Source organism: Denticeps clupeoides, unplaced genomic scaffold, assembly GCF_900700375.1.
Source record: "Denticeps clupeoides unplaced genomic scaffold, fDenClu1.1, whole genome shotgun sequence".
In the NCBI taxonomy this organism is placed as follows: domain Eukaryota; kingdom Metazoa; phylum Chordata; class Actinopteri; order Clupeiformes; family Denticipitidae; genus Denticeps; species Denticeps clupeoides.
In genome coordinates this window covers 28,360-100,218 of record NW_021629782.1, presented here as the reverse complement: position 1 = coordinate 100,218, position 71,859 = coordinate 28,360, and the positions used below count along the sequence as shown (strand labels likewise).

Sequence of the window (71,859 nt, the reverse complement as noted above, 5' to 3'; positions counted from 1 at the left end):
TGGAAATGGACATGGGTGTCTACATGTCATGAAAAATTGTCTGAGGTTGGCTACCACATGGGAGGGACCAAATTTGAGGTACGTGCATTTGCAGGTTTCTCAGTGGTGGTAGAACTTCTAACTACACTGACCAGGAAGGAGCAGCCAGAGATGTTCTCTGACCTTTGTTCTGGAGCCTGGTTTCTCACGCAGTTGATCCTGTGTTTTTATTGAGCATAAAAGTACATCCCATGCTCTACACCAAATGGACGCTGGTCTTGGACAAATGCAGACTTTCGGCGCTAGGCTGATGTTAGACTGGTGATGGAATCCTCAGAAAACAGTTACAGAATGCAGGGTGTTCATTTTTTTCAAAATAGAATGAATTCATTTTAAATCTAAATGAACAACCAGACTACTAATCGAATGACCTCCAGGACCTTTTATTCACCCAAGCATTCGGTATAGCTAATGAATTTCAGTTTGGTTTAATTTTGCTCTGTTATTATACGAGATAAGAAATAACATATTACACAATTACATACTTGTGGACCACCTTCATATTGTTTTTTTTTAAGGAATGACAATGTGCCCAAAGTGTTTAGGCAATATTTACTTACTTAAGAGCATTGTATCTAGAGAGGGGTATAAATCATGGATGCAGTTGGTGTTAGTAAATGTTTTTTTCAGCTGTATAAGTATTTATGTTGTATGCTACTTACGAAGGACAATAGACTTGTTTCCCTTTCTTCTTCCCCTTCTTTGTTCCTTTTTCTTTGGTAAAGCCACCCTCCATCAACAGGCAGAGCAGTAACAGCAGCAGAGCAAACTTGGGGTGCTTAAGCCACCGAGCCTGAGAAGACGTGACAGACAGACAGACAGACAGATAGTTAGGCTGATCGGCAGATAGCTCAGATTCAAGAAATCTAAAACTAAAAAGCCAGACTGTTTTGGAGGGTCATCGGACCCACAGTCTGGCATGAGGAAGCTGATCAGATTTGCCGGCCCCTTCCCGATTCCTTACACCTGTTTTCCCTCCCTTAAAGGAGCACCTGCACCGGGATGAGAGTGGAATGAGAGTGAGTGGTGTGAGTGTGTAATGTGTAACGGGGCAGTAGTGGACTAGCGGGTAAAGAAACCGAAGGTTGCCGATTCGAGTCCCGGTTTTTTGTGCACGTGCTCAAAAATGAACGAAACATCTACAAATACGGATGCAATGCCTGCGTCATTTTATAGGGGCAGTGTTGTAAGATCTGCACTCAACAAATGACGGTTTTAGGAGACAGGCATTCATTCATTTATTTGGCCTCGACACTGGCCCCTGGTGGTAAGGAGTGCACACTGCAGATTTCAACGCACAGTACCGACGCAAGTATATCAGCACAAATGTATATCAGCACTACAACACAGATACATACGGATATGCATACGTAGCTCACCGTGAGTATTTTTCTGGTTTAGTGTGATGGGTTAAATGCAGAGGACACCGTGTTACTGTGCTGTGCTGCAATGTTGCTCAATCACTTCAGCTCCCTGTGATGTGTACGGTCAGTGGGTTCGTTCTAAGGTGTTATGGTCAGAGTCGGTGGGACTCTGGGGTCTGGTGTATGTGTTTGGTCATGTATTAATGATGTTGAAATGATGTTTTTCATGTGTGGTGAGTGAGTGAGCCTCTCCTTTCCACTTCCCCTTGCCCTAAGTAGGTTCCTGTATGTGTTTGTCCTGTAATTCAATAAACTATTTTGCTCCTGGATCCTTCCCCTCCTTGGTGTAGTGACATGGTTGATGAAATATCACTGATGCCTCGTGAAAGTAGCCTCGTACCTGGGGTCGACCAGGCACCTCACACCGATCTTCAATATACCACGAGTTCTACATCGTACGTGTTTCCAATTCACCATCATCTCCTGATGTCTGCGACGTTGGAAGAAGACCCTCTTCGAGCACATGCCGGATGAATCAAGATTTATGACCCTGTCCAAGCCATCCTGTCATCTGATGCCTTACCGAGCCCCGAGGCTGCATTTATTATATCAAAAAGAACGGACAAAAGACACAGAGAGCTAAAAGATTTCCTCAGATGACGACCTTGAACATAATTCCTGGTCAGCATCGGTGTCTCCGTAGGTGTTTCTGATACAAAGGGCACAGTTTTCCCTCGCAGAAATCCCCTGCTCGGCATCGTGCCAGTGCCGTGTCTAGACAGCCCTAAACTCTGCCTGGGTAATTCTCCTTGGCCGCCGCCAGCTCATTGATCATTGTCTTTAGCAGAAATGGGCCGCGCTCCACGCTCACGAGTCGCTTCCCCATTCCTGTCCTGCCGCGCTGCACTTCGCCGACGGGGAAGACGGCTCTTTCTGCCACGATCTGGGCAAATGTCCTGATTCAGCAGATTGTTTCATTTAATGTCTGATGGCCACATGGCTACTGCACAGTGAGGAGAAGAAGGCATGAGAAGAAGGGGGGAGGGGAAACCAGACAAAGGTCATCTATGCTTCTCTCTTTTTGATTTTGATGTTCTCATTTATGCTTTACTTCAGCCAAGTCTAGGGCAATTTGATGCAAATACTGACGGTGAACATAAAATGATATTTTATACATATATGTTCAACATGTATGGATTTGTTGCAGGAAGTTTGCAGCAAGAAGACACCTGGATTTCAGTGAACTGAAAAATATTCCCACTCATAATAATAAATGCGTTCAAGAAGGGATCTAACATATAAACTAGATTTAAAAAATGTAAATTAGCCAGTATAAGAAAATGTATGCATTATATTGCGTTATTATAGTACAGCATCATTTTTAATGCAATAAAAGCGAGGAATTCATCACTTTAATGCTCACGCCACCAGGGAATCCCCCCCCCCCACGCGAGTGGACTGGACGCAGCGCCTTGTCAACACTGGACGGTGACGTGAGTCGTTTTTTACTGTCACACGATCCGAAAAAACGCACGCACGCACGCACGCACGCACGCACTCCTTCGCTACCTGTGGATGCACCAAGTGCCTCAAGCAAGTTTTTTTTTTTTTTGGCCAAAGAACAAGCGAGAACGACGCGGCAGACGGAGGGCTCAGCAGCGGCAGCGACGACCACCATGATGAGAGGGGGGTTGGGGGGAAAATATCCGCCCGCGTCATGCTCCCGTCACGCCTAGCACACGCGTCGTGCATTATCATCTTCACGGCTACTATTATCTTTATTGTCCACCATTGTTGTTGACACTCACCATTTGTTGGCTGTAAAGCGACGACTTGAGAGAGCTGGCCGTGCGGATGGTCGTTCAGAGCGCCTTCATGACCGTTCCCACGGTCCGCATCGCATCCTCTTCCTCCTCTCGCGCGTCTCATTCATCCGCGCGCGCGACGTAAAAGCGTGACGTAAAAAAAAAAAAAAACTAAAAAAAAGGTGACTTCGAAATCTAACCTGGAACGGTTATGTTTTTTTGGTTTGTTTTTTTTTATGCAATTCCGCTGCCCTACTGCCTTGGACGGGGATGCTCAAGATGGAGTCTTGCGTGTGCACCTGTCACGCAACATGCGCAGTAGCGGGACTCGCCTCAGCATCAGCACCACTGGGCCACGGGCGCCCACGCTGATGACCTGTGGCTTATGACTCCAACGTTAAAATAACACGATTTTGCGTTTCATCAGAGCACTTTGTGAAGAAATGTTTCTTTTAGACTTTGAAAGTATCATATAGTGTATAGATCAAGCATGTGGGGCCATAGTGGGTTGTGCATTTAAAAGCTCAGTCTGTGGCTCCATGTTCAAACAGAATGCACAGTGGAACCCTACAGCTACAGTTTGGAAGGCTTAACAAATATCCCATTTTTTGATAGAAAACAATGTATTTGTCTCTTTACTATGTACCCAAGCAGTTTGATAGGAATAATTTCAGCCATTTTCATATCAAACTTATTTTGATGTTAATATCACAGCAGTAATTATGTCACCTTCATACATATATACAAGAACACACCTGTCATGATCCGGACCGGCAGGGGTTGACTCCGGATCCGGAGTCCGGACCGGAGTTTCATGTTCGTCCTGTGTAATGTTCCCAGATCGTGTTCACCTGATGTCTATTTATATAATTGTATAAAACTATCTGTTCGTGTCTGTTCGCGCCGTCGGGTCATTGTGCGTGTTCATGTTCCCTTGTCTCGTGTAGTTTGTATTAAACCCCTGTCCTGATCGTGCGAATGCGTCCTCCTTCATGCCATGTCCAGCCCACCCGTGACAGAATGACCCGACCATGTGGACGCAGCCGATCTATGCCCCGCTGAGATCCAGGGAGCAGTGGCTGGTTGGGAGGACGTCTGCCCCACAGATCCATGTTCAAAGTTCCATGTATGGACGTCCCTCGACGCCGCCGTCTCATCCGGATTCCAGCGACGCAGCTCCGGTATCGCCAGTGCCCTGCCCAAGATCCAGTCCATGTTTTTTAAAGTTTCCCCCAAGCGTGATAGACTCTCGGCGGCCCTAGTGAAAGCTACCGTGGGTCGAGAGGATCTGTCACGTGGTCCATGTTCCCCCTGGCGATTCTGGAGGCGGGGGAGTACCGACGAATCCGTGCGACCGAACCTCGATGGCCTACGAAAGCTACCGTGGGGTTGAGGAGACCGGTCGCGCAGTTTCAGGTGCTCCCGGCATTACCGAGACGAGGGAGGCGGCGAACTTTCCAGCGGGGCGTGCCGGAGACTGACCGGAGTGACGGTGCCTGCGGACGGTGGACAGGACGCCGGTCCCCCACGGACGAGCCGTGCTTTGGGCCCGGGCCTGACGCCGCCGGTGCAGGACTGACGCCACTCGTCCTTATGGACTTCTCCCCCCTTTCATGGACCGTTTTTGTGGGCACTCTCAGGTGGTAGTGCCTTTGAGGGGGGGAGTACTGTCATGATCCGGACCGCAGGGGTTGACTCCGGACCGGAGTTTCATGTTCGTCCTGTGTAATGTTCCCTGATCGTGTTCACCTGCTGTACATTTATATAATTGTATAAAGCTATCCTGTTCGTGTCTGTTTGCCGTTGGGTCATTGTGCGTGTTCATGTTCCCTTGTCTCGTGTAGTTTGTATTAAACCCCTGTCCTGTGATCGTGTGAATGTGTCCTCCTTCATGCCATGTCCAGCCCACCCGTGACAACACCTTTAGAGTCATTTACACATCGCATTGCATCTCAGGATTATTCAGATCAGATATTGACAAAGATTTTGACGTTTTAGTGGAGGCTACACAGATGCTATCAGGGTGAGAGTGTGACCTAAATTACTTTCTTTTCAGGAGAATTTTTTGCATTTACTTTTTATACCCTCATTACATTTTCTTCATTGCAATATATTATTCATTAATAGAAAATTGGCTGCATTTTTACTTGTATTAGAATATCACATTAACATGTATTTCAGATAAAAGAAAAAAAACATATTCCACTATAATATATGAAGTATGAAATGTAGGAGCCAGTGACACCAGAATGTGGTGAGCCTACTGTGACACAAAAGGTGTCTTTTGTGTAGAGTGGACACTAGAGTAAAGCCAGTAAAAAGTAGAACTAGGCCGGGGTGTTCGAGATGAGACAGCAAAGGCAGTGAAGCAGCTCAGGAGAGGGAAGGCAACTTGAGATGATGATATCCCTGCAGAACTAGTGAAGGAACTGGGGCAGTTAAACACAGATGTCACAGAAGATATCTGATCCTGGACAGTGGACTGGAGAATCCACTTTGAGGGATGTGGGTGCAAGAGTTGCAAGAAGAGCCTTGAGGGTGCTAGCCTGCTTTGTTTACTATGAAAAGGCTGCTTGTTAGATGATTGCCCATTCTATAGGATAAGTAGGGCTGGACTTGAAGAGAGGTGAACAGTGGAGAGAGCAGCCAGGGACACAGAGACATTGGGAAAGATTTCATACTCTTTCACCAATCATCACTCTGGACAAAGAGCTGTTCATAAGAGAGGAACCTGTGGTGAAAATGGAGTCTGCTTCAGTACATGATGGATCGAGTAGAAAGGCATTCAGAAGTGCCACAACACGATTGTGTAGACATTAAGGGTTTCTACTACAGCTGCAGATCTTCAGGATTAACCCCTAGGATTGGCAGTGCCAGAGCAGTATATACATCTTTTTAGAAAGATGTATAAGTAGGAAGATACTGGAAATAAAAGACAAGATCATAAAAACAATTCACAATATAATCGGTCATGTCACAGAAATCTGATGCAATGATATTAGATGCTGAAAAATATGATCAGCGAAGTTTTTTTCAATGTTTTTATGGTTCTCATGTCCTTTTTATCATCATCCTATCATCCTTCATGGCCTCATATACAGTCCAGGCAAAAGTTTGGGACACACCAAATTCAAATTTTATTTGTCACATACATAGCATACACGGTATGACATGCCGTGAAATGCTTTTTGCGACTACTACAGACCACAGTATTGCAAATGATGCAAGTGTACAATGAACCAATATGCAAATATTGCAACATAACCAAATATTACACTTTTACGTCTTTAACATAAAATATGTGTAACTGGTAGGTGTGCAAATGAGTTGAAAGACAAGGTTTAAAGAAAAGAACCGTAAAAAAAAAGAGCAGTAAAGTAAAAGCGCAAAGATTTTGTGCAAAGTGATTTTGTGCAAAGTGATTTTGTGCAAAGTGATTTGTGCAAAGAGTCCAGAGTGATTGAAGGTGAAAGTGCTGGAGTTCTATGTACTGTTGTTGTTGAGAGCTCGGACAGCCTGCGGGAAGAAGCTCCTCCTCATTCTCTCTGTGTTGGACTTCAGGGAGCGAAAGCGCTTCCCTGATCGCAGCAGAGAGAAGAGTCCATTGTTGGGGTGGCTGAGGTCCTTCACTACCTTCCTGGCCCTGGTACAGCATCATTTGCTGTAGATAGATTGAAGGTCAGGGAGCTTGGTACAGATGATTCGTAGGGTTCGCCTGTCCTGCATGGTGCTGTTCCCGAACCAGGTTGAGATATTTCCCGTCAGGATGCTCTCGCTGGTGCAGGAGTAGAAGTTCCTGAGCACCTTGGAGGGCAGTCTGATGTCTCTCAGGCGTCTGAGGTGGTAGAGACAAGAAGTCCATCCCTGGGTGGACACCTTCTCATTCAATGTGTTTTCTTTATTTTCATGACTATTTACATTGGTAGCTTCTCACTGAAGGCATCAAAACTATGAATGAACACATGTGGAGTTATGTACTTAACAAAAAGGTGAAATAACTGAAACATGTTTTTATTCTAGTTTCTTTGCTCTGATTACTGCTTTACACACTCTTGTCATTCTCTCGATGAGCTTCAAGAGGTCGTCACCTGAAATGGTTTTCCAACAGTCAAGTAGGAGTTCCCAGAGGTACTGTATACTCCAATGTTATTCTAGTTTCTGTCCAAATTGCAGTTTGGTGGGGCCTTATATCATATCAACAGTTGTCCAGAGGCTGTAGAATATCCTGTAAGGTTTGTGGTTTCATTTAAAGGCCTGCATTTAATATTTTTAAATTTCTTTTTGCTCTGTGCTCAGTTTTTCAGGTTATTAAATGTTGTCATATGAGAAAATGAACCCTCTACCTGCATTAATATTTTGTCAGGGCACATTAATCTAAATTAATAATCTCAGAGCAATGATACTGACCTTCACACAGAAATCAATTAACTTACATGCAATTAGTTGTTATTCATTGCTGAAATATTTAAGATATTTAAAATAAAGTATTTAATATTTAAAATAATATTTATATTCCAAATAATTTTGTTACAGACTGTATATGATGAATAAATTGACATGGAGTAAAGTCATATGTTACATGACAATGTATGGTTCAACAGATGAATGCTGTGGTTTGTCAGTGAGTTCTTTACTACATTTACATTTACATTTACAGCATTTATCAGACGCCCTTTTTCCAGAGCGACTTACAATCAGTAGTTACAGGGACAGTCTCCCTGGAGCAACTTAGGGTTAAGTGTCTTGCTCAGGGACACAATGGTAGTAAGCGGGATTCGAACCCAGGTCTTCTGGTTCATAGGCGAGTGTGTTACCCACTAGGCTACTACCACCCTGGCCAATGTTATATTTGAAATCCTGTTTATGGAACATTTTAGCAAAAAATGCTGTCTGTTCTTGAAAATAAAAACGTTACCCCATCATTATGAACAGTTGTGGTGCCCCGGGGCCATTGGGCTGTCACTGCCGGGCAATGACTTCGCCAGGATTCAGGGTACAGCACAGGACATTAAAACACATGAAGCCCAATTGCCTCAGAGCAGCTCAATCAGAGCTGACAAATTAGTTCACTGCCTTGCAATCTTTTACTCAACCTGTGAACCCTCAGAACAAAGGAGCCTTATGCAGTGAAGAACGTGTTCAGTGTCTGGAGACCAGCCACAAGGCTGATGGACAACTGAGAGAGCGAATCCAAAAACATGTCAGTGGGCATCAGTAGGTCTTGTGCTTCTTTTGCATTTGGCATGAAACATCTCGACGTCTGTCGTCCAAGTAAACTGTGCAAACACAAAGAAAGAGGTCCCACTTTGTTCTTGTTAAACCTGCCCTAAAGACGTGCGGGTGGCAGCTTTTCACCTGTAGACATCCAGATTCAGTCACACAATAGAACAAGTCATTTCATGATGATGTTAACTCCAAACGGGCAACTCTTGTCTTTGCACGTCCCTGTATAATAAGATCATTGCAATGGACGTGGTTTTTGTCGTTTCCGTGTCCACTCAGCATTCTCTACCATAGACACGTGCCATTTATCTACAGATTGTCTCGCCGCGTTTCATCTGAATTGTTCATAAGTTCAAGCATTTTCATGCATAATGTTTTGCTAATGTGACACGTGCACTTTTTTTAATATCCTGTTTGCTTTTACCTTTATGGCATTTAGCAGACACTCTTATCTAGAGTGACTTACAATCAGTAGTTACAGTTACAGTCTTGCTCAGTGTCTTTGCTCAGACACAATGGTAGTAAATGGGGCTTGAACCTGTGACTTTGTGGACCTCTGGTTCCTAGGCGAGTGCGTTAGCCACTAGGGTAAAACATGAACGTTTTGAGTCTCAGAGAATTAAGTGATTAAAAGCCAGTTAGTTCTTGAAGGCTGGATTCTACTGCAGCTCCAGATCCATCCTCAGCACCCATATGGTTTTCACATCAGCCAATTAAATGAAAAGCAGGGAAAAACAGTGACTGACGGCTGTAGCTTCAAGGGGTACCACCAGGTGTCTCTAGTCTCAAAGTAGAATGACAGCCTATAGCAACCGCCCATGAATGCAGAGAACGCCCTGAAACGCTGCCACTGATTCTGAGATCTTTTGAAAATGAGCCATATCTTCATCTCCTCTCCGGTTCTGTGAGGTGCATTGTACTCAACAGGCCGTTGTGCATTAAAATCAATCGCGCTGTGTTCTTGAGTCCTTTTCTTGGAGGTGAATTTGAGAATTTTGTGAATATGTTGAGTGCTCTCAGAAACAACTTTCATGAGGATGTTGCTTGTAGAGTGTTGGGTTCTTCGTTGCAAATTCTCCAGTCCGGCGTGAACATGGGAAAAGGCCTCCGGTTTTAACTTCTGGAAAACGCTGTTCGTTTCACGTGGATAACGTTTCCACAAAGAATTAATTGCCGGACCCTCAGAGGTCCACCTTGTTCTCCACTTCCTCTGTTTATTGTGCCTTTCCCTCAAATCAAAGTCCCGGCGATTCACAATGCCGTGATGGAAGTGAGAGGGCCAGGGACAGATTCCGCTGGGCTGAGGTGTTGACATCTGCTGCAACCTTTTGGGGGTCGGAACGTGATACTCCCTCTTGCACAAAGGAGCTGGACCTCGCAGTCTGCACAAGAGGACCCCTTCATGGACCGTTGCTGGGGTCTTCAGGAGCCCCTGTGCATTTGCGGGACGTATTAAAGACTCTCGTCGAACTGAACATGGTAATTGGTTGCTGATGTGGACCGAAGGCACAGGCTGTAGCATTTAATTCCTCTGGACACGTTGCATTCTTCACTGCATGATGGGTCTGACTTAAACCATGGGGTTATATATGTGCATGTGTGTGTGGTGTGTCCTGCTCTGGCTGTTTTGGCTGGGAAGCACCAACCTTCGGAATTTGCTGACAATGAAGGGGATGCGAGTGACCACATGAAAGCCATTTTGGAGATGGTGTGCTGATCCGGGGAGAGGAAATTGGTTACAGGAGGCAAGACTGTGACTACAACGTCTACGCCTTTGATATGACAAATTGAGAAGCTCTTAAACATTTCCCCCCAGATGCATTAGGCATTGTTCTGATTTCAGGATGATGAACTGGCCAGCATGATGAAAAAAGTTTAAAATACTTACATCAAGGACTCAGTCTTCAAAAATAATAATTGCACATTAAATCTGTAGATTAAATAAAATGTACACATTTTTGTGGTGAATGTATGGGAATGTATGTAGAGTTGAAACCCTTTAATAAGATGTAAAGGTCGTTTTTGCTCAGGACATTTATATTAGCACCCTCACTGATTGTGGTGATGTAGGTTTTAAAATGATGGGTGAAAGATTCTTTTGCTGTTGTAGTTTCCTGACTTGAACATGTCTCTTCCATGTTAAGTGAAATTACATTAATGTAAACCTTAATCTGTGTTGTAAGTTCAAAATGTTGGCGTCTATAGAAGCATTGCATTACAGTCTATAGCTTTTTAGGCTATACTTATTATTCGTATTTGTTTTACTCTAGCTGTTTATGATAGTTTCAAAAGTTACTGTTACACAAGTAACTTATTTATAATAAGTAACTTCATTTCTATATAATTGCTGTTTGACTATACAACGTTTTAAAGTACCATATAATAAATTTTTTTAAATAAATGAAGTATTGGAAGAATAAGACTGTAGAAACTTTACAGCATTGCAAATGAGCATCTCATAGAACTACCTGATGGAAAATGTTTTTTTTTTATCATTATTTATATTGTGGTAGAAAATTAAAGGAATGACATCACTTAAAATATCTTGTTAAAATACATTTTAACTAATTGTATATGCAGTAATAAAGGTACCTGTAGTTCATGGCATAATTCTGCAACACGTGTGTTAATCTATGCATGGGACAGGATGGAAACTTATTTTGATCTAGGTCAGAAATTAATGCGCTCGCAATACCCTTGTGTGTGCATGTATGTATGTATGTATGTGTTCATTCATAGTTTTGATGCCGTCAGTGAGAATCTACCAATGCAAATGGTCATGAAAATAAAGAAAACACATTGAATGAGAAGGTGTGTCCAAACTTTTGGCCTGTACTGTGTATGTATTAAAACATTTTTTTAAGACCCGCAGCCTCAGAACGGTTCCCGCCTCTCCGGGGAGTTTCCTTCAGCTGGAAACTTTTACTTTACGCGCAGCACCTGTTGCGCCGTCAGTTGGCCCGCCTGCGCGCCCCTCATACCCAGACCCTCCGTCTCGGCTGCGCGGCGGTGTTTTTTTTTTTTTTTTTTTTTTTTTAAACCGGTGTCTCGCAGCTTTTGTAGGAGGGCTGTCGCCGATGTTCGATTCAGGAAGTTTTAAAGGGGCGCCGGTGAATGGCGAGAGAGGACGCGGCGCGCTGGAATATCGCCTCGGAGATGCGCCTCGCAGCGCGTTCTTTGGCCGGGGTTTGGTGACACGATCTCTGCGTACGGAATCCTGACAGGGACTTTGTTCAAACTTTGACTGCTTTTTTAAAAATTATTATTATAATTTTTTTGAACTCGTAGCGACAGGTGCGCGAACTTCGGGTGACGTGGCCGCGGACCGTGGCGCGCGTAGCGCGAAAACGCCGCGATGCTTCTCGCCGCCCGGCCACGACACGCACTCTAGACCCGGCACCGTCGGCGGGATTATGCGGCTGCCGCCGCCCGTCTGCCGTCAGACGCTCCCGAACCCGGACCGCGCCGGTGCGCGCTGCTGAAAGAGTCTCTGGAAGCGTGTGCGCCCTCCACCAGTCCAAATGGTCCCCCTGTTCCTCGCCCTCCTCCTGCCTTCCCTCCGGCACGTCGCTGACGCGGAGCCCAGTCACATCGGCAAAATGCACCCCCCCGCTCCGAAGGAGCAGAACGGTAAGTGGAGATCAGCTGGTGAACTTTCACCCCGCCCCACCCCGACCACCGCTTTTCGCACGCGAGAGAGATGAATGGCGACGTTCAGACGCCGCCGTCGCAGGACTTGGAAGTGGAAATAACTTTCAAAGCGTGTTTTTGTAGGGGTGGGACAGGGCAGGGGTCTTTTTGAAGTTGTGTCCCGGGAGAAGAGGTGGCAGAAAGGTTCCATTCATGGGGCGCGCAATTCCCTTCGCCCTCGGCACCTCACCTTGGCTCAACTTACAATTCCGAACAAGCACTCCAATTACTTTTTGCTTTTTATCTTTGGCAGTACACTCTAGTAGCTCCAGTGCCTTGCCTTTGTTATGTGTATTTGATTTTTTCATGTGTAATGATAATTTTCCGAGGCAGTTTTTCCAAAAACTTCCACTCCCGCGGGACCCCTGTGCCAGAAAAGTTTTTTTTTTTATTAGGCCATTAAGAAACACCCGATCCTAATTAAGGGGCGGGCTGGAGTGAAAACTGTTTGGCAAGCAGGACCTCCAGGAGCGGTCCTGATATACTGTAGCTATTCTTCCACATTCCACGGACGTGGTGGTGATCATTATCACGCGCCGTTCTTACTTCTCTGCAGGGCAGTTTGAGGTTTGGGGGATTTCTGTTTTGAAATATTGCAGTATAAGGTTGGGAAAGGTGAAAGGGTAACTTGAGACGGATTTCTTTTGAACCCAGACCAGTGTGACTTAGAATGAGATCTTTAGACCAGGATGGCCTGTTGCAAGGTGCTTGCCATCATGGGTGTTTTTCACTACATCACTTGAACAAAAGCGTGTGGAAAGTGTTGTGGCTTCAAAGTGTGTCTCCTCACGTCGCAGATCTGCCCCCATGTGTCCTTTTTGAGCCAGAGGGACCTGCACATAGCACCTCACTGTCAAAGCAGCACCATCGTTTCTTTAAAGACTGCAAATTGTCACCATGTTTGGACGTCTATAGTCTACTCGGAGACACAGGCTGCCGCCTTCCGGTGCGCCAGTGTGGTGAAGCTCCCACAAAGTAATGCTTTATATTTACATAGATGTAATTTGGCAAGCAATTTGACTTACAATCAGTTCTTACAGGCACAGTCCCCCCTGGAGACACTCAGGGTTAAGTGTCCTGCTCAGGGTCACAATAGTAGTAAGTGGGTTTTGAACCCTTGACTTGACTTTGTGGTCTTCCGGGTCATACGCAAGTGTCGAACCCACTAGGCTATTGCCACCCATCGCGGCATCGGTGTATGGACTGACCCAGAGTTTCCGCCGCCGGGTTCCTTTTGTTCATTGCTAGTGCAAATAATTAAGCGAGTAATTGACTGTTCAGATTATGTTCCTGTGGGTAGAGATAAGTTACAGTAGTTGACATTAATGACATTGTTTTTTTACGAGTTTGCCACAAAGTCCGCAATAAATGATCAAACAATATACTCAAAAATGCAAAACTGATTGGAAATATACAGTACAGAATAAAAGTTTGGACAGACCTTCTCATTCACCTTCTCCTTAATTAGGATCGGGTGTTTCTTAATGGCCTAAATCCACATGTGTTCATCCATAGTTTTGATGCCTTCAGTGAGAATCTACCAATGTAAATGGTCATGAAAATAAAGAAAACACATTGAATGAGAAGGTGTGTCCAAACTTTTGGCCTGTACTGTATTTATTTATATAGGTGCATAGGTGTAAATTCACAAGAGAGTATTTGTCTGAATATGTGAGCAAAGTCAGGTTTAGGCATGAAATTTCATGCTTTTTCTTTGTCCAAGAATTTCCCTAAAAGCTACAGATTACCTTGTTACCCCTGGCATCCTACAAGGACAGTCCGAGTTATTGTGATATTTTATACTGAACAGACTCCATATCCCTGTGGCCACATGGTGTCGAGGGAAGTAACTCTCAACCCGACACCGAGTCATGCTGGACCTCAGGAAGACTCCCGGAACATCCTGACACCGTGTTCGGTGCCTACAAAGAGCAGCATTGAGCAGCGCACGCTGCCGTGTGGCGAGGGCAACAGCGTCCGTGTTTTTTCGCTGTCAGCGCGATTGAAATGCTGCGCGGCGGATTTGGCAAGTGAGCAAGTCGCTGCCTGCCTGCCTGCTGTTTGTCATGTCGGGCAGCGAGCGTACATTCCTCTCCCCGAACAGGACTCGCAATTTACAGGGATCAGGAACGAGGCCGGAGTTTGTTTGGGGAACTGGGTCACAGGATGAGCCGCTGTTTGTTTTGCGCTGTATGAAATTTCCTACCTGTTACGTCTTTGAAGAGAGTTTTTTTTTTTTCTTTTGTTAGTCAAGCTCTGGTGACCTCCTGTCCTCCGTCTCACACCGGATTCTTGCTCTCTCCAGGAGTCTTAATGGTAGACAACACTGCCTAACAATTAAGTGTGGGAAGGCAGGCATATTAAACGAGAATATTATAAAATGCGTCCAGACTTGGGATTATTCCGGATGACCTGATAGAGTGTCACCATTAAACCTGGTCCTGGACTTGCAGGATACTTGGTTGGTGACCCCTAGTCCACAGGTCAAATGCGTCGTTGTCTTTTTTTCAGCGATGCAACAATTAATTTCATTCTTTAATATAACAAACCCTCTTCAATTAAGGGTTGCATATGTTGGGTTGTAAAATGGTAGAGGTCTCAAACCACCGGTTTCAGGAACAAAGCAAAAGAAATTCTTCGAAACCATCGGTTTCTTTACGTTCAAAAACGGTCAATTGGTTGGGAAAAAGAAAAGAAAAAGAAAAATCCTCAGAAGCCTGTAATCTTAAAGAACAGCTGCTTCCTCCTGTCCGCAAACCAGTAACTTGAAAAGATTATACAGATAAGAAGCCTCCCTTAGCATTATTAATGTTCTTTTGGCTCTAGGCCACGGCCGGGCGAATGCGTTTAGTGGCCGCTGCTGCCCCTGCAGTCTGTAATTACACTGATATGCGGGCCTGAGTGAAAAATGCGCTCCTCCTGAATGGCGGTGCCACTGTCAGTCTGTTCATCAGAGCGCCGTGGCATCTGCTCGCCAGTTTATAAGGACATTTTAATAAGGTAGCTCGGGGGTTAGGCCAAGCATCGACACGTGCTTCTTTTGGAGGATTATTACCAGTGCCTGTTTTGAGGGTTGCTTTCCTTCTATCAGGCTGAGCTGGGTGATTAACTGTAGAAAAGAAGTCCATTTTTTTCATCTTTAGCCCAAAAACATGATTTTCGTGGCATTTTCATTAATGGCATTGCTCAGACGCCCTTGTCCAGAGTGACTTACAATCAGTGTAGTTACAGGGACAGTCCCCCTGGAGACACTCGCGGTTAAATGCTCAGTCCCTTGCTCAGGGACACAATGGTAGTAAGTGTGGTTTGAACCTGTGAATTTCTGGTCTTCTGTTTCATAAGCAAGTGTGTTTCCCACTAGGCTACTACCATCTGTGTACAGGTTGACCCCTGGGTCTGCTGGGGTTCCTTTTATGCATTGCTGGTGGAATAATTGACAGTAATTGACAGTTCTGACAATGTTCTAGTGGGTGAAATAAGTTCCAGTAGTAGCGTTAATTCCTTTTCCATAATGTTGTAATAACTTATGCAAATCTGACTTAATGCTATTTTACAATTTAAATGCATATTGCATTATGCACGATGATGTCACCAAATAAGGGAGTATTTAATCATTTAAAGCCAGGCTTTCCTTACTCTTTGTGCCACTACTACCTTCCACTACCTTTATTAGAGATGACATAGAAACATCCTTCGTTGTTTTGCAGTGTTGCGATAGCAACAATTAATGCACATCAATCCACAGTAGTCCCTCACCAAAAAATGCCATACTTTACCTTGGTTCTGCCTGAGGAATGTTTTGCTGAGGATGTTTGACATATCTTAGCATGTATTAAAAATGTCATCTAAACATTTACTAAAACGTAATAAAATGGAAAAAGTGATTTCTTAATGCTACAACAGTTTCATTTAAAGCCTGCTCGAGCAACATGATCTCATTATTAATAATATTGAATAATTAGTTCGATAAAATGTTTTTGTAGTTGTTCTATGCAGAAACAGGCAATTGTGGCAGTGCATGTGAAATAAAGTGACTCGGCTTGGCGACTCGGTTTATTGTGTCACTAGTATGGACACCAGAGTGCAAGGTAAACTTGTTGCAAAAGTCAAGAAATCATTGATTATTGGGAAATTTGGTGCATGGTATAATGGCAATGGTAACAGTGTGGGGGCGGGATGCTGTCTAGACTTGATAGAAGGAATGATACACACAACTGTACACATAAATACCTGTCAGTCATTACCTGGCAGCAGAGTTCCTCCATTTCCACTTGTCTTTCATTACTGAACGTGACCTGCTCTACCTTTTTCCTGCTTTTCAAACATTTGTTGCTGCCAATATCTGAAATGCTGAGTCTTGCGTTCACCTCGTTCAGGTGTATTTGAGGTCTTCAAAGCCCTTTTGTGTGATCTGGCAAACGAAAGCAATGAGATGAAGGATTAACGCAGGCCTACGTCATGACCACACTCGCCCTCGGCTTACCTCTGTACAGGAAGTCAACTCTGCTTCTCCAAGGTTAAGCTATGGACGTTGCCTGTTTTCAGAGTAAACCAAATTCCACGGGCCTTAGAATCTTCTGGCAGCCCCTAAATGTGATGAGTTGACCTTGGTTGCCGTCTCTTGAGGCCATGTCTACATACCTGGGTGGATTTCATCACTCGCTGTCAGTGAGGTTTCACCCTTCAACTAAACCCACCCACCCCTGTGACACGCACACACACCAACAGCCCTTTTCATGCTCAGTTCAAAGGCATTTGGATGGTAGTTAGCAAAAAAAATAAAAATACAATCTGAATTTAGCAAAAAAAATAAAAATACAAGAATGCTTAAAGTAAATTGGGTGCATTTAGATTTTTCGGCACTTTCTAAAGCCACTGAATTGTATTCCATTCGGTGGATTTCATTCCAATCAGACTGAAGACTGACAAGTGTTCAGATAATGGCATTAGTTTCCCATTACATGCTTTTGCGCATTCTTTTGTGATGTTCTTATGTTCCCTGCAAGGTATCTGATTGAGATATTAATGGAAGTGGCTGTGCAATGTGCAAGATGCTGACATCCCTCTGGCCTACTGAAGTATTTTAGGTTCATCCTGATTCTAATCAGGATACACCCCCAAGCAATACGATTGGATTTAAAGTGTTGTATACGAGAGTGTTTGTTCTGGTGGATCTAATACCGGACTTTAAAGTCTCAAGTCTCTAGTTTTGTCTTAACATGTTATCCAAATTTGCACTTTATTTCTTGCCTTGCATTGTCACCATTGGCTTTAAAGAATGTTATTTCGACCCTCTCTGCACTAGTACACAGCAATGAAAACATTCTAACATAGTGTTCATCTAATCATGGCTACTAAATTTCTGTAAAGACTAGTTTGTACAACATATTTCAACTGAACCTGCAATTTTGAAGAGTGAAGTGAACATTTAGGAAAATCTGTAATTATCTGCAATTGTGCTAATAACTTACTGATCATTTTTAAGTTTGTGTTTTATTCTAAAAGAGCTATCAGGTGTGTATGTGTGATTTTTCTCTGCGCCAAATCGTTCCCTGTGCCATCATGGCCATTATTTCTATGATAAGAATTAAAATTCATATTTATCAGCATCTGCTATTTGGTAGTTGTGATAGATCCATGGCACAGCTGGGCCATGCACTATAACCCTGGGCCTTTATCTGGCAAGACAATACAATGCGGCAGCAAAAATTATGTTTCAGTATGAATTCATGACATCCGCTAAGAAAGTGAATGAAACCAACTTTTGAAGCAACCTTTACTTTGCACACCCACACATAGGGTTAGGTATAAAAGCGCCATTCATCGTGCTCCATTCAAACACTTCCAACCTTTTGAAGTATGCTGTTAATTCAGACCCTTTGCCAGGGTGTTTGGCCACAGCTTTTCCAAATGAATGACACGTTTATGTGGAGTCAAGGCTGACATCCAGGGTTCCGAGGATTTTTGTCGGCCTCCATCTTCACGGTACAACTGCACAATATCATTTTATTTCGTGCAAGTTTATGGATTCGGATGATTAAATGAAAAAAGTGGCCTCTCACAGCGGCCATTTGGGGCTCTGTGGCTCCATCAAGATCTGCGGTACGTTATAGGAAAACATTACAATCTGGATGTGTGTGTGTATTAATATTCTGGCACATAGGGGCTCTTGTCATGGTTAAAAGGGACTTTTATGTAGTGTACTACCTTTAGAACTTTGTTTAGAATGTCCTTCAGAAAGAAAAGAAAATATGATAGTGAAATATATAAAAGAAACCATTTCAAGCTGGCTGGAATATTTGATGTGCATGATATGAAGAATGAAGAAAAATAACAGTTATACACAGTAGGGCAAGTGGAAACAGTGTTTATTCTCAGCATTAACATTCAGGTATTAGCTGCCTAGGCCTCATGTGCAGTCAAAACTTGACACATTGAGGGCAGAATTTGAAGAATTGTATGCCGTTGAAGCTATGCAATAGGATCAATGGGAAAAAAGACTTTGTGTCACTTTAATTATAAGATTTATTATTCAGTATTGATTATTGGATTTATTAGCATTTTTGTAGTTATGTTGATTGAGGCCTAGTCTTTTTGGAATCATTTTGAGGAAACTAAGACCTTCAAGTGGATATCATCCTGCATTCACAGAATAATGCTGTTTCAGAAAAATTGTATTAGACACACCCACAGTATTAGGAAGTGACTGACCAAAAAAAAAATTGTTGGAATTCAAGAAAAATGAACACAGAGGACAAACCAACCAGTCCCCACAAGAACATTGCAACATATTCAATTACTGAAGATCACATCTTTAGGAAGTGTTCACATTAAATAAAAAGAAAATGATTATTAAATACTCATGGTTCAGCATCAGGGTGGTCAATTAGCTGTTTGACCACCACAGACAACAGGAAAGCACTGGCTGTTGAATCATCATGCTTAGCTAATCGTTCCTTATAAACCTCTTTTTTTATTTTGTGATGAAACTCATGACTCATTGCAGGGTTTAACCGTTTTGATTAACAGCGTCTCATAATAGGAGGGACACACACTGCACAGAGCTTTTGTTATAGTCTTTATATCATATTCTGAAGATACATATTTCATGCTTGCAAATTCACAGTATGTTCTGTGCATTCTGGTTCTGTGTCGTTTTTTTTCCACATTGGGTTTTTTTCCCATCTCAGGGCAAAGGCACTTTCAGAAACACTACGTCAGGCACTGAGGCATTTGCAATCCTTCTTAGTGGTTTATACGGTTCCTGAAGGTATGTTTGCATGCCAAATTGTGTACACAGAGTAGCCGGTTATTTGATCCATTTCTTACTTTACCGCTGCTGTGCTCCGTTGTGATGCATTTTGGGTTCGTTACGGGACGGCTCATGCGATTTTTATCATCGCCCTGCAGACAGCTTCAGGTGACGTCCGAAAAGAAATAACGTGTAAGCTAGATTGGTGGTCGGGGGGGGGGGCTGCTATGCCACACCTGTCACAGTAATCATTGGTTCAGCAATGTCCCCCCACAACAGCCGGATTACATTATGGTCGCCTTGCACATGTCGAGATTTGATATACGACAGTATGCCAGTGGCGTACTGAGCGAGTGTAATTCTATCACACATACTATTTGGAGAATGCTTGGCTTTTCCCCAAACACAAATAGGTTTTCTGCATAAGGCCCATATGCCGAACTCAGCAGTGCCCAACCAGGGGGTCCCGAGGGTCCCGGGATCCATTTCCTGAATACAGATGGACTAGTAAAGGCGCCCTGGCTGTCAGGCAAGCTGAGCTGCTCCGGTGATTCATGCTACTTGCATGCGCACACATCTTATTGGAAGGGCCATGCTGAATGAAGTGTCGCCGCTCGAAGCAGAGTGATTGCACCTCCATCCTGAAAGCTCATTTTGACCCCCCTGGCCATATTACTGCACAAACCCGGTCCCGAATGGGCATTTATAGCTGTGCTCCCATTGGCCAGCGGTGCCTTCTCTTGTGGGATGCAGTGACAGAAAGGCTGTCCCTGGGTCCCAGGACAGTTGCTTTTTTTGGCTGACATTGGCTGACTTAGTTCAACTTGGCTCGAGAGAAGCAGAGATCCACCAAAATGGCTGCGGCAGTACGCCTGTGGTGAACAGTTTCATTTATAACTTGATCTTCATTTGATCACGTAGCGGGTGGGTGACAGGTCGGCCCGCAGCCCCACCCCCACCCCGCCAGAACATCTGCTTGGTCGACACTCATTAACGAGTGGAAGTGACGGCACTAATTCATGGCGGAAGGACCGTCGGCTGACGAGACGGCATCACCGGGGGGCCGATCCATCACTTTTCACCTCTCTGTGTCAGAATTCAGGGTCCCGAATGCCCTCTGCAGCCCTCTCTCACCTCTAAAAGCCTGCACTCCATCATCTTCCTCTCACTCATACGTCCATATGTTTTTACATGAACATATATTATGTCTAAATTAAAAACGTGCTGAAAAAATGAATATAAAGCCAATCATAAAAATAATCCAAATTTAATAATCTACATGAATCCTAATTTAGCACACACTGCCACTTGCTTCACAATGTACAGGTATAAATATGCACAAAATATTAAATGTTCATGTAGGGTCCACAGATTTACTGCAACAATCACGGTGGCCGCTCTGCCAGGTAAAGAGTGCTTAGGTGTGTCCTTTTTTCCGTAATCAAAATGTCAACACGCTCCACCCACAAAATGTAGATTTCTGGCCAGGTACAGAGAAAAAAAAGGCCAAACACCATTCGAAATTTGGAGTGCATGGAGGTTTCATAATTCAGAGCAAATGCTAAAATTCCATGTGCCAAAGTTCAACCATTTATATGATAATGGCGCCTAGTTTTTCTCTGGAGGTGCCTGCAGTATTTGGTTATTCTGTGGGTCACAGTAGGTCAAGAGGAATGTTTAAGAATTCACGACAGACGCTCTGAAGAGGACTGAATAGTCCTGTTGCAATAACCTTCACTTCTACAGATGAACGTTATCTATATTTGTTTGTGATGAAATTATGCAATTGTATCTTTGCATATTGTCTATTTCGTACTATTGTCTTTTTACAAAAGCCATTATACACTCGAATTGGAGTGGTGAAGAGGCTAGACGCTCCCATTGTCGTTTCTTTCTTTATTTATTTCCATACTTCATACCGTGCTGTTTGTCTTGGGTAATTGGATGTTTCGCGAGGCGGGCAGTCACACATGATTTAGTGCCAGCTTTATTAGCATCCGGCGCTAGTGGCACGCCATTGAGGAATCAGGGCAGGGGAATGGCTAATGGACCATGCAGAATGTTAAAAGGCCATCAAAACTCCGAACGTTTAGCTGCTGTCCACTGATGTCGCACCCAATTCAGCTAGACGGTGAGTGATGAAGAAAAGCCCAAGTTGAATTACGTGTGCAAATTATTTGCTTCCCACTCATATATAGCAAATATGTGTATAATATATAAACATATTAAACATAGTTATTAACATTGCTATTAATATCAACAATGACAAGAATAAGAATTGTTATAATTACGGCTATGTTATTACTGGCTTTGTGCAGTTAATACATTTTATAACACTAACCTCACTCTTGTACATGCATGATCATATCAATAATAATGATGTGGCTGTATATAGACATTCACATATCTTGCTGTCTAGAGGACTGATGCTTAGGTCCTATGGTGGGTTCAGCCAAAAGCTGCGTCTGTGTATAAATGAGTGACTGATGACTCAGGTGAGTGTGTGTTATGGCGAGAAGTGTGTGTGGTCACCGGCTGGAATGTTTGCTGCTTGTGCTTTTTTTAGGCCTGGCAGCGATGGTGGCAGACAGAGGGCAAACTGCGGGCCAGAAACTGTAAGCGTCTAAATGAACTTCAGAGTCACACGACAAGTTCATCATGCAACTGAAAAATGCAGTGTTTCTGTGGGCTTGGAGGACATTGTGGTATTATGTTGTAGCTATGCTGCTTCCTCTGCATTTGAAGGGGTTGTCCATTCGCTGTGGACGGCATTCTGGAATGTTCTGCCTGGATAAGAACATGACTGCACAGAAATGCAAGGTACTTCACAGGCCTCTGTCCGTTGGGGAAGATTATTAGAGAACCAAGCATCTTTTATTCATTTTTCAAATGCATTAAACATGTCCACAACCTGGATATTGTGTTATTTGTCTTTATGACACATTCTGCATAAACAAGTAAAAGAAAATCATAAATCAAGAAAGTGAAATGATTGTCATACACAGCACATGGTGCACAAAACAAAAAGTGTCCTCTGCTTTTCACCCATCAACCTTAGTGAGCATTGGGCAGCCATGAAAGGCGCAGATATTTTTGCTCAGTGGCAACTCAGCACCTCGGCAGATTGGGAATCGAACCCAGAGCCTTCCGATTACGGGTCCGGTTCCTTCCCCAGTAGCCACCAGTGTCCCGGTCTCTGAATTTAGCCCATCCCAAGTGGGCAGCCATGAAAGGCTCCCGGGGAGCGGTGCTTGGGGATGGTTCTTTTCTTAGTGGCACCTCAGTGGCACCTTGGCCACCACTGCGCCAGAGCATGCATGTTCAGCAGACCATTTTTAAAACATGCAACAAAAAATACTAAGAATGAAAAACGAAATGCTACATCGAGTTAAATGTTTGAGACCTGGCAACATTCATGTGCTGTTTTTTTTCTCACCATGGGCTTGTCTGAAATCCTCATCTGCAGGCTGAACACCTGGGCACTTACATCAATCCAAGGAACAAACAGTGACACGTTTACAATTCTGAGATTTTTATTCGCAGTGTTGTCCCCCTAGCGTCTGGCCCGATTCCATGTCTCGTCCGGCAATGTCTGCAAATCACATTAGGGCCCAGCAAGCTTTTGGCCAGATACAGAAGCTTGGGGGCTGATTAAAGAATCGCTCAGAAGCCCTGGGTCTAATGTCGTCTAAATTAACTTTGCGCTCCACGTGGGACTCGTTTTTTTTTTTTTTTTTATCGTGACAAATGTGACTGATACGACCATGAACTTTCCCAGCTGTTTGTTTCGGTTCACCTGATGGATACATTGTGTTTGTGTGAGAGAGTCCAGCATAAACCGATACGCTATTCCTCTACCACCATCGTATGCACTGCTATTCATTCCGTCTGCTATTCATTAGACCTACGTGCCGTGCCAGTGAGATAAAACCAGACTCCACGAAACAGTTGCGTAGCCGTGCGCATCCGCCATCGTTAACGCCCACAGTTGACGTGAGGTGTTTCCCAGCGCTCTACTCTCAGGATCCAGCTGATTGGAGCACAGATGGTACTACAAAGGCATGCGGACGGCCCCGCCGACCAAGCAGCTGTGGTTTGAAAGCCTTTTTTTCCTTCCATTTCTCCATTTGGGACGTATAGGGGCTAGCGTGACGCAGTCGTGCTCAGCACTCGGTCCTCCCCTCGCAACTCTTGCACCCGTCCTCATTTTGCCAGTTTAATGTGAGATTAAGGAGGATTCGTGAATTAAATTGGCCACCCACACTGATGGAAATGGGTTCCAGGCTGTCTGCTGCAGCCCTGGTAATTGGTCATGTGAGGCCAAAGAGAAGATCCAGATATTTAGTTCCAACTTCCTTTGATGGTGCATAAATGTCGACTATGAAGGTGTCTTCTGGTTTTTTGTTGTTCTTATTTTTAGTTTGAGACGGGTCAAAACAGGATCCGTCTCCTAGGCCATGTTTCACCAACCGATCTGTGATCGCATTAAAATGATGTCACAGGGTAAGGTTGAAAGGTCGAGGGCGAAACTGCACTCCACTTAAATAGAAGCTGGCAGTGAAAGTGTCAACAACGTAACAGGCGTGACATTTGACACCCCTGAGGAGATGCCAACCACAAGCACGGAACAGCTCAGCAGAACGTGTTCCGGGTGGTTGAAAGGGCTGTTGAGAGGCCGGAGATTGATACTTGCAGGAACGAGGTGTGGAAAGAGCCCGATTTAGCATCTCTTTCACACCCACCTCCTCCCTCCCAGACAGTCAAGACTCTCTGGAACTTTCTGACCATCAATACATATTTTCTCCTGACTTCATCAAAAAAGTATCATCATTCAATTTGCTGATGATCCCACAGTCATAGGGCTAATCAAAGAAGTCACGGCACACTGCCGATCACATTGGTGAGGCTAAAGTGGAGAGAGTGAAAATCATAAAATTCATTGGAACTCATAACACACAACAAGCACACAAAAGACTGCATTTCTGAGGAAGCTGAGGAAATTTGTCATGCCAAACCAAAAATGTCTAGAGTGGAGAGTGGTGCCAGTGGTGGCCTAGCAGTTAATGAAGCAGACTTGTGACCAAAAGGTTGCCGAATCCTTGATCAAAATGTAAAAAGTTAATCGTAAAAAGTCACATGAAAAAAGTTATTCTTCCGCCATGCATCAAGCCTAATAGCATAATGACACTTGCTGATTCAGTATGAAAAAAATACAAGGAGGGCACACGTAGCTGTGAACTGAACCCAGGGCCAGTCACCCCACCCGCCAAAGGCTCAAACCTTTTTATTCTCTCAGAGCCTTTTAAGGGAAGCTTCTCGCTGCTTAGGCAGAAAACGCTTCTGAGCATGGTGTCATCATGGCCGTGTGACACACTGCACTCTGTGTACATTCTGTGTTATATGGGTAGCGTTGCAGCGAGGGGTGTGTGCCATGATGCACAAAACTTCACTGTTTCTTCTCAGAGAGCTGAAGAGGCCAAATGTCACAAACACACACACACACACACACACATACGCACACACCTGTAGGACTGGGAGGACATGCATGGCCATTCAATCACAATAGCGGATGTTTTGCCATTTTGTGGGGGGAATTTTTAAATGGATGAGGGGGTTCCGCTCCGCTCTGTTATGCCCCGGGGGAGACGCGTGGCAATTTGATGAGGGGCCCGCTGATGGGCGTCTGGCTCCGCGCTCCCGTCCCCATCGACTGATGACACGATGACGGGCCTGTGGGTCCACCTGTGCTCTCACCACTCAGCGCCGGCTTCACGCTCTTCAAAGACCGAACGCTGGGGTGAGCTGAGGCCAACTCTAATAAAGAGTTTGGAGAAGGCTGACATCCTGCAGTTCTTAACATGTTACACACACCATAAATCTCTCGTGTTTAGTGTTCAGTGCAATAAATCAAAGAAATATGATATAGTCTGAAATGGCCTGAGTGCACTTTTTATTTATTGTCAAATCCCAAATATCCCTGTATGAACATGACTATTAGCAGAATTGAGAGACTTAAGAATGAAAAACCTTATGGTAATCTACAATATTGGGCACATAATTACTGTATAAAAAAGTAATTAGTTATAGTTACTAGTAACTTCTTTCAAAAAGTAACTGACTTACAGCATTATAAAAGTAACTATTTGCAAGGGAAAGTAAGTTAAAAATTTTGAATGGGAAAAGTCATGTTTGTATTTCTACTGTAAAAACGCTACTTTTAGAACCCGCCTTTGCCACGTCTCTCCTGCTCGTGTGTGTGTTTGTGTAAACACCCACCCACCTCGGCCTCTGATTGGCTTACCAGCTCATCATCATCACTGATGCTGTGGTCTCGGCCCTCACGCTTTACTGTTCCTGCGGCTGAGAGTCTGGTCGGAGGAAAAACAGCTTAATTACAGTAACGCATGCCATGTTAATATCAGTAACAGCGATGGGAGTGTAATTGGTTAGATGACCCATTACTGAAAAATATATATATATTTTTAGTAAGGTTGTTAGTTTAATGCTGTTATTCCCATCATTGGAGAAATCGAACATGCAATGATATGTATACTGTCATAACACCCTACTTCCATAATTTTGTGTACACCGTTGCTGTAAGTGTCCCTGAGCAAGACACTTAACCCTAAGTTGCTCCAGGGGGGGACTGTCCCTGTAACTACTGATTGTAAGTTGCTCTGGATAAGGGCGTCTGATAAATGCCGTAAATGTAAATGAAATATTGTTATTATGCCAGGGCTCCTGTGCTCACTTCGTACATTCACCCGATCTTCTAGCCTTTGACGTTCGGCCAGGCCGGTGACCGCGGCGCTGTATTTTTAGGCCGGTTTTTGGTCTGTTTGTTTGTTTGTTGAAGGCTGTTGGCAGTCGCCGGCGCAGTGTAGCACTGAGCCGTGCCAAGGTATCTGTCAGACGCAGCGATTTTGTTTTTTTGGCTCCGGCCTTGACACTAAGTGGACAAAAGACAAACAACAGTGAAATCACGTCTGGACCAATTGTGCTCAAGATAAACAGATGGGATTTACTTTTATTGATTTGAATTTGAGATATGCACACACACACATACAGACACTAACATGACTCCAATCTGTTCTGTCAGGCTCAGTTGCTCCTGCGCTACTGGCAGCTGTCAGTTATGACACAACTGAGCTCTCACATCAATGCCACACTCCCTCCGTCAAACAGAGTCCACAAGACTTCACAAAAAATGTGCCTGTGTGACTTCCTGATTCTATGGACGTTTTCTCATTAATGATCTTGCCACATAAGTGTCACAAAAATGAGAAGTGTTGAGCGTAGGAATGATTTCTGTTGCCATCCTGACCAAGTGAAGATGTTGGTATAAAAATCTGGGCAGTGGGTCCTGGGGACTGAGGTATCAGCAAAACCTCTGGATTGTGCATATGAGTGCTATTCTATGTGAAATGACAAATTGTGATGCTGCATATTGCTCACCAATTACAAATGACACAGCTTAAAATAAAATGACAAATAAGAACAAATAAGCTTGAGGACAAAACAACATTATACATTAAAAGTGTATGTTGTTTTAAAAAAAGGTATTAAATAAGGCGAGCAGTGTAAAAACAGGAAGCTTTGTGCAATGTTGTCATCTGACCTTGGTTCTCTGAAATGATAAACCTCTGTTTTGGGAAAGTGTCTGAACTTCCATGCTCTCAACAATCGATGCACGTTCCTCCAACCCAAGTTAGTTCTGTTTGACAATGCTATTTTGTGCAATTCCCTCTGCCTTTCTGCAAACATGTCCAATATGCTACATCTTTAATGAGTTTCACCAGTTATAACAGTTGCTGATTGTGAAGCTGTGCGCATACTGTGATAACATAAGGGCTCAGTTTCTGCTCCCATTGGCACAATTTTTACACGTCCTGATGCTTTTACATGGAGAAAGTAACCTTAATGTGAAAGTTTATATGTTTGGTCATTCTGCTCAGGCACAGTCCTCCACATCGCAGAACGTTACCACGGTGCATACAGACCGTGCAGATATCACAGATCGGGCAGCCAAACGTATGAACCGAAGGTCTCGCGTCTTCCGTGAGAACACGAGGAAAGTTATGAGCATACTGCTAACTGTAGCAGTGGTAACGTTCCCCGTACACCAGAGAGGCACATGAACTGTAAGGCTCAAAGGCGGTAAGCATGGAGAGTGCCTGCCTGGAATTTACAGCACCTGTACTTACCACTACAAACGCATAATGAGGAGCAGATGTGTCTTAAAATCGCCGAGGTTGGGGTGAAGGGGGGGGTGGCAGTGGACTTAAGCTCAGGGTTCGGTTTCACCACCTGGCCAAGGTGGATTTAACCCGCGGAGATTTTAGCACCGCGCCATTTGCACTACTGGGACATGCGCCCTGCAGGGATCACTTACGCTGGCGCCCTAATGAACACTTTATTCAGCGCCCTTAAATCTGACGTAAAGCAGTCGCACGGCTTGGGAAATGTAAAGTTCGTGACAGCTGCGTTGCTTCGAGGGGGGTGGAGGAGCCGCAGCCCGAAACCCGAATGTCATTTGAGCCGCTTACACTTGTAATTGACTCATAATCTTTTGACCGGAGCTAATCAGAGCTTATCTGAAGCTAATCAGGGACGGCAAATTATTTCAGAGCCAGATCTCCGCCCGTGTAACGAAATCAAGGGTGCTTTTCTCTTTAGCATCGCTCGATACGCCGTCGAAAGGCACAGCGCAGCCGTGGCGTGATTGACGATACGGTTGTATCGGAGCCAAATTTATGTCAGCGTGCAGTTTCACCGTGGGCCTTCCAGACAAAAGGTTTTGGGAGGCCTGCACTTATTTGATTTCACTGGGATATAATGGTTTTGCTGAGAGAGAAGGTGTGTTGAGCCCTAGCTGTGTGTATGTACAGCTGTGTTTCTGCACTGCTGTGTTTGTACTGCATTTATTATGCATGGGCAATATGTAATCGCAAATTCATTATTGATTTCAGTTTTTTAAATTTTTGGAATTGTGAAAAAAACTAGGAATGTATATCAGTTACGAGTTATCAAATTATCTATCCTCATCAAACTTACTCTTCAGGCATAGAAACAGTAACACACTTGTGTGTTTTTGGATGAAATGCATGCATTTACGTATGTGCACATAACAAAGTTCGTATGTGTGGTAATTGTCTGCTTACAGGATAATAATTAACCATGATCCTCAGCTCTGCGCCCCGTTAACATGTGGACAAAGCACAATGGAAGCTCTGTACAGCGCTATTTATTCAAACCTCACTTCCTGCCTTAATTACAGCCACCTCTCCTTAACTGAAGGGGAAAAAAAAGTGAACTGGGTCAAGGAAAAGTCATGTTTGAGGTAATCCCCCCGGGAGGACCTACCCTGATCAGTGGTTGAAATGGTTTAAACTGCCCTGTGAGGTCATCGAGAATCCTGGGTCTCTCCCAGAAAGCGGCCTGGCCTAGCTGAGCAGCAGCAGCAGGAATAATGGACCAGGGGAGGCCAGGGTTAGAAGGAGGCTTGAGAGAACTTGGCGGGTCGAGACTCTCCGGGAGTGTTTATTCTCATTTTTCTGAGTGATAGTGCGGAAAACAATGTGTGACAGTAACCGGGTGGTGCAATGCTCAGCACCTCCATGCCATAATGACTGATGTGCATGACTGATGCACGGCAGTAACTACAACAAAAAAAAAATTATAATATTGCAGTATATATGTATGTTTGCACAGACAATGAAATTGTGTATTTCTATTTAATGGGGTGAAGTAATATAAAACATGATTTATGTGGTGGCTATGATTTTAAGTGAAATACATAAATGGCAGGATAATAACAATTTGAAAAATGAAGCCTCCACATAATTTCTTCTTTTTTTTTTTAAAGAATGTGGTCCCTCCCTATTTTTTCCCAGACTCTGAAACCAGATTTCCTCTTCATTGTCTGCTCTTAATTACGCTTATTATATGTTGAAACTCCCCTCACCGTTCGCTCGACTTTTCCCAAGGAGCCCACATTCTGGAATGTTTCCCAATAGCATATGTCTATCTATAATTGTCCGTGTAGGACTTTAAGGGTTCACCATGACTTCATCAAAACCATGTGTTCGCTTACTGTGCCATGTGCAAGTACATTAATCATTGCATACACTGGGAGCCGCTGCCTTATTGAGGGAAGGTGATTAAAACCAGGCAAATGCGCTGCCTGCTGCTTGCCCCGAAGAAATGCTTGCAACCGGGTGGAAATGACGCAGGCGGCGCTGCATGTGGCGTCGCGCTCAGTATTTCAATGGATGCTGTCAAAAAAAGGCATGCAGCTTTTTCTTGGCTTAGCATAGCACGGGACTGTGCGCTTGAATGTGATGAACCAACATCTATTACATTTATCACAGTTAATTGAGGAGAAGACGAGTCCCATATCATTAGAAGAACCACAAACCACAAAACCCTGGCTTCAAAAAAATCAAGCTACTGCACTAACCTGCACTAACCGTTTTTCAAGTCCAGTTAAAACAAGACTGGAATTGAAAGCTCATATTTGATGCCATCTGAACTGTGAATGGAAGAGAAAAGCACTTTTTACACCAATGGAACACCATGACTATATGCAACGCCTACAACAGAGCATGTTGTCTTGTCCAACAGTTCTAACATACAGTACAGGCGAAAGGTTTGGACACACCTTCTCATCCAACGTGTTTTCTTTATTTTCATGACCATTTACATTGATAGCTTCTCACTGAAGGCATCAAAACTATGAATGAACACATGTGGAGTTATGTACTCTAGAGCCCTGGCAAGCAATAACCTGCCCATAGCGCTAGCATAGCATGACTTGTGATTTGTAACCAGTTAACACTAATGTTGGTGGAATTGCTGGAGTTTTGCAACTACAATTGTGTACTACAAATGTATATGGTTAGCAGATATCTGTTAACATCTGAAGTTAACTGATATCTGTTAAATTCATAAGCTGTAATCGGCATCATCGACCAAACTAATAGTTTTGTGTGGCAAAGTATGTTAACACCTGTGTATGGGTCTATTTTTGCATTGTGTGTGCATTTTGTTGTTGCTGCCCCACAGTGCTATGCAATTTATTGTTTGCTAGTGTTTTTATATTGAAGTATTGAATCATTCTCTATCTGTTAGTACCAGTCACTAGCTAGGTAAGGAACTAAATACTTGTGCCGTACGTGACAACACCCTCAAGTGGTGTACCCGTCTCACATATTCCTCTAGGCATTTAGCTTGTAAGCCCAAAATCTGCACTTTTTCTCATGTGCAAGAGTTAGCACATTTGTTCTGTTCATTTAATATTCCCGATGAATGAAGCACGAAGAACAGCTTTGCTCATGTGATACCAAGATAAGATGCTTCTGCATCAGAACTGAGTTGAAGACTTTCCAACGACAAACCAAAAAAAAAGAATAATTAAAATACATGCTGCGACTGACGTTGAATTACGCAAAATGGGTTTTGGCCTTGGCTCACTTTTGCACGAGCATCGCACGAGCCCTCTTCCTGGAGAAGTCATTACAGTTAAATAATGCTCCTAATCGGCCTTAATGGGTATTAGATGGATAAAAAAAAAAAACACGGACAAAGCCTTCAGAATAATTGCGCATTGACGCTGATGTTGCGCTGACAACTATTCCTCTTTATGTCATTTCAATAAGGCTATGAGTATCAGTTTGAGATATGGGAGATCCATTAACACATTAGCGCAATTAAAGTTAATTACCTTGTCTAACTAGGAAGTGGGTTTTTTTCTGCAAGCCTACAATGTGCAGCCAGTGTGACGTAAAATTGTCCCTTACTGTCATGTCCCAAGGAACCCACACTGTTTCTCACCTTTCTTAACATCTATGTTTCCATTGACTTTTGTTAGCACGGTGCATTTCATTTTTATAAGAAAGTCTCATATCCACATTGTTCAGACACCCTTGTTGCCAAAAGACAGCGCACAGACTTGAAAAGAGAGAACTCACCAAACTGGAGAGGCAAACAAGAATGAAGGTGACAGGAACACAGAGGGCTCCTAAACCAGAAAACTGTCCTGTGTGTTTTTCGTGCAGTTAGTAACGCTCTGGCCCTGAGACAGGAAGGTGAAGACATCACGGTTGGACGCGTTGCTTTACTTGCCTCTGAGGTGTTTGGCATCACAAAGGCAATTATGATGTCTTGCCCAGGGGAAACTGAATGCTACAGCTCTGTCAAAATAGAAAATGGAGTGCAGAGCATTTCTTGTCTCCTGATTCACTACAGTAAGGTGGAATGATCACAGTGACTGTGTCATGTGACCATGTCATTTAAGAAGCATCTTATCCACACAGCTACCCAAAGGATCACAACAATCCAAAATGGCCATTGTGGAATGAAAATGCAAAGTGGATTTAAAACGCATTTAGAGGATGATGGTAGTGAGGATGACATTTCAGTTTGTGGGATTATTTAACATTAATACACATTCCTGTCTATGGTCCTGCCGTGGCTAGAAATGGCGGTAGGTGTAAAGAGTGCTTTGGCCGTTCCGCTTGGCAGCTCAGATGGTCGGATCTGGATTTTGGGGCCTCCCCCCCCAAAAAAATAGCTCCACCAACTTGCAGACTTAGTTCGAAAATTGATCACAAATGTATTTTTTAGTCCCTTCACGCAAAACTCTGAAGAACCAGTGGGTTAATAGAATTTTTTCAATACGCCGACACGACTTCTTAAAAATGTGTATGTCAAACTAGAAAGGTGGGGTGTCCATGAGCCAATGCTATACATTTTAAACACTAGTGCATGGTACCATGGATGCAAGCTGGCCCCACCCTCCACCTCACCCCGCCTCTCTCCTCATTATCATTTAAAGCTACAGACACGGAAACGGCTCGTCCTGCGGAAATTGGCTGTAATTCTGCACCATGGCTGAATTTCAGAAAGAGACTTCAGATACAGTATTAGTGGACCACTAAGACCGATATAAAAGCATAAAAAGGTTAGTGGTTAGTGGTTAGTTTTTCCTTTTTCCTCGTAGCTGCAAACCTTGGCAAATTCTACGCCTCTTCCTTAGATGCACACACTGCCGGTCTATAAAAACCAAAGCCCGTTATTGCTCCTGCCTGTATGAAGTAATATATTTATTACTGCCCCTTTTCGTGACTCTTAAAATATGATTTAGCTTGATCAATACTCCATAAAGAAGCAATTATGCTGGTGTCTGAGGGCCGTCTTTGTGCAATAAGTAGTTCTTGACTCGCCCCGAGAAAAGAAGCTGGCAGAGAAGGCCGCGCTCTTTTGTTCACTTCCCTTTCATTATAAATAGGGTGGTTTCATTTTTATGCTAATCGCGTCACATGAAATAGGACGTACTCACTGGCACCAGCCGCCAAAACTCAATAAGTGGAAGAGGACTTTAATTAACTGCTCGCATTGTTTAAAAATGCCACACGCCGCAGGTATCACCGCATGTGAAACGTCTTCATCATCGCTCCGCTCAGCATCGTCGGGGGGACCCGGGCCGACTGTGCGAATGAAAAAGAGATTGTGTGTCCATGAATCAGCATCGTGCAGCACGTTCGGCGTAACCGGGGAACCTTCGTTCCATGCCAACAATCACATCCCCGTCGTGCAATAAGAAACCATGAAAAAGAGGCTTCAGAATTCCAAGACCGGAACAATACCGGCTTCACGAGGAGAGAATGGGACGTGTGTGAACTTGAAAGCGGTGTTAAGGATTTTTCAGTCATCATAAAGTCATCAAAACATTAGTGTTGCTTAATTGGTCTTTGGACAATCTGCATTAAGCTTTTGTGTAACTGCTTGTTTATGTCTTAGGATGACTGAGGAGAAATGTGAGGTGTTGAGATCTGTCCGCGTATGTGAACCTTTGCACTTTTGCACATTTTGCACAAAATAAATACATCAGATCGTACGATCTTTAAAAGAAACGTAACGCGGGGGCCTGTTTTTTTTTTTAATTTGCTCACCTGTGCGATTCACCTGCACAAATACAGTTTCCAGACAGTTCCAACATCTGTCTTGCTTATTTATTAATCACCCACATCACCGACAGAGAGACCTTTTAGATTTGAGCTTTGAAATGACAGAGGCTGAATGATTTTTTAGTCCAATGCTCTTGAATTTGCTTGAATTTGTACTCCATTAGTAGCATAGGGGCATAGGTGTTACATAAGATGTAGCATGTTGGATGTGTTCAGGAAGGTCAGATTTAGTATTTCGACAGTCAGAACAAATTGTGAACATTTTATCATGAGGACGGAAATGGGAGGCAATCGGATCAGGACAGAGGAGACAGGATTGTGCACTCTGTGTTGCCATATTGGACAGTTTTGTTTTTGCTATATTTTGGAAAATTAGGTATCTGGCAACATGACTCGTGCTGCCATATTGATGGGAGTGGGTTTAAACCATCCAGCGATGTCAATTATTGCTATGGGCTTCTCCCATTTTAAACTTTGTGTATGGAAACATCATTAATGATTATATTCTGGAAGACAAAATAATGATAAACCAACAAAAATCAGCATTTTTTCTCTATTTGCTATTTTCAGTTCAGAGGACATACCTGACCAGCTATATATATTACACTGATTAAAAAAGGACTCTTATATTAACAAGTGCATTTGTGTGGAGCACTTATGTTGTTAATTATTATGTACGTCAATCAGTATGTTTTTTGACTTACCTGTTTCGTTCGTATACAGGGCTTGATGACTCCCAGCAGGAGAAGGTGGTGAGCGTGGGCGCTGAGGGAGTGCTCCACAGCCCAAACTTCCCCCACATATACCCACGCAATACCAAGCTGGTGTGGAGACTGGTGGCAGCCAATGAGAACAGCAGGATCAAGCTGACCTTTGATGAACGCTTTGGGCTGGAGGACCCAGAAGATGGATTATGCAAGTAAGAAAATGTGGTTTCTGCTGCCAAACACACATATTTCTCTGCTTCGAAACCTGTCCTATCAACTGCAATGTCTCTCCTGAAACCAATTGTCCTATTATGAAAAAAATGAACACACCAAACATTTCAGACAAAAGATATAGCCTAGTGGTGAAACCCTAGTTGTGAAAATTTCCCAAATTTCCACTTTTTGTTTCATTGATGTAATGAAGTGGTTGGCACTTCATATATTAAGCTTATTGCTACAATTTTAGCAATCTTATAGAAATTGGGGCTAGTGATGAAATTATATAACCAGACCAAGTTGCAGTATTTTTTATTGTATTGTTTTATAGAATTGTTTCTACATGATAATTCCACATAGAAACGTGGAATTGGACCGCTTTAGTGAATCTGGATTGATTTTTTCAGTATTTTAGGATCGCAAGGCCCTTAATGCGCCCTGTTAATGTGTAGTCCATCATTTGGTGAGATGTCTGCTAGATGGGAGTCAAGTTCATTCATCCACTAATGTCAATATCCTTTGGCTTGTTGCTCCAGATGCAGACCGTTTAGTACATTAACTAATGCCGAACATTTGGTTAGACATTGACAGGCCATACTTTTACAACATGTTATGTTGGAGCCAAAGCTGTTAATTACTGATCAGTGTTAATGAATGATTACGAAATGTTAGTGAAGCATTAGGAAGAAATAAATTATGTCTGGTTTGAAAGGAATAACATAAAGGATCACATTTTAGTCAAGTTGTGAAGTGGGATCTCTGTTTTTTTTTCAACACATCCCATAGATGTTCAGACATAATTTAAGAAATCTTCAAATTCTTGGCCAGAGACAAGACAAAGACACCATTTGTCATGTCCCTCAAAACATGAACACAGTAGTTCTTGTCCTTTCATCCTGCTATGTTTACAGGTGGCATTGCATTTGCTAATATTACATATTTCAATATTTCCGATTTTTTTTATTAAAGCACTTATTATTTGTCTGCATGCTTGGTTTGTCTTATTAAGCTTCATGAAAACAGGGCCATTACAGTCAAACCATGGCCATTTGTGGATTTGCCTTCATTGCATGGCAACAGATGAATATTGAAAAGCCAACCCTCTCCCTGCCTCGCTTTGCTTCGTTCTCTCTGTTAATACGGGGGTGAGTCCTTGGCACTCGGAGCCACTGTGTCACACTGGCATGTGTTTGAGATTCCAGAGGGCACTCCACTCGCTACGCTTCCAGCCCACGTCGTCTGCCTCCCCGCCAGCCTGGCAACCAGGGCTGAGGCTCCCTGCTGACTCTTTCAGTACCCACCTCTTCAGAATCTCGGCCCTCCCAGATCAACTTGCACCGTCCAGCTGAGATCATCTAATTACTTGGTGGTGATTGCGGCCACGCCTGCTGAGGCTCTTCCGTTTTCCGCAAGACCTGGGTCAATGACAGGATTTGTCTAACTGAGATGGCATTTAAATTTTATTTCACTATAATGTATTACTTTATAGGAAATTAAGGAACTAATGGACCGCCCAGCGTTCTGTACTTGGTCTAGCTGGGTTTGCACATCATTGTAGAAATAAAAGTTAATTTCTTTGTCAGGAGTGGGACCGAAGCCAGAAATAACTTGATGGCCCCCTTATGGTGACAGTGAGGCACTGCAGTTCTTTTAAACCTACATCAATGAACAATAAACAGACAGATGTTAGTTTCAGTGCTCTGAAATGTAAACAGTTGGGGCTTTATTTGTAAGATTTTATGTATTCCAGCGGACTGTGCAGTAGGAATACATTGTCATTTCTCCCACAGTCCAGTGACACTGTGTGTGTGTCCCCCGAGATATCAGCACTGAGTGTGTTCCCCTGTGGGCAGAATCCAGTCATAATAGGAGCAGAAATCGTTCACACGGAGATACGTTGCGATGCCTTCCGCCCGACCCCCACAGTATCGGGGCGAGCAAATAAATAGGAAGACGCAGCCCTGTGACTCCTAATCATCAGCGGCAGTCCAGAATAGAACTAATAAATGGGCAGTTCGCGCGCGTGTGTAAACACAGACGGCCTTCACAGACAAGAGTGGAAAGGATGAGAGGCGGAGAGAGACCCACCGCAGCTCACAAGCTGTACACTCATCTGAGAATGGCAGGAAGAACGCAGATTTCTCACCACATCCACTGGACCAGCGCCAGCTGTCTTTTTTAATCCAATTTCATCCAAGAACTCTATTAGTGAAGTCTTAAAAACCTACTAGACATAGTGTGTGTGGCCATGGTAGAATTGAAGCTGGATGCATTATAGAATGGTCGTGTGTAATAGTGCCTGCAGCATCCGATTGGTTCTGCACAATAAAGGCCTGGCTGGTTCATCATTCATTTTAAATAAAACACCTCTGAGACTTTGATAGTCAATAAAATTAAAGTGTGTTTAATATTTAAAACTTCATTTATACTGAAGGAAACTGTTACTGTTACAACTTCACAGATAGCGCATATTATTAAACAATATCTACAGAAAAAGCATTATTAAATTACAATGTTTTTCATGTTCATTATGACAGCCCTATTTAATATAGTTCTTGGTATATTATAATAGACACCAAAATGATTCATCATGACGCAGAACAGCTATTAGGCATGTGTTCCTGTTGAGCGTGAAACTTGTAATCCTATAGTTTGTCTCCGGACTCCTGGCTGACACCGCCCCCCCCTCCCACCGACTGAATCAAAGGTGTGCATGGCAGGAAATTTGTCGGCCTGTGTTTATTTAACTTTGCGGGCAAATCCCTTTTTTAGTCCTGTGCGTGTCCCCCGGTGTTGTTTTTATTGAAAGCAGTCTGAGGTGAAACCGTCAGACGGGGCAGAATGTAAACAACGGCCTCCGAAGCCAAATGTCTGCACTGGCACCGGCCAACCAGAGTAAGCATGCCTGTCGAAAGAAGTCAACTGATCAGTTCCAGGCTTGGCACAGAGCACTGAGACAAGCGTCTTATTGAACACCCTGGCTTCTTTAGTGTAGAAACGACTGAAATAACATTTTATTAAAAATATCTTTTGCCTGCCAAAAAAACAAAACCCAATGTGCTTCAGCAACAAGCCACAAGTGGAAGAATCTTTTTCATTTGTAATGTTAATAAAATGTGTTATACAGGAGATAGACTAAACAGAACAGTTCGTTCCTGTCTTCAGATAAAGATGAACATGGCACTAGAAAAGTTTTTTTTTTTTTTGGCTTCCCACATAACTCAAGCACATGGTGCTGCTTTCATTTGAATCAATCATTTAATCCAGATATTCCACAATTCACTGAATATATACACATTTGTATATACAGACACATTATGCGTTATTACCGTACACTTGTTTAATTTATTTATGGTTGTACAGCAACGCTGAAGTAAAAAAAAAAAAAGTTTAGCTGAAGGGGATTTGCTCGCTCTGTTCTGGTCCTGCTGGGAGCCTGTTTTTAAATGCAGGACACGGTTATTTTAAACACTAAAGACATGAAGCTCCAGTGGGTTTGCCCTGGGCGTGGAGGAGGCATGAACGGTGGCGACGAGAGCCTTAATGAAGAATGAGAACCGTCTGTAGGACCTTGAGATGATACATGGCCTGATGAGGTTAATTAGCCCTGTCCAGGGGGAGGCCTTCACCACAATTATGGCTTAACTCAGCTGATGGGCCCCAGTGTGTGATTTTCTTCCTCTCGTCTCTACCCTCCCTCTTTTCCATTCTGGCTGTTTCTCCCTATCCATTTTTTTTTGTCCTGCCCCCTCCTCAACTTTGTAAAAGCACCCACTCAATCATCACAGCAATTTCATAAATAATTATGAACAGACCAGCAGGTACCTCTTCTATTTTGCTTTGTAATTTGTATGTTATAAAATAATCACATAAATTAATACACAGTTATGATAATGGTTAAGAGGTGTCTTTTATTGCATTTATACAATATTTGACAGGGTGCATTGTGTTGGCCTTTTATTTGCAGGCTTCATAGACATTTTATAATAAATATGCCTGACAAAGCAATTGCATGTTCACAGTCAGGCAATTTTGCCTCTTCATTGTCTGAATGATGCATGAACATGACTTATTATAACTATATGGAAGCAGGTCCAGCCCTAATTCTTCTGTTTCTCTTTTTTTGGTGTTTTTTCCCTCTTGGTTCCTGTTCTACCTAAGTGGGTTACAGTAAGCTGACCGTATTCATATTTACCACTGTAAATAAATGTACCTCCATGGTTCCCAGAGGCGCCCGTGCAGATGTTAGTTAGTAAATGATAGAGTTGCACATCTGCTCTTATGTGAGCACAGATCCTAAACCTCACACACAACAGTGAGATCTGCCACATATCTGCACAAATCAACCTTCTCAGCTGTCTGCCTCTCTGCTCCTGTAGGTACGACTATGTGGAAATCGAAGATCCTGTGGAGGGAAAGATCCTCGGTCGGTGGTGTGGCTCACAGTCTTTCCCTGGACCCCAGGTGTCCAAAGGCAGCCAAGTCCTGATCCGCTTCACCTCAGACGAATACTTCCCCTCAGCACCTGGTTTCAGCATCCGGTACTCCCTTCTGCCACAGGTAACGTCCTCCAGAAGTCACCCATTGTTGCATGCAGCCTCAAGCTGTGTGTGTTGGTGGCATGGTCATTTGCCCCCTCGCTGTATTCATTCCCTTATTAATCCTTGCACACTGGAAAGAAAAGCAGGCTTAAACCAAAGGATTTTTTTAAACGGTGAAAAGTGCTTTTCTTCTCTTATTTCTTTCCAATTTTTCCACCCTCTCTCTCGCTCTTTGTCGCTCTTCCTCCAAATTCCCGTCTTTTCTCTCCTCGGACCACACGCACGGAGCACTTAATACACACTCCTTTCACTAACAAAGGCCCAAAGATAAACTGAGTGGAGGGTTCCGTGTTTTAACCTGTCATTCTTGGGTTTGGATGTGCCCATTCTGAATAAACAGGTCTTTCCCCCCCATTTCTCCCAAATGGCCCACAGCTAAATGAAATCATTTCTTCTCCCTGACAGCCACAAATGGGGTAAAGGAGGTCACCGGTGGTGGGTCTCTTTTCTGTTGCTGTTTGTCTGAGATTGCCCCCACGACTGTTCGCTTTAGGGCTTTCTCTCCAAATATGGCCTTCTGCAGCCATGTGCTTTTAACAGAGAACATAGGAGAGGTCTTAGAATCAAACAATGAGCCTAAAATGATCAGTATGGAGCTCTTGTCAGTAAAAGATGTCCACTTATTACATTAAACTATCAAATTACCCCTCCGATACATCAGCCATTGTTTCTTAAATGACCAGCAGGTTCAATTATGGCATTAGTGGGAAAAATCCAAGCCTCCGATCGGCATCGTTCCTTAGGGAGTCCTGCTGAATGCTCCTCTTTCTTTCGCAGAGGAGGAATTCCTCCATTGGCGAAGCTGACGGTGCTTTCCAGCTAGGCTCCGGTTCAATTTTCTCCCCTAATTTACACCCTGACAGGCACTGCATGGCACATTTCAGAGGATCGTCTGCCTTAAATGATTTAATAGGCGTGCCACACTTTGATGTATGATACCTACACCACCTTGTGGCCTACCTCATTCCCGTGGTTGTTTACAGAAGAGTCAAAGCGAGTTCCAACCACTCTCCACCCGCTGAATACATCTTATTGTCTTCTGCAACAAAGGCGTTCTTCCCCTTTCATTCCTAAAGTTACGTTTTTTTTTTTTCCTAGGGAGACATAATCATTTAATGTATTTTGATTTTTTTAGTGACTGATGCAAGCAGGCAGTGATTTCAAATTGGGTGTCAGGTTTCCAGACTGAACTCTCATCTTGAATCGTGAGTGCATGCTGTGCAATTTAGGGAAACTTTCCCAAACCAGCGTTTCACCAAATACTGTCACAAATTAACATTTTTCACGGGGTGTGCATTCTAGAAAATGCTTGGTAACCATAGAAACAAAGGCATAGATTTGGGAATAAAAAACCATGACGTGTTAGCCATTCTTTCGTACAAGTTTCACATAGTTCTACCTCACCAGCATTGCAAAGAATGACCAGGCAGCAGGAGACTCTCCTGTTGGCGACCATTTTAGTCCACTTTATTCCAATTAGGCCAGAGAACATCTAAATGCACTGGTTGCCCCACATAAGAGTTGATAACTAATGTAGAATTGAGTATGTATTACTTCCTAAAGCTTTCTACAGTAGCAAATTTGGCGAATAAACTCTTAACTTAGAACTTAATATATGTGTTATTTAGAGAACAAAGACTGTGGTGATATTTTACGTGCATTGCTTTGCATTTTGCGCTGATTTGGTGTTTGCACTCCTGTCTTTTATACTGTTCTCTTCTGTGTTAAAGCGTGTCTGTGCTGTTTTGAAGTTGTTTCTCGATTCTATCACCAGTGGTGCAATAAAGGTTTTTGTTGTTGATCTCAAGTGCCATGCTGTCCCTTCTTAAATGCTGTTTATTCCAGCAGAGCTGGCCGCGCTCTGCACATCAGAGGAGGCGTGACTGGATTCTGGCTGTGTATTTATGGGTCCGAGGAGACAACGGTGACCGGGAACCTGCAATTCAGCTGTGGTTCCTGTCTCTCCCCTCATCTCGACAGGTTTTAGCTGCCTGTCTGCTGATTCGGTACAAATGTTTGCAGTTGGCCCGGCAGCTCGATGCTGTGCGCTGAGATAAGGGTCCGAAAATGTCGGCACTTTGGGTGTAACAGTAACAGACATGCACATGGAGGCATAAATGGCCACACAGAATGGTATGTGCATGGGGAGTATTCATTATATTTTTGTAAATCCTTTAGGCAATTAAGGTTCTAATTACTCAGAGTTTTTATGAAAAGTTTTTTTATGAAAAGAGTTTTAAATGGAAGGGTCGACGGTGGGATCAAAAATCCCAATTTAGCAATGGCTGCTCCCGCCAGAGATCCGCTTCTCTGACTTTTTTTCACTTGCCCTCACGTCTGTTACTTGCCTATGCTCCGAAGCTGCTCGGCGGCACCCCGCTGATGGAAGTTGCCACGGTGACCGCTCTCTCTTCCCTCGCGCTGGTGAGTGACAGCGCCTGCGTTCAAATCCATCTGCTTGCCCCCTGCCGGGCCCAATCTCCCTGTGCTTCTTAGGCACGGAGATGTCCTGGGAGACGCTGGGTCTGCCGCTGAAATGCACTTCCTGTGGAACTCCTTTTTTTACAGACAAGTGGTCTAGAGAGGAGCTTGTTTCATGCTGGCTTATCTTGTTCAGTGGCGTAATGATGCCGCAGAGGTCGTGAACTCTGCAGCAGTTGATATTCTTGAAACGTTGAAAAGTTCTGGTGGCGTTTTTATGTCCTTGCCAAGCGGAACGCCTTGTTATATTTTCTGTTGCGGACATTTCTGTCAGTGTGATCACAGTACATACTCATTACCCATTATTCAGTGCAACCCTGCTTCTATGAAATGTAACCATAACTGCTGTTCTACAGAATGAATATAAAAGGACAAGAAGTGCAGAGTGATCGGAGTGACGCAGTGGGAGGTTCGGTGGACATATGCGCTCGCTGCCGCTGGATCCGGGCCTGAACGGAGTCTGGCTCCAGGTCCCACATTCCACAGTAGAGGGGGTCGGATAGAACAGCCTGGCTCTGTGTCTCCGGGGCCAGAAGCCGGCACTACTGAAATCCCAGGAACACGAGGGCAGCAGTGCAGCCTCTGTTTAAACAAGCAAAATTTCCTCTTTACCGCTTCCACTGAAAGTCAGGGAAGTGAGCCCCCCCGAGCTGTAACTCAGCGGAAGAGGCTTTCGGAATGGGGGGCTGAGGGCAGGGACAGAAAGAGGTTGTTAAAAGAGCAGCACCTCGCTCTTGCAATGCATAAAAGTGAGAAGTAGAACCTTATCTTTAATGTCTCCTTCGCCAGTCACTTTGTCATTGACACAGCAAGATGGGTCCATGCTTTACCAGTACTAAATAATACCTAAGGCACCATGCATGTCTTTAGAACCTAGAAGATGTACTTTAAACTAATTTCAACATAATATATTTCCTCATTTTGCTGGACCCTTTAAAACTCCTCTCAATAGGCACAGAATCCCATCATTTGTCATCAGATTCATTTCATTTTCTACACCTTAATGCCTTCTGTCAGTGTCAGCGAACACCACAATGCCCTGGAACGTGCCCTCTAGTGCTTTAATTTAAGCATTCTAATAGGTGAAGAACCAGAAGACAAGCTTTAATGAACAAATTTCACATCAGCAAATACATGTAGAGATTTAGAGTCATTGTGAAAGACTGCAGCACAGCAAATGGGGCACACAATGAAATGTGTCCTCTACATTGAACCCATCACCTTGGTGAGCAGTGGGCAGCCATGGAAGGCGCCCGGGGAGCAGTGTGTGGGGACGGTACTTGGCGTTTCAGGATTTCCGATTACACGTCCGTTTCCTTACCCGCTAGGCCTCTAGGGCATATAGCACAAGAATTGCCCCCATATTGTTATTTACATACGATAAAGTAAATCTCATATTCCTATTGAATTGCAGCTTTGCAGAATGTCTGAGAGACTTCAGTGGATGTGGGCCGCCCATCTTATTTCCCTCTGAGGAAGGTAAACAAACTCTGCCCAAATGACACATGCTGCTCTTATTTAGCAGCCTGTTGCCACCCTAAACGAATTACCCACGTTTAATGACTCCACAGCAGAAGGCCAGCTGGTGCTGCTGTCAGCTCACCACAGCATTAAAGAAAGAAAAAAAAAAACTGTACTCAGAAATAAACAGGGGGAGGGTGTGTGTGCAAGCAGTCTGATTGTAGTTTACACAAGAAAGCCGGGCTTTAATTAGAGCCGAGGGAGGTTCGCGTGTTTTAGAAAAAAAGACGGGGTTTATATTGAGTTATACCGCGGCTAGCTCCAAATTCCTGCCATTTTGATTGGCTGAGAGGTCATCCTAGGAGTGTCAATATCTCACGACAATGGCACTCTGCAAATGCCTGGCTTTTAATATGCACCGTGGGTTTCTTTAGCTACGCCTATGCCGTTGCAGCGTCATGCGACATACTGCTGCCAGAATGAGGTTGCCAGGGAAAAAATGACATGAGAAATGGAACTATTCTGTCACGGGGGCTGGACCTTAAAGTTTTCCAGTGCAGCCACAACCATGTTTCAGTATGGGCGCGGTGTCCTTCAGGTGATGCCATGTGTTGTTTTTGTGCCAAACGTACCTTTTTGAGTTACGGTCAAAACCTTTAGCCTTGGTATCATCAGACTCGTGCACATTTTCCCTCATGCTCTTGGGAGACTTGATCAGTCTTATTTTGTTGTTGTTGTCTTGGGGTGGGGGCAAATTTTAGTCGGGCCTTAGAAAGAAAAGGCTTCCATCTTGCAACCTTACGCCACAGTCCAGACATGTGGGAATACGGGCGATTGCGGTCTCATGTATCATGACCAGATTTTGTCTAGTCCTTTTAATCAGCTCTGGAGGGACATCCAGTTCCTGCCGTCCCATATTTTCCCCTTAACAATGAGATGCCTTCGCAGCTTTGTACGTTCTCTGTGAACCGTGGTTTTTGCTGTAGCAGCAACTGAGTAAATGTCAGAACTTATATTTGGGGTTAATCAGAGTATATTCGAAGGTCGTTACATCAAAAAGTGCTTCAGTGAATTATTGGATTACGGGTGTGCGCACTTATGCCACACCATTGAACTTAGTATACAAGTTTTATTTGTTTTGTGGAGGTTGTAAGTCATGTTAAAGACTTCTTATGTCCACTGCACGTATAAATCCATTCGGCTACTGTAGTTCGTGCACTGTATGTATGTGCACACACCTCAGAGAAGCCTAATTCTAAACATGTGTGTGCATCAATCCACATTCTTTGTGCCTTACACGACAGTCTGCCTCCCAGAAGCCATTCCTGCCAAGAGCTTTTGTCTCAGAACTCGTGTTTGACTCCTAAAGCCGCTTCCCTATAAAAGGGTTGACTCAGTCTGCAGCCAATTTGAAACACCTTTACGCGAGGGCACCGCAGCACAATGCGAGCCATTCTTCAGGCGAAAGGGGTTTATTCCTCCCGAGATTAATTCCTCTGCGCCAGAGATAAAAGCGCCAGCCCCCCCGAAAGAGGAAGAAATATGAACATGCTAGCCCCAGTTATGAGTCAAAATATTTGCCTTGGTTGCTACACAAGGGTCCGTCGCTCCCCGCTTCCATCCAATGAAAGAGGCACTGATAGAGCACAGAGAATGCAGGAGTCTATCAACTGAGGACGCTGGGAAGAAGTGCACTGCAACGGTGTACATTCAACATGCATTCATCAAAAATCAAATAACAGATTTGTATAAATTAGGGTGAAACGTCATGTGTGGGGTACTTTGCTTTATGTTGTTGGTCAGTTGTCTCCTAATGTCTCTTTAGGTAAAGCACCTCTTTTTTCACTGGATCATTGATGAGTACTAAAATGATGACAGTTATATGAAAATCTGGAAAGAGTCGTCTGTTGCCAAATGTCATTTAAAAAAAAAAAAAAAGGCCCTGAGATCAGCACTTTATTCAGATCCTGGTGAAGGCTTTAGGCCGTTTCATCATGCCAGTCCCCGGTGCTGTCTTTTACATGCCTCGTGCCTGAAATTCCAACTTTCGCAGCAAAGCCTCTCATCTCTTGCGCAACGCAGTGTTTCATCTTCATCTGTTTCCTTGTGTTTCATCTTCATCTGTAAGATCAGCTGGCAGGAGCTGGAGAGGAGGGAGACGGGGCTGTTAATTGGAACATTGTACATGCACAGGCTGTTAATGGTTCCCATTCCAGGACCAGGAGCTGCTTCTGGGCCTATTTAGCGCCCAGAAAGTTGCTTCTACTGAAGGATTTCATCTTTCATAATCTCTCGCGTCGGCCTGTTTACAGCAGGCCAAATGGGCTGAGGCAGAGTATGTTTTGCTGTCAGCGATCTTCTCCTGCAGGACCTGCCGTGGAGGGATGCCAGGCCTTTCGGAGAATATTACCTGCTGTGGGTTTTATCTGAGGACTCCTTTGTTTTCTGCATGCCTGCAGATGATACTGTATTATGGTATCCCTTAATAAACTGAGGCTAGGATTACAGTAGGTCTTTGTGTGAGTGCAAATGTCATCGTCCTCGAGTGGATGTCCTCTTAGCTGCAGGCGATAGAGTCAAAATGTCCCTCTCTTGAGTGAATGGCTATTAGAACATATCATGGGTGGAAAGGCTGAGGTGATTAGTGATATTTTGTCATGTCATCTGATATCATCATGAATGTGAGTTAATATTGTTCCCTTGCTAATTTCGTACCTGAGTGATTCCCAGGACCACCAGCACAGACATGAATGCTATTTCACCACAACGCTGAACCTTTCTGGAAACCGTGGCAATGGCCACAGTTGAGCCCTCAACATTCCATCTGCGTTCGGTGTGTCGCTTTGGACCAGTCAGTCACTGAGGATTATTCCTGTATCACCAGTGAAAGCTGCTGGCCGCCGGACATGTTGACAAGTCTCCCATCGCTCGGGCGGGGGTGCACAGTTTAGCGGATCAGCCTTTCCTTTCCGGCGGGCGCGGCGGTGGCAGGTATCAGGTATTGCACCTGTTGGGTAAACAGTGAGGTTCTGTGCACTCACCAACCATTCCAGAGCTTTGGACACATGGCGGCCGGGCAGGTTAGCAGCTCGGTGATTAAACCGTACCTGACTTGAATAATGGGGCTGACTGGAAACCCAAACCCAACTCACCCAATCACTTCACAATGGGAAGAATTTGGAGTTGTGTTGCTGTTCACAGTTGCTAGGTAGTACCCTAGTGGGTAACACACTCTCCTATGAATCCAGGTTCAAACCCCAATTACTACCATTATGTCCCTGAGCAAGACACTTAACCCTGATTGTCTCCAGGGGGACTGTTCCTGTAACTACTGATTGTAAGTCGCTCTGGATAAGGGCGTCTGATAAATGCTGTAAATGTAAAATGTAAATGCTTAAATTCCTGTAAATTGTTTACATTTTGACAATAATTGCATCTGGTTATTTGTTTATTTATTTGTGCTGCAGAAGCAGGCAGTGGTTGAGGTTCCGGCTGCAGCTTCTCCTGCCACCCATCAGTCGGTGGATGTGCTCGGTGAGGTGGTGTCGGGGTTCAGCACTGTGGAGGAGGTGATGAAATACCTGGAACCCGACCACTGGCAGCTGGACATAGAGGACCTGTACAAGCCCACGTGGCACATGCTGGGGAAGGCCTTCCTCTACCCCAAAAAACCCAGAGGTGAGGCCATTACTATTCTGGCTCCACTGTGTCCAATACTTTATTCTGATTGGCTGAAACTGTATAATCCTAAAGTTTAATCATAGTTCAATTTTTCTAAATAAGATTTACTAATATATTTATTTTATAAATAAATAAATGTGTTTTTATGTGAAAATGTATATGGAATTTATTATAGTGAGTGATTTAATTAGTCTTGTATTATATTCACTGTCACCTTGTATTCATGAAGAAAGTTTTTTTGGATTCTATGTGTCACTCATGTGGTCATGTGTCACTCATCCCATGAGTATTATGTTTTATGCCTGCGTGTCATGCGTAGCTGGAAAGTTCCTAGTAAGTTTTGTACCATATAGGGTTGAGCTTAACCTTGGATGTCTCCTGGGTGTCTGGCTAGGCTCCAATAAACTGTGACGTTCTCAAGACATAGGACTTGGGTGCTAGTCAAGGCTGGGCGCAGTTTTTTTCAGCACAGTGACGATTCATTCAGAATCATTCGGGACCCCTTCAGTGGATTTCTGCACTCCTCATAGTCCATTGATTCTCCCACCCCTCTTTTGCATGTGACACCATGTCACAAAAAGCCAGTCGAAGTTTTAACCATGTTTTTCACCATGACTTGTTTTAATGTGCACCTTTCAGCTCAAAGATTTGAGTTTACATATTCCTGAACATATTCCAAAATGCCCAAGAAATAGCATTCATGAGGAACTAGAATTACGGCCTCGGCAAACCAGTTGCAGGTATCCATTTCCTTTCACCCATAAACAACCATTAGCGATCTTGACCTTTGAACACCCAAATTGAATCAGTTCAACCATGAGTGAACTTTGAACTTCACGCCAAATTTGAAGAAGTACCCTGGAGCCATTTCTGAAGAATGTGAGGCCACAGTGACCATGACATTTGACCACCATAAGTCATGACCATAGATCAGTCCTTGTATGAATGCAAGAACGTTTTATGCAACAAAGCTATTTAAACATATAGTACTTTGCTACTTTAACCAAGGTCAGTACTAAATGTACAACACCAAATGTATAACGCTGGTTTGTTTGTGTAGGTGTGGTGGACCTGAATCAGCTCCGGGAGGAGGTACGACTATACAGCTGCACGCCACGCAACTTCTCAGTGTCGCTACGCGAGGAGCTGCGCCGGACCGACGTCGTCTTCTGGCCCAGTTGCCTTCTGGTGCAGCGCTGCGGCGGGAACTGCCCGTGTTGCTCCAACCGCTGCTACGAGTGCCAGTGCCAACCTGTCAGGGTCGCCAAGAAGTACCACGAGGTAAAAAAAGTGAGAAGATACCCTGGTACTTTGGGTTATGCGTTTTAGGAGTGTGACTTAAAAAAAAAAAAAAAGACTGATCACGACCGATCTCTACTTATTAGAATATTACCTTTGATCAATCAAAACTGGAATTTGAATTAAAATATCAACACAACATTTTGTGTTAAAATTGTTTAAAATTGAGCATGATAAAGTATCTGCTTCAAGAGCAGAAATTAAGCTCTTTTTTTATTGAATCAACTTGGCAGGCCATGATGTCATAGCTGCCGAAGATACTGTTTCTGTGTGCAGCGCTGTGTCCCAGCAGTTGTCATTTTAACACTTTCCTATGGAAATGGCTGCTGTTGTTAAGAAAGGTTACAGTTCTGAATGAATGAAGAACGACAACTTCACAAGTTGATATTATATCATGATGTGGGCGACACGTCGTGATTATGTCACATGACAGGGCCTCTCTGGGACTCCCAGTTTTAGTATGGATCCTTTTAGTGTTTGGATTTGGTAAGCAGGGTTTGCTGCTTGCATTTTGGGGCTGAGATGAGTCTCCTTCGTCACTGTCACATTAAGTGCTCTGTGCATCTTCTGCTTTATTGGAAATTAATGCTAAGTGAGGATGTGCTGCAGGGTTCTTGCCGCTTTGCTTTCCTCCCACTTCCAGCTGGAGGAAAAAAAAATCAGTCGATGTCACGCTGCCCACTTCCCCATGCTAAGACCTTTTATTTTTTTTTTTTGCAAAGTGATGTTTACCACAATCTGCTACTAACAGACTGATCCAGTGCACATAGTGAAGGTGAAAATCCGAGAAGCTCCTCGTTGCTGACCGTGACGATTCTGTCTTCACTTTTTGTGGCAGGTGCTCATGCTGAAGTACAAGGCAGGCGGTAAGGGGCTGCAGAAACTGCTGACCGACGTCCCCCTGGAGCACCATGAGGAGTGTAGCTGCGTGTGCAAGGACAACTCGGACTGAGCCCAAAGCCATAAATGTCGTCCCTGATCCTGAACCTGGTGAAAGGGCTCTCACAGGCGCCATCAAAAACGCCCTCGATGAACCTTTTTTTTTTTTTTTTCATTTTTATTTTTCACGGAAATGAATGGATAATGTCTTCAAAACCCATAAGCATTACGGCAAAATCCTGGCTGATACACTGAAGCGAACATTTCCAGGTGCCGCACGAACATCAAGGAAGATTTGGAGAGATTCATTGGTCCAGTTTTTTTTTTTTTTTTGCTGTTGTTATTTCATTCGTCGTGCAGGGAGACAGGCCCGGATGGGAGCGCTGGCAGGCCCCGTTCTGCGCTATCAATTATTTGGTCTCTGAAGAGAGTCTCTCGTGCTGCGCAGAGATAGCTACTGAGTGGAACGTCTGGGAAACGTCGGATTCGTTCGCACTCCCCACCAGCCTGTTCCTCTCCTTCTCTTCCTCTGAACTTCAGAGGGCTCCTTTAAATTCTAGCCTTGTGGCTGAAGACGAGAGCAAACCGAAAAGAAAAAAAAGCAGCAAACTCCTCTCTATGTATCATGATGATGATGATGATCATCATCATAGCTGCCAGTGCTTTATAATATTATTTCTCCTAATATTTCCATCTCCAGAACTGATGTGACTGACAGATTTGTGGTGTAAATATATTCCACTTTATTGTTTTTATTCATGTAACCTTTTTCCAGCTCCCTTTCACTGTTGTTGTTTTAACCTTCACCCATGTCACCATTCCATTCACTTTCAGCTGTTTAACGAAAGGGACATCAGATGAGGGGTGTAGCACAGGGAGTGCATCACCATCGAACTCTCGTTATGGCTGACGACTACAGGGCAAATTCAATAAATGGTACAGAATTGTTAAGAAATTCTGAAGAATAGAAATCCTTCCTTAAGCACTGAACTGTCAGCGTCACATGCCACTCTTTTCAGTCCCTTGTTCTAAAATAAAATACTTTTAAAACAAGTACATCCCTGGATTATGAATCACTCAGCTGTTTCAGAAGCTAAAGTGCACAGAACTCCAATTCAAAACCAATTATTTTGCCATCTTGAGCTCAATATGCTCATAAAATGTAATCATTTAATTAATGTGGAGTTTTCAAATGCAGCACTGTTTTTCTTGAGATTACACCCCCGGCTGTGTTTTCCCTACGTTCAGAAGATTCAGATTCAGATTTCATTTGTCACCTACACCAATGTGTAGCATTTGTATGCAGTGAAATGCTATTTGCAATGCCCGACCAGGATAAGAAAGAAAAAAGTGTATACAAGTAGAAACAGTATACCTGTAAGGATAAAGTGCAGGTGCATTGTCAACACGACATCCATGAATGTATGATGAACATGTAAACATATAAGAACTATATGGGGAGTGTGTTATGTAGAAGCAATTACTGGCCAAATCTGTTGAGCGGTTGTGGAAATAGAAAAAAAGAAAGACTTCAGAGGGGTTGGTTAATTGAATTGCTGTTAACTTTTTGCATTTGCAACACTGAAAAATCCTGGAGGGACAGACTTTCAGCGTTTATTATGGGCTCGGACCCCCTTGGCACTAAATGCTGGGATGCCCTTCTATCACGGGCTGTCATTTCATAATTTATTTCACTTCATCACTTAATGAATTTCTTTTTTTATAGTTTCTTTACTGCTCTGCTAATCACAAAAGAGACTATTTATCTCACAGTGTCAGTTTAACATGTAATCCTGTCCTTTTAACTTATTTAACAATAATGCCTAAATTCATCTTTGTGTTCTGGAAGTAGTTAAGAATATTATTGTGTCAAATAAAAATATTGTGTTTGCGTTGTATTTTATAACCTTTGTTTCCTCTAAAGATGCTGCAAGTTGCAAATCCTCGTCCTGTTTGTTAGTTGAAATAATGCTGAAAGTTTGCCGGGTTTTTATTGGCCGTGTCTGTCTCAGGTCTGCCTGTGGTGAACTAATTTTGACAGTAATCCTGCAATTTCAAAATTAAATTTGACTAGAATTGCTTTCTTTTTGTCTGTAAATAATTTCTTTCTTTCTTTCCTTTTTTGATAAAAAAGTCTTGAGTGCTCCAGTTTCATTGTCTGATTGCTGTTTTTATTGCCAACGTTGTCTCACAGAAGCGAGAAATGAAATTCTTTTAACAGAAGCATTTTTTTTTCATTGTTTAATATTTTCGGTTTCTTTTGTCTGGTAATATTTTTTTTATTTTTCCCCATTACAAAACGCATTTTGACTGAGTATTTCCTGCTGTAATTAAGCCATACAGAAGCAGTACGTCTGGGCGAAGACTCTGCGAAGCGTGCCTGCGTGCGGAGGCGGAAGCAGTTCGGGTTTTGTTTGACAGATCGTGGGTCATTAAGTAACTCAATTAAAATTGTTTCATGCAAATAAATATGTGAATAAACAGAGACAATCTCGATGAATAGAAACAAGGGCCACTGCAGCTTGCATGTAATGGACGCCTCTAGGAAGGTCATTACCGCCACAAATCTGCGTTATAATGTTATGTTAGATGCTGATGTCGCAAGATGATCAGTCCCTTGGTGACCTTTGTGACCCCTGCGCCTCACCCTTCATCCCATAAGTCACACTGTACGATCAGAATACGTGAAGCTGGATATCTACGGGCCGTTTCCATAGCGTCAGGACCAGACCTGTCCCTCCTCCTGCTCCTCTGAGCCCAGAGGCGGTGTAGATGTGTGTTGGCATATTGCACTCATGTCTCTCCAACAGCACCTGAGGAAAACTCCGGCGTTGACTGGGAGGAACAGGGGGGGATGGAAAAAGAAGACATTTATATTATTATCAGGGGGAAATTTTTCTAAATTCATGCCAAGCGCCCTAGATTGCCCTGTTCTAACGCGTTCAGCGGTGCCACGCTCAGGTGCTCAGTTCTCAATGTTCTACCTTCCAAACGTTGCAAATCTTTATACTTCCACCGGGGTCAGAGATGTTGGCTGTGATGGGGTCTCCGGTCTGAAAAGTCTCAGGTAGCAACGTGGTACAGGCTTTTGCCCTAATATTAAACCATGTATGAAGAACATGGACAGTATGTGGAAAGCTACTGAATACAATGAATTTGTTAAAACAAACTAAAAAAAAACATTTCTTTCGTAATCTGTGACAATTTGGGGTTTGCCCTCCCCAGTGCCAGGTAGGACTAAGGCAGGAAAGCTCATGTTTATTTGTGGTTGGCCCTTGCTTCACCACACAGACATTTCTGCAAACCATCATCTTGGGTTTCCTGTTTCTGTGTGTAAACATGTGGCTAAAGCAGGACTTTTAACCAGCACTCAAGTGTTGGGTAATTTAATATGATGAAGCAAGAGAGACAGTTCATATATAACAAAGTATATACATGATCACACACACACACACACACATACATACAGAGTCGGCCTCTTTTTACCCTTGTGGCTTTTTTCACTATTGTCATCATCAAAAGCTGCTTCATGAGATGCTCATTAACATGAATAATGGTTCAGAAAATGTTCGTGATAAACCTTCAGGCCGTTGGAATCCGTCCCCCATTGTCTAACTTAAGTTGGTCAAGAGAAGAGTGTGAAATGCTGCCATTACAGCAAAAGCTCCCTGCTTCTTATTTATTACATAACCTCACATGTGTTATTTCGTAGTCTTGTGTCTTCAGTTTTCTTGTACACTTCAAAAACTCAAGTATGATTGCCTAGTTTCAAGTCAAAATATCGCATCACACTTAAAACTAGACACAGTCAGCTACAGCGCTATTTATTAACTTTTTAGACATGATCATTTTTAAATTTTCACTTCCACTGGCAGATTTTATTTTACTTATTTCAAGATATTTTTGCTAATTTGACAGTTTGTGGCAAAAATGCGTAGGATCGGAACCCTGCATCCTATGTAAATGTTGCCAAGTATGTAAACACAATTCTCATTTTTTTTGTAATTCCCATCATCCTTCCTGTTGTTTTCAGTGTGATGTGGTCATAACAAGGTTGCTAGAAATACCGAGCTCTGCTCCAGACTGCGGAGGAAACCTTCAGTTCACTCTTAATCAAGTAATGGAAAGCCAATCGCACGCGAGGCTCGAAATCGACCACAGTGATTCATGACTGTTCGGCACGGAGAAAAAAAATGGCTACACGGCGGTGGAACCATCGCTAACGGTTCTAATTGGGTCTCTGACAGGCAGGGCCCTGTTGCTTTAATTATAGAGGGGGGTTGATGACGTGCTTCCAGGAACCGGCTGTGGTTCGAGGAAAAGCAGTGTCCCTCTCTCAGTGTGACATCAATCATGTCCGGCGAGGTGGCCCGCCTTCGTGTCACGGCAGCGCCGTGCGTTATGTTTGGGCTAAAATGTCTGACCGTCATCTGCTTTTTCGATCTCTGGTCCGGTTGTCTCAACAAACCCTCGCTAATATAGATTCTGGCTCCTGCTGTTCAAATGACAGAGCTGCCATTTTCACTGCCTTTATCCAGATGTCAGAGCGGTTTACACATGGCAACACACACGCACAGTGGCAGACTGTGTGTGTGTGTGTGTGTGTGTGTGTGTGTGTGTGTGTGTGTGTGTGTGTGTTTTTATACACTGCTATTTACAGTACCTTCCACCTCAAATGTCCTTAACCGTCATTCAGACAAACAAACAGAAACCGTTCCCGTCCACCTCATGTTCCGGACTCCAGGAAGCCATGGCTGCGTCACATTAATTCTGTACGAAGCTCCAGACAAGCCCACCACAGCCCATCAGCGGTGCACGGCATCAGCGCTATGCATTGTGACGGCCATCGCGCGACCTCATCGCGTGACTCAGACCTCCAACGCCCCCAGCCCTGAGGAAAATGCATTATTAATAACAGCAATGGGTCAGAGGTCACTTAACCATGCCATGTCCTCCATATACCCCAACTCGGAGTGTAGTTGTTGCTATAAATTTATGTAACGATATCAATTGTGTGTGTGTGTGTGTGTGTAGGTGCAGGCTAGATAACAATCTAGGCCCTCCCGGTCCAGCCTTAGAGGAGGGAAGGGCAATTTATCTTGGAAGGACTCATGCTGTCAGAGCCAATTAGAGTGAGTAAGAGCGGAGGATGTACAGTATGTCGCTTTAACAGTCCAACATGGGAATGCTGTTTGTACTCTGTGTGTGTGTGTGTGTGTATATGTGTGTATATTATTTTTTTGATGGTCCTTTCAGCAGGTTCATTATTGCTTTCAGAAACGTTTTGTAAGTAAGCTTCCAAAATAAAAACGTAATTCTGATTTATATGGCAAAATTACAGTAATGGACCAGAGACCCAGGCACCTGCTAAGCACTGAGGGATGGTGAGGAAAGCATCAAAGCAAGAAAAAGAAAAAAAAAAAAAAGACAGCAGTGACTGGCATGTCACCTTGTGTCCTTCACGCCGTGACCTCAACGTTGACAGGATTTTTGAAAAATTATAATCAACAGGAAAATCTATCCAGGTTTTTGTAGCCCACGCTGTAGCATATTAAACATGATGGATTCTTATCTCACTCGCTTATTGCTCGAGGTTAAGAGATTTGATATCACAATGAATTTTGTCATTTGGAGGCAGAGTCAGTAATGAACTCATGTGCAGCTAAATAACTCTCGTGAATGTTTCATTTCATTGTTCCAGCAGCTGGCCTCCTCTCCCACGTTGCTGCTGCGAACATTGAGATATCGGTTACACCGTGTCGGGGTGTCACATGTAATCCGTTCCTTCATTCATCCCCGGCATGTCTCGGTTCTCAGAGAGCTCACTTGAACGTCGCGAGCAGCCGTCTCCCCGACGGACCTGCTGGCCTCGAAAGCTTCTGAGCAGCGGCTGCAGAAACACCTCGCGGGTGCCAGATGCCCAATCCATATGGCCAAAGGGCGTGGAGGTCATCCACGCTCTCCGGGGGCTTTTGGGCAATCATTCTCAGAGAACTCCCAGTTGGGCAGGGCGGCGCTTGTCCCGAAGCCTTGGTGACATTGACAGATGCGCACAGCAGCACACAGTGACACATGACGAATTGACTCCTGCCATGTTTTTTTTTTCCGCAGCGTCCTGTACAAAAATATAAAACACAGATCATGGGCTAATGCGTTTGTGTGCCATTTCTTAAGTGAAATGTAGATTTTCAATCAACAGAAAATAGCATTTTTATTATTTGTATTATTTTTGTGCAAGAAAAATAATGTTTATGATCTAAAAGTTTATGTAGTATAGTGCATTTTTTCTATTTTGCATTCATTAATCTGTGCAAGTTTTCAGTCTCTGCCAATTTATTTGTTTTTTTGTTACAAAAAATGTGATGCATAATATATATTTTTTTCCAGAGGAGCTTGAGATTTCATAAAAGCGTTGTTAATACCTGCAGCAGCAAAATGGTGGTGGTAAAAGCAACGAGCGGAATTAGTCAATGCAGTGTACGGAGGGTTGTTTTTTTTTTTTTAAGAAGACCACCACCCCAGTTATGCAAGCCCACCCACACACTAGAAATAAAAATAGCCAGACATGCACAAACGACTGGAGTCCTACCCTGTCACTGCAGAATGCACTTGCACAGCCATGCTGTGCCTCTATAATTGCCATTATTAGTAACTTCAGTTATATAATTAATTTCTCAGTTTAGCCTTGACCTTGGAATTACTCTGACCTGTGCTAATGGACACATTTGACCCCTGGGTTAGGAAGGGGTGTTCCTGTACATGTGTTACTTTTCCGGCTTTCTGTCTCAGACACTCAAAGGGAGTGGGAGAGGGGGTGTTCACATCCACACTGGCCCAGTGTGAAAGTCCCGGTTTGAGATTAATGACGGCAATAGCATTTGTTATTCTTTCCAAGGCTAAAGCCCTGACTAAATGGCTACCGTTCAAAACACTTTTCTCCACAGGCTGGAATTCAGCCATGCATCTGGGAATCCCCACGTAGGATATCCCATATAGCGCTGGCTGACATGAAAGCTCGCCTGTTATTTTATTTTACCATTGACCCAGCACCCTGGTGGAAAAATAACAAGACGCAGTCAAAAATGTCTTCCGTCTGAGGGAGGGAGAACTAAAGACTTTCCAGTTCTCCCCACTGGTTTGACATTGTTGGTGTTTTTGATCTGGAACATACCACAGCACTTTTTTTAGTAATGTAATAATAATACATCCAAATAAAGTTATTCTTTGGCAGAATACTACAACTACCCATGTGTGTCAGTTTATTTTTTCTAATGGTTTCAATCATATCCCAACTAATATGATTTTATAATGGTAGCTTTCCAAAAAAATCAAGCTTGAAAATATACAAATTAATCATGTAATAAATGAACGAGTGATGTAACCTATTAATGTCTATCTTTGTTTTAATGTGTTAATAGTTGATACTTAATATTTTTAACTCCCCCCATGTAATTTAGTCATGGGTTTTAGTTTAACCAAACAACAAGAGATTTAATTTCCATTAGTTATTAGTGATTGGCAAATTATTAACTTGAGAAAGAAGATTACTGAGTGTAAGAAGTGTAAGAACTACCATAGCACCATAAGGTTGATTAATCTAATTTCACTATCAAGCTATTATATTAAAATTTGTATATTAATAACTGTTTAATCAGTTTAGAGTGTTTTGTGTGAGCCTGCCAGATTGGTTGAAATTATACAGTTTATTTGCACTTGATTTTTATCCTCAGAAATGAACATTTAAAAGTGACAAATTCATCAAAAATATTAAGTAAATAAAATACTACTTTATCACTTTTAATGTAAAGAAAATAATAATTGTATGTTTAAAAAAACAAGATTAGGTCTGGAAAAATGTATAATACTAATAATGGTATTTTTAATGAATCACACAGACACTTGCAAGAAGTGCCTTTAAAAGGCGCTGTAGAATAAATGGCCCCTGCAGATGGGCCAAAAAGGCTTCTCTTCAGCACTTTCAACTAACATTAACGTGAGTGCTACAAGCTTCATGGGCATTTAAAAAGAAAACCTTAAAAAGAGTGCATTTCTGTATGAAAGCGTTTATTGACCCTGGCATGGTCTTGTATGCTCAGGAGTAATGTCTACTGCAGTTCGGAAGTCAGAATGTAGGGAGTAGCGGAGCAGAAAAAGAAAAAAGGTGAGTGCAGGAGTTTGTTCTATTTGGCTTTGTGGGCTGAATCTGAGATCATCGGGAACGTTCAGGCCAGTTGCTCTGGAAACACGGCGATCCCTCTGATCTATTTGTGACCACTTTGTCAAGCAACCATCCAAGCCCACCAAGGTCATTTCATATCGTTTGTCTAGACAAGAATGTCTAGCGCTCCCTTTAACAGTCCTGAGAACTCCCAGTTGGGCAGGGCGGCGCTTGTCCCGAAGCCTTGGTGACATTGACAGATGCGCACAGCAGCACACAGTGACACATGACGAATTGACTCCTGCCATGTTTTTTTTTTCCGCAGCGTCCTGTACAAAAATATAAAACACAGATCATGGGCTAATGCGTTTGTGTGCCATTTCTTAAGTGAAATGTAGATTTTCAATCAACAGAAAATAGCATTTTTATTATTTGTATTATTTTTGTGCAAGAAAAATAATGTTTATGATCTAAAAGTTTATGTAGTATAGTGCATTTTTTCTATTTTGCATTCATTAATCTGTGCAAGTTTTCAGTCTCTGCCAATTTATTTGTTTTTTTGTTACAAAAAATGTGATGCATAATATATATTTTTTTCCAGAGGAGCTTGAGATTTCATAAAAGCGTTGTTAATACCTGCAGCAGCAAAATGGTGGTGGTAAAAGCAACGAGCGGAATTAGTCAATGCAGTGTACGGAGGGTTGTTTTTTTTTTTTTAAGAAGACCACCACCCCAGTTATGCAAGCCCACCCACACACTAGAAATAAAAATAGCCAGACATGCACAAACGACTGGAGTCCTACCCTGTCACTGCAGAATGCACTTGCACAGCCATGCTGTGCCTCTATAATTGCCATTATTAGTAACTTCAGTTATATAATTAATTTCTCAGTTTAGCCTTGACCTTGGAATTACTCTGACCTGTGCTAATGGACACATTTGACCCCTGGGTTAGGAAGGGGTGTTCCTGTACATGTGTTACTTTTCCGGCTTTCTGTCTCAGACACTCAAAGGGAGTGGGAGAGGGGGTGTTCACATCCACACTGGCCCAGTGTGAAAGTCCCGGTTTGAGATTAATGACGGCAATAGCATTTGTTATTCTTTCCAAGGCTAAAGCCCTGACTAAATGGCTACCGTTCAAAACACTTTTCTCCACAGGCTGGAATTCAGCCATGCATCTGGGAATCCCCACGTAGGATATCCCATATAGCGCTGGCTGACATGAAAGCTCGCCTGTTATTTTATTTTACCATTGACCCAGCACCCTGGTGGAAAAATAACAAGACGCAGTCAAAAATGTCTTCCGTCTGAGGGAGGGAGAACTAAAGACTTTCCAGTTCTCCCCACTGGTTTGACATTGTTGGTGTTTTTGATCTGGAACATACCACAGCACTTTTTTTAGTAATGTAATAATAATACATCCAAATAAAGTTATTCTTTGGCAGAATACTACAACTACCCATGTGTGTCAGTTTATTTTTTCTAATGGTTTCAATCATATCCCAACTAATATGATTTTATAATGGTAGCTTTCCAAAAAAATCAAGCTTGAAAATATACAAATTAATCATGTAATAAATGAACGAGTGATGTAACCTATTAATGTCTATCTTTGTTTTAATGTGTTAATAGTTGATACTTAATATTTTTAACTCCCCCCATGTAATTTAGTCATGGGTTTTAGTTTAACCAAACAACAAGAGATTTAATTTCCATTAGTTATTAGTGATTGGCAAATTATTAACTTGAGAAAGAAGATTACTGAGTGTAAGAAGTGTAAGAACTACCATAGCACCATAAGGTTGATTAATCTAATTTCACTATCAAGCTATTATATTAAAATTTGTATATTAATAACTGTTTAATCAGTTTAGAGTGTTTTGTGTGAGCCTGCCAGATTGGTTGAAATTATACAGTTTATTTGCACTTGATTTTTATCCTCAGAAATGAACATTTAAAAGTGACAAATTCATCAAAAATATTAAGTAAATAAAATACTACTTTATCACTTTTAATGTAAAGAAAATAATAATTGTATGTTTAAAAAAACAAGATTAGGTCTGGAAAAATGTATAATACTAATAATGGTATTTTTAATGAATCACACAGACACTTGCAAGAAGTGCCTTTAAAAGGCGCTGTAGAATAAATGGCCCCTGCAGATGGGCCAAAAAGGCTTCTCTTCAGCACTTTCAACTAACATTAACGTGAGTGCTACAAGCTTCATGGGCATTTAAAAAGAAAACCTTAAAAAGAGTGCATTTCTGTATGAAAGCGTTTATTGACCCTGGCATGGTCTTGTATGCTCAGGAGTAATGTCTACTGCAGTTCGGAAGTCAGAATGTAGGGAGTAGCGGAGCAGAAAAAGAAAAAAGGTGAGTGCAGGAGTTTGTTCTATTTGGCTTTGTGGGCTGAATCTGAGATCATCGGGAACGTTCAGGCCAGTTGCTCTGGAAACACGGCGATCCCTCTGATCTATTTGTGACCACTTTGTCAAGCAACCATCCAAGCCCACCAAGGTCATTTCATATCGTTTGTCTAGACAAGAATGTCTAGCGCTCCCTTTAACAGTCCTGAGAAAGGTTCTAACCTTGAAGGTCATGGTGAAAATTTTATCTTGTGGCAGGGAGCTGGAGGAAATGGGGGCCGTCGTCTAAGGATGGCCAGTGAACTTCACCTCAGTTTGTCACACAAAGCCATTCAAGGCGGCTGCTTCATGAATCGGCCTCTCTCTCTCTCTCTCTCTCTCTCTCTCTCTTGACCTGCCTGGAAATGGGGGCACAGACCACATGTAAGGGCCAGTGCACATCCAGTCAGCGTACTCACCACGCCGAAACGCGCCCGACCCGGCCCTGTAATCAGCTCCTGTGATGTGGTCGGCACAAAAAAACAACAGCCGGGGTCAGTTTACTCTTTAATGGTGGGCGGTTTACAAATTTAGGAAACCACTGATGCCTGACGACATGGAGCCGTCACAGTTTTAGAGGAAAAGTTACACCCCCTTTCCAATTTAGCTCCTGGAAAGTTTCAACAAAATGCCTTTCTTCATTAAACGACTTGCTTATGAAAGCTCAGCACACATGCACACCCTCACACATACGCAGTCTGCCTATTTTACAAAAAAAACAAAAGGTCAAAATGGGGACATTTTTCCTTTGCAAAAAGCCAAATCAAAAGATTTGTGTGTCTTATGTCTTAGGAACGTCTTGGTGCACATTTAGAATGGATGTGATTGTTACCCACAAAGTACTCGCAAAGATGTAAAAACGTCAGATGACAGTGGGCGCGAGCGAGTGGGAAAGTGAGGCACCGCGCGAGACAACGTGTTTTTCATCATTGTCAGAGTCGACCTGAAGAAGGTAAAGTCTCAATTGCCGCCGTCTCTCCACACGATTCCACCCCAGCACATTACCCGGGTTCTGGTGTGTGAAAGCCGGTTGTCCATTTGTCAAAAGATCCCTGTGGAGCAAGAGAGAACCGGCTTACTGTCAACAGAGTCATCGCTTATAGTAAATTACCCATCTCTCTTTCAGTCTCTGACACACACACACACACACACACACATATTTACACAGGGTGGGTGCTGCTATAGTGGACTCAGTTCAAGCTGAGCAAATCAACCAAGTTAACGTAACAGGTTCAACGATTACAATTTAAGTACAGAAAGATTCGATAATGTTAGTAACTGTTGCTTCATAATGCACACAGATTTAAAACGTTTTCAGCAGGCTTCATCACTCATTGCTCATTAATTTTTCATACTGTCATACATCTGGAGATCTAACACCAGTGTCAGACGACCTTGCTTCAACGAAATATGAACTAATGAGCTGTGCATGCTGGAGGAGCCAATTTTATTCGTATGATGTAAACAGTCCCACAGTGTTTGCATAACCTGGTTTTAATAAATCCAAGGGAATTTCCAAAATGGTTATCAATAGACAAACCGGTAGGATTTTTAACTAGATAAACTTGATTGATTAATGAAATTAAAACATTTTTGTGCTGCACTTGCCTTAGGTTTTAGTGAGGCCACTGGCAGAGGACCTTCAAAACAATTCATTAAAACAAAGCTACCACAAACCGTTCATGACAGTAAATGTCTCTGTTTATCAAGACAACTGGTGCGATTTACAAGAACTGAGAAGTATAAGACGTTTTCTAATTGCAGTTTGAGTAATGCTTATTAGTGATGAGGTATTGGTTCTTAATACGAGCTTAATACGAGCTAACTTTAGTCAACTAATAAACAGATAAGTTGATTGAGCTTCATAAAACATGAGAGTGTGAGGCCTGGTAGAAGAGCAACCTGTATTTGCTTGCAGATATGAGTGAAATCAAAATCCAAAAGAGGGTAGAAGATGTACAGATTCAAATTGGTACAAATACTTTACTTGTCCCCAAAGGAATATGGCAAACAGGCAAACACAGAAATGAAATGGGATTTCACTTTCATTCGTACAGACATCTGACAAACATATACATGTAAGGATACAGACACATCATATTTATTTGATAGGTAGATTTCATTTGATTTATTTTATTATTATACTGGTGATTATGGGTATGATCCTAAACTTCCTTATATATGTGAAAGTGATTGTCATTGTGATACACTGCAGCACAGCAGACGGTGCACACAACGAAATGTGCCCTCTGCTCATAGCGGGCAGTGGGCAGCCATGAAAGGAGCCCAGGGAGCTGTGTGTGGGGACGGTACTTTGCTCAGTGCCACTTTGGCGGTTCGGGATTCGAACCCACAGTCTTCTGATTATGGGTCTGATTCCTTACCCGCACCACTGCCCCAAATACAGTAAGGATGAGTGGACGTGTGATAAACCCATGTGTGTCACATGCATTATAAAGCTGCTATAGATCTTTGCACTTTCCTGATGAGAGAAAGATTTAAAGCACCATGTCATGGGTTGAGCATATATTTTTATTATAATATGAAAATGAATCAAAAATCACAGCATTGTTTCTAAATGAGATTGGACGTGTAATCTTGGCTAAAATCTATGATACAAAAGATCTGATTCATTATCTGATTATAGTAAACAAGCTGCTCAAGTTGAGACACAAATGTGTCCCGTGAGCGGAATGAGCATTTGGTGCTGAAAAATCTGCCAACAAAATAAGAACAGTTTTGTTTTTGGTCTGGACTGAGGGCAAGACTGCACCTCTGCTTGTTGCCCACGGGGCTTTCTGGGTGTGGAGATTAAACTGGGTGGGACCGGCGTGACTTGAGGAGCGCTGTCCAAGAAAAACAGGCCGAATTCTCATGAGCGAGGAGCTAAGCTGTGATGTCGCTGACCTAAATCGGCGGTCCGCTCACTCCGTGCACGTAGATTTGCGAGGGTTTACAGTTCTTCTTTGAATTAGTGTGGCGGCTCCATCTGAAACCTGCTCACCAATTCTTTCACTTCCAATTCTCAGGACTTATTAGATTTTTTTTCCCCTTTTTTGCCAACAATAAAAGATTTTCTTCAATTTCACAGACTCTATTATTTGGTCGTGTTTGATGTTGAGTTTTGAAATCTACCTTTTGTAAGGCGAAAAAGTCCCATATGTTGCATTTTCAACACTTTTAATCATCTGAATTCAGCGTGCAATCAAAGGTTCTGCATATCGGGGCGGTGATGTGATACATCATATATTCCATGGCTTTTTACAACGTATCAAATCCCGGCTCTTGCTTAACTATGTCTTTGAAGTTCACATCAAACGCTCCAATAAGGACAGCGGAATTACAAAACATTCGTTTTATATCCGTGGAAAGAAAGTTACGTTTATCCATCTGCATCGCCTCCCTCCCCTTTTTGCCTAACCTGACCTGGGCCGCGCCTCAGCTCGCCCCGCCGTCCGCGCGGGATCATGTTCTCTTCATAAAGAGAGACCCCTATGTTTCCCTGCATCCAGATTCCCCGGTGGATTAACCTGTCAACACAACAGCGTTCGGGGTTGGCCATGCTGTATTAAAAATGCATCTCCGGAGGGCCCACGAGCCTTTATCTCCCCCATCTCCTGCCTTGGTGTTCTTTAACTGTTGACATCTCGGTTGTTTTCGTCTGCCATTCTGGGATGTGATTAACACTAACCTTGCAAGGTTTGTTAACATATTCCCTTTGAGATTTTTTTTCAGTGGTTGTTGTATATATAAGCGTATTTTAATACTGGAAGCCTGGCCGGAGGCATTTTTGGTAATGGAGAAAAGACCATCAGAGAAAATGGGGTGGGGTAAATGGGGTCCTTTCCTGTGAATTAAGGTGTTTCTCTGCTTTGACCTGTTTTATAAAGTTGTGGAGTGCCTTTCGGAGGCAAGAACCATTACGGGGGAGCAGAAACAGGCAATATCTCACGCCACCTTCGGCCAGTCACCCACTCAAATAGCACACATTTCGAACAGCCAGGCAAAGCAGTCTCATTTCACAATGACAGCTCCCATCATATTCGAAAAAATAAAATAAAATAAATCACATTCCAAAGCTCCCAAGGCAGTGGGGAAAAACTGAGGGTCTATAACGGAAGAGATGATACCTGTCACTGCATCGCAAATCTTCCTTGATGCCCTTTTATCTTCCACCTGTTGGGGCAGGAAATGGTGTGGTGGCATGGAAAGCTGCCACTTAAAGTTGCAAGCGAACTTTTGCAAGCGAAAAAAAACTTTTATCTCACAAACACAGGCACTAAACAAATGGCAGACGTCTTTAATATCCGGTCATTTGTTCAATTAAACCATTTGAGTAATTTAGATGTAATACTGTTTGCAATATTACTTTAAATGAATCCAGTGCAACCGTAGTGTGACAGTTGTAAATGTGCAGTAGAGATCTGTGTAGAAACTATGGTACAGGTGCTAGAGAACAGAGGAGCCAGTTGGCTTCGGGGTGTTATGCAACCAACGTCAAACCGCTGTCTGTACTGGATTGAGAGAAACCTCAGAGCCGAACGCCTCGTAAGAGTCTGGAAGGGGCAAGTGTTTGGCCAGCCTCTGGAAGCGAGGAAGGCACAAGATTGTGCTTTATCGCAGCTTTTAGGGCAATTAGTCTGTAGGCTAAGGAGGGGCCATAACAAATATCTGAAGATCCTACAAGAAGAAAAAAAGTTTGCCAAGAGAGCTGATGAGATGCCAATAAAAAAAACATTAGGTTGACTTTAAGAAGCTCATCCTTAAATGGACAATAGCAACCGTCAAGTTAATTCAGACTGGAATGCATATATGAGTTCTGACAAGCTCTAGCCAAGATCAGCGACTGGCTGTTTTGGCCTAGCTGGTCGAATGGTAGAAGAACAGAGTAAATGGGTGTTGAAATTTATCTCACAATTGACAATTCTGCATTGATCAGTTATATCATTATGACGTTGCTTAGTAATTTTCTGGTGGTGGCATAAAAATTAGTGCTTGTAGTGACCGTGGCTGCCTGATATGAGTTCGGCCTCGTCCACATGGACATTTGAAACTAATGCACTCTGAATGCCGTACAGGTTTTTGCTGCACTTTGTAACTGCATTTGATTGCCGTTTCACTAGAGTTTGCTTGACGCTGTTTAACGCTCATCGCTGTTTAGCGCTCGTAAGGTGTCTGCAGAAATGGGCGCCAAAAAGACGTCGCATGCAGCCGAACACACAGCAGTCTAGAGGCTGGTGGACATTTATTTGCTCCAATGAGCATAAAAATGGCCGCCATTCAGTCCATGCTCACCTGAGGCAACGAACACCAGAAAAATGTCAGGTTCACACACTGAAGTTGTTGATGTAGAAAACCTAATGTGATACATTGTGATAGATCAATAATCAATAATGCATTGATAATCATAATCAAATCGAATCATAAGACCAATGAAGGGTCACACCTCCAGAAGAGAGCAGCCAGAGGAGCACAGCGCTCCATAACTGAACTGCCATGCAACTCACTAGAAATCAATGAATTGGACAAGCTAACGTTACGCGAATGGATTAGTGAGTCCCATCGTGCCTGTCTGACTGTCTGACCGAAAACAGCTAGAGATTTTTTTTCTTGTGGCAGGTGAATAATCTTTCATTTGTAGTCCTTCAGCAACAAAGGCTTAACACTGACAAGCTCACTAATTTGGGTTTTTCTGGTTAAAAGAAAAAAAAGTACAATGAAAGACAAGCGGCAGTAGCACAGCCACATGTTGATGCTGGATTTCCTTTTTTGGGTCTTTTTTTTTTTTTCGTCTCTCTACCCATAAAAGTAAAATTGCTGGAAGAAAAAAGGCATCAGGCACGATAACAAGTGCAGGCCAAACCCCACGAGAAAAGGAACAGAGGGCAGCGGGAGCGCACCAATCAGGGACGGCAGGAACATCTGCAGAAGAAAGCGTCCAGGCACCACTTCCTCCCCCCGCACTCCTCGTCCCATCGACCACAGCCACCGTGCGACGGCGACCGCAGGGACGCAGTCGCACAGTGGGTTGCTAAATGGGGACGCCACATGGACCTGGCTCAGCCAAGTATAAACATTGGGTCGTCCTTCCTCGGCTGCCCGCGGCGGCTTGCCGGGGTCCAGAAACGCCTTGAGAAGAGGCAGAAGGGAGCAGGGCTGGACCTGGGAAAATGCTTAGGTTGAGCCTTTGTCAACCAGGAGCACATCTTCATTTTCCAGATCATTGTTTAAAGCCGTCTGCTGAGACGGTTATCGGCAGGATGTACTTTCTCTTCTTTATTTGAGGTGACTTCAGTACGTGATGCAGAGCCCCATTAAATGTGTCACATGTCTCCCCCCCTTTTTTTTTTAAGCTGCTACCAGGCTATGGTTTCCTTTCGACAGAAAACTCTGTTTTCCAGACATCTGCGACCACTTTTGGGCAGATATTTATTGCACCGTGTTGCCGTGGTGGCAGCCAACAACTGGCATTACCTGACCGGCAATGCCAGTGCTTATTGGTGCCAAGGCAGAGATGGATCAAAGGAAAAGGCCCTGGTAGTCCTTGCGCACAGGTCACAAGAGGTACTGAGTGCTAGGAACCGTGTGTGTGTGTGTGTGAGTGTGTTTGTGCAAGTGCATGCATCTCTGTTCCTCTGAATATGATACAACAGAGCCAAGCTCTGGTCCGCATTCCATCCTGATGCATTTCATTTAGATCAAAGGGCCCAGCCCAAACAGAACATCTGTAACACAAACCATAACAATTCTTCAGAGGCCTTTCCAAACGGGACGTATCCGAGCAAAGCCGGGCAGGCGATCCCCCGACAAAGCCACACCTCTGGCCTGCGCGGAGTGAGCATTGCTGTTCATATGTGAGCCAGCTGCGAAGCGCAGTCGTTTCGGGGGAGGAAAGTCATTCCACACAGCGCAGGGGAGGACATGGGAAGCCCTGACCTGACCTGACTGCTGGAACCTACGCGGGAACATCGTAGCCGACAGCTCAACCTGCTGCAGTGGGGCTGTTTTTATCGGCTGGCGGAGCACAGCACCGACTCCCGGCAGGATCATTGCCGCCCACTCCTCCAATTGTCTAGACAGCCGATTTAATCAAAGCTGTCAAAACATCATGGTCCGCAGTGGCAAGGAAACACCTCGAGACAGCCACACAGAGAGCAAGCGGACTTCCCCAAATCTTCTCCCTCACCTTCTCCACATGGAATTATCATTTTTAGACCATTTTCCCTTTGCATTTTTGTGTAAACGTTACACATTTGCTGTTCAAGTTAAGCAAACTTTCAATTTCAGTTTCTGTTGTGCTCCTTGCAAATGACAGTAGTAGAAATTGAGGACACATGGTACACATGCTTGACACAAAGCATACCCTATCATCTAAAAAGCACAGAGTGTCACTATTTGATGAAATATCTGGCCAGCAAAGGCATAATAAAGGACTCTGGGAAAATAAGGCAGTGACAATGCTTGCCTGCCCCTGAGCATTTTATGACATCTAGTGCGCACTCAATAACTTTTCACGATGACATAAATCAGCATCAAACTTAAAGACTTGGGAACTTTGGGTCCATCAGGATTTATGCATTCCACAGCAGTAAACTTTCATGGTGGACAGTGATGGTGCGTCCACCTGTTCAGAGGAGAACTATCTTTTTGTAACAGGAGCCTTCTCTGCACTGTCCTTCTTTGTCAGTGTCCTGCATGGAACAGTTGACAAGATTACAAAGCTCATAAAATGAGTAGATCAGGGTTGTCTTTTTTACCCCAACGAAATAAAGCAATAGCATGTAAAAGGAAACCAGCTTCAGTTTTTCGATATATCTGTGCATTCTAAAAAAAAAACTTTCATTTGAAAGTCTATAGCATGACACGCTTGAGGAAATCAGTGAGACTTTAAAGTGTGACGAGCCTGCTGAGGCAGACAGGCACAAATTCTGTACCATGGAAGATGAATGGGTATGGAGATAGAGGAGGATATTTGGGAGGAAATCTCTGAATGAGCGTACCTTAGCAAAAAAGCACACTGAGTACCCTGAATGAAGTCCAAAGGCACGCTGTTCTCACCAGAACAGAACGTAGTGTCCACTTCATGATTTCCATGACAATGTTTAATATAAATCAGAATAATGTATAATTCAATTACAAAGAATTTTTGGCATTCCATGCCATATATGGAAGTGCCACTAGATGGCACTACATGATTGAGACCATGCAAATGAGTTGTAATGGGATCAAAGTAACAAGTATACAAGGCCTATACAGTTTAAACTGAACAGTCTATATATTTTATATCGCCCCCATGTGGATGTGAAAGAAAACAATTAAACTACATCACAAGGTCTGTTAAATGAAAGTGTATGATCCATTAATCCAAAACAAATGTTGGATCATTTTTATTACATCTGTGCCAGAAAATAACATGGTGCTCAATAATTGTTATAACATTATATCACTAGCTGATAGATATATGCCATATGTAAAAGCTCGGACTTTTTGTACCATGAGTGGCAATTGTTTCAGCAATACAAGTGTTCATTTGTCATACAAGTGATCATTTTGAACTCGAGTGACAGAACACAGTGAAGAATTGCATTTGAATGATTGCTTTTGCATACTGAGCCAGACTACAAAGCATTCGGTTCTTTTCAGCAAGCCAGATCCTGACAGTGACAATTATAACAGCATTCTGAGGCGATTATCAAACAGATTTTTTCCCCCAGCTCATGCTTTGTGTTATTGATCGCATAATTGCGCTCCATACTCACTCAGAAACCCTGTGCTCACTCTCCTTCTTTGTTTCCTGGCAATGTATTGCTTAAATTGCCTGGTTGCTATGGTAATAAGAGCCTTTGAAAGCATACTGCTGATGTTACACAGACTAAAAATCTCATTTTGCAGAAACAGCTCATTCAAAAAAAAGGTGTGGGATGGATCAGCCACCGGAAATGAATGTATCAAGTCTTTGACACAATCATTTTATTACATTTTGAAAGGTTGCATTTGCCATAAAGTACTTAGCTTCAGTCAGGGCATGTGGCCAGGTTTAAGAGCATCAGTAATTGTTCTTTCTTTCACATTTCTGTGCTTTTGTTTCATGTCAAAGAAACATTAATCACTCTAGCTACCGTGGCCCAGATGTAGCCCAAGTCCCGAGATTTAGCACGAAGGGTCAGTGGTGGCCTAGCAGCCATGGCAGTGCATTCCTGACTGAAAGCTTGCAGGTTCAAATCCCAAACCACTGAGGTGTCGCTGAGGAGTCACTGTCCTACTTTTTTTCTGAAACTCAACTGCAGGAACATCACTTATTGCCTTGTAAAACACCAAGCTGATGTCTGTGAAAGCTGGTATTGCACTACACTGAGCGCTTAGTACATTTTTCTGTTCCATTTTCAATTGTCCTTGCATTTGTGAAAGTTGTGAAAGATCTCACTGTCACATCGTCTGAGCGAGAGAGGTGCAGATAAGTGGTCAAAATGAGTGCTATCAAGAAATGGCAACGTCTAATTTTCCCCCAGATCCTCTCAAGAGACTCTCATTAGCCACGTACTTCCACCTACACATTCTTGCAAAAGGGCCAAGATTATATTCAAGGCCAGGTACACCCTCTGCAGGTCACCAGAAGAATACTGAATAAATCTCAGTAATGATTTCTTCCCTGTCCCAAATACATGTGCCAGAGATAAATTTTAAGTTGTTCTGTCTATATTTATATTGTCCAAAAAAGATCAATGTTTTTTTCAATACAAATGACGTTGGCAGCACAGCAATGTATGATCTGAGAAAGGTGATCATGTCCATTTTTTAAATATGTTTTGAACAGGAGAGCTAATATCATTAATTTAAAAAAATATATTGGATTGTTTATCATTTTTATCCTTTCTTTTTAGTTTTGAACATCATTCATTTAAAGCTGTTGGTGCTACTCAACAATGCAACAATGCAGCATCAGCAGTGAGTCAGTGGAGGCCTAGTGGGTAAGGAAACGTACTCGTAATCGGAAGGATGCCAGTTCAAATCCCTGCTCACTAAGGGTGATGCTTAAAAGCAGAGGACACATTTTTGTTGTGTGCACTGTGTGCAATGACAATCACTTCACTTTCACCTTTATCACTTTCAGCATGCATGCCAACAGGCTCCCGGAACAGAGGTGAGCTGAGGTAGCTCATCCGGCAACAGGACGAACGTGCTCCTGAAGTCATTATACGGCCCCCCACTGGCTGGGGATGTGTGGAGAGGGATGGGGTCGCTGAGGGATATCGTTCCGTCTGGAAACTAAAACCAAAGTTGCCTGTAACACAGTCCACTGAGCATAAAAGTTCCTTTTACAAGGAATCCGCCGCATCTGTGCTTATAACAACAAAAATGGGCAAACTCCTCTCCCACTCATGTTATCTGAGGAAAGTACACTGGTGACACATTAAGGCAGTCTGGAGTGTCTAATGCACCTTGGAACTTGTCTCTGCCACCCACACACAGTTAACCCCCCTCCCCCGCACACACTGAGATGGATTTGCAGAATGTTAGGCTCTACATGCATTCAAAAGCTTCTTGTATAACACACGCGCACACACACACACACACACACACACACACCCGTCCATTGCCAGCGCGAAGCCACACAGCGCCAAGCTAATATATGGCAGGACAGAGATAAACCTGCAGGCTGCTGCCGTGAGCTTTGCATGCCATGGCACATTACATCAATATTGCAAATATTACGTGAATTTAGAGCTCTGCGAGCTGCCTCACAGATATTGTGGTGAACGTATGCAAGCCAAAAAAAACAAGGGCCCGGCATGGAACACGGCGGCAGCAGGCGCGTTGCACGTCCACATGTCAACGGTACACAGGTGGACTTGTCTCAGTGTACTGGCTTCACCTCTCGAAAAGACAGTATGAAACAATAAGGCAGGTTGCCTGGCAACCGCCCTCTGAGCTGCTGGCAAGGATGCACATTTGTGCAAGATGGAGCTGCGAGCGAGCATAGGAAGGGACTCAAGGGCAGAAGTTGGGATTGTGATGTGGACTATTGCATGCATTTTGCAGGGCTTGATGTAGTCTGTTGGTGCATGTTGACATGCTTTGCCAAAATGGAGCACATGGAACCGGAGGTACGACTGGGTCAAAAATGAGGTCTAATGATAATTAAAAGTTATTATAACTGACTTCAGTTATTGCATCAATATTACCATAGATAGAACTAGTTTTAACTGTTAAATGTCAGAAAAGGGTCAAAGCTATAGACTAGGATTCAAAATTCTTATAATGTAATGTAATACTTCAGGTGGTTTATTTATATGTTACAAATAAAATAATCAATGCATATTTCTCAACATTAAATCATTACAATATTCAAATGTAATGGCAGATATTGCATCTCTGAGGAAACATTGACCCAAATGACCCGTAACTCACAGTTCACTGCCTGTCCCAGAGGTGTAAAAGCGCTCATGCCGGTCTGTTCATTTCGCTCCTAATGTTCCTTTTTTTCTTCCTTTCAGCAGCGGCTGGACAAGTTAATGATGTCTACAGACCTGAGCTGGCTCCGCCTGCGTTACAGTGGCGTCTAATTACTTTTAAAGGTTATATCTGGGGAAATGAGGTCAACTGTGATTGCACTCGCTCCCAGGACCTTCGTTTGACTTTATCGGAATCCTGTCCGAATGCCAGCAAGTGCTGAAGGGCTCAGGTGCTTTTGTGGCCATTGTTACTATACCACACTACAACAACCATATCAGCAGAGTGTGTTAAATATACCATCATTTTCACTTTTAGCGAAAAATATAACACAACACGTAAATGCATATAATCTGAGCAGGAAACCCATTAACATGTTTGTATTGAAGAAACAGCACCTCATTATTTAACTTCATCATAGTGCCCTGTTATTTATGGATTCGTTGAACACTCACTATGGCAATGGCCAATAGTGATTGATCAAAGATCTCCATTTAATAGACTTACATTGCTTTCCTTGCTGAGGTCATCTCACTGTCTGGCAACCTTTCAGTGTAGAGTTTTACAGCCTCTGACCAATCGATGACCGCAAAGTAACATCATCTTTGTTAATGCGCTTAAATGCAGAGTATTCTTTAACTGGAGAAAGGTGGAGGATATTAACTGTAGCACCATGTTGTTGAATAGTAATAATTTGCAATATGTAATTGTGCATAATTATATTATTTCAAGTCTGAATTAGTTATTACTACCAGTAGTGTTACTACTGATATTACTCACTTATTTGCACTATTTAAACCATTTTGCATAAAAAAACATCACCATGTCATGAGAGTAAATTCAGATCTGAATACTGAAATTCATATTTCTAAATGTTGTACCTGTGATAAGGATGTGCATCCGTTTGCAAATATGTGGCAGAAAGCAATTGGTCCACAATGACTTTGCGCTCCAACTTTATTGATTTAATTAGAAAAGGGAATAATTAATGATTGTTCCTCACCAGCAATGTACTAATGCAAACCTAAACTCATTTCTTATTCATAATTAAAATGCTGATTTCATATGCATTGCTTGCAGTGGTTCTCTTGTTTCTCCACTATTCAATCTCCAACCCCACCCCACCTTCAGTTCTTCCCCTCTTTTTTTCCCCTTTCAAACTACGATACATGGGAAAC

At 43.1% G+C, this 71,859-nt stretch overlaps 1 protein-coding gene across 2 annotated transcripts; it reads left to right on the top strand.

The window, feature by feature from the left end:
• Positions 1–11,482: 11,482 nt before the first annotated feature.
• On the top strand, positions 11,483–50,813 carry LOC114774156 (platelet-derived growth factor C-like). Of its 2 annotated transcripts, none has more exons than XM_028966060.1 (6): positions 11,483–12,061; positions 34,064–34,259; positions 38,643–38,823; positions 46,274–46,484; positions 47,548–47,768; positions 48,625–50,813. In XM_028966060.1, the coding sequence occupies exons 1-6, from the start codon at positions 11,953–11,955 to the stop codon at positions 48,736–48,738; spliced, it is 1,032 nt and encodes a 343-aa protein (XP_028821893.1). In that variant the 5' UTR covers positions 11,483–11,952; the 3' UTR covers positions 48,739–50,813. The 2 variants fall into 2 exon arrangements, with proteins under 2 accessions (XP_028821893.1, XP_028821892.1); XM_028966059.1 differs by having other exon boundaries at positions 47,548–47,777.
• The last annotated feature ends 21,046 nt before the right edge of the window (positions 50,814–71,859 follow it).

What these genes read in the sequence shown, in the direction of transcription:
- LOC114774156 (XM_028966059.1), top strand. Translation starts at nt 11,953, where the DNA reads ATGGTCCCCCTGTTCCTCGCCCTCCTCCTGCCTTCCCTCCGGCACGTC. An exon ending in CTACCCCAAAAAACCCAGAG is followed by an intron (nt 46,485 to 47,547) that starts GTGAGGCCATTA and finishes TTGTTTGTGTAG; the next exon opens with GTGTGGTGGACCTGAATCAG. An exon ending in AGTACCACGAGGTAAAAAAA is followed by an intron (nt 47,778 to 48,624) that starts GTGAGAAGATAC and finishes TTTTTGTGGCAG; the next exon opens with GTGCTCATGCTGAAGTACAA.